The 72,089-nt window shown below is 40.1% G+C and overlaps 1 protein-coding gene and 2 long non-coding RNA genes across 3 annotated transcripts; 1 reads left to right on the plus strand and 2 right to left on the minus strand.

The window, feature by feature from the left end:
- Nucleotides 1-17,504: 17,504 nt before the first annotated feature.
- LOC120409814 lies at nucleotides 17,505-25,829 on the plus strand. The gene is made up of 4 exons (XR_005601612.1): nucleotides 17,505-17,871; nucleotides 18,005-18,219; nucleotides 22,987-23,240; nucleotides 23,347-25,829. It is a non-coding gene; the product is annotated as an uncharacterized LOC120409814 (long non-coding RNA).
- Nucleotides 24,861-27,232, minus strand: MSC (musculin). Its single transcript, XM_039550132.1, is given in 4 exon segments — nucleotides 24,861-25,900; nucleotides 26,652-26,842; nucleotides 26,845-26,973; nucleotides 26,976-27,232. Coding segments are annotated over 4 exon segments (603 nt in total). The 5' UTR covers nucleotides 27,172-27,232; the 3' UTR covers nucleotides 24,861-25,813.
- Nucleotides 27,233-44,744: 17,512 nt separating this feature from the next.
- Nucleotides 44,745-69,336, minus strand: LOC109145327. The gene is made up of 3 exons (XR_002046656.3): nucleotides 69,074-69,336; nucleotides 49,126-49,295; nucleotides 44,745-47,697 (listed from the first exon to the last, which is right to left on the minus strand). It is a non-coding gene; the product is annotated as an uncharacterized LOC109145327 (long non-coding RNA).
- Nucleotides 69,337-72,089: the final 2,753 nt, after the last annotated feature.

The raw sequence follows: 72,089 nt of genomic DNA on the forward strand, positions 1-72,089 counted from the left end.
GATGTGCATAAGGAATGGAAACTATTTGTAGGCCGTTCCAAAGAAAACCAATACAGGAGAGAAGACCCTCAGCCTGTTCCTTGGGTGGATCCTCTGCCAAATCCCACATTGATGTAAGCAGACTGGGAAAATGTGGATGCATTCTGCTGCTTAAAGAAGAGAAGAATTTTAGAGGACTTGGCTATAATACAGTCTCTGTACTGCAAATAACTGAGGAGAATGGGGTACATGTAGGATTTACATGAGCTGCTGGGATCAACAGCTACTGGGAAGTCTTTGCCAATGTCTTAAAAAGGAAACCTGATCATGGTGCAGAGGCACCACTTACTCTGTACTGCTTTGTGCTGAGCAGCTGGAGCCCAAGCCAAGTCTTTGAAAACAGAACTACAACCTTTGTAAAAATTCAATGTCAGCATTATGGATAAAAGACCAAAGTGTTTGCTTTGCAGGGTTTGTGCAGATCAGGACCCTATCATTTGAAAAGCAGCTTATCCCTGGAAGAGAAGACACCAAATGATTGGGTTTTTAGCCTAACTTTCCCCTCCAGTATTCTCTCTTTTGAGAGGTTGCATACAATCACTCTATCCTCCAAGGGGATCACAAGGTTTAGCACCTGCTTAGTATACCCAGACATGACCACCAACACAGCCCACTGCTGCTGCTTCTGCTCCAAGTTGCCTACCAAATACTCAGGACATTCTTTCAAACCATGAGCTGGCTTTTCCTCTATATAGGAGCATGAGAGGAAAGTAATTGCAATCTTAGAAGCTATGTTTTTCCCTAACCATATTAAGGCAGACACAGGGAGTTTCATATTAGGAACCTACAATAAAGACCTGGTAAAGAGAAGCTTTTGTCTCAAGTGCAACAGGATAACAGGATTGCTCATTCTGCTCTCATAATTCCTATCAACATTTTGAGATCATCTCCACTTTTCAACAGACATTAAAATGTACCTTTATAAATGTCTAATTTTGAAAAAAAAGTGAGGTATGTGCTCATTTGAAGCAGCTTTAGACTTCACCCAGTCATCAAAGTGCTGAAGCATGTTTGTAGTTCAATAGCTTCTTGATAAGCATTGGCTTCAGTGCATTTGTGGAACAGATGCCTTATGACTTAAGTTTGGTACAAAGTTTAAAAATTTGTCTGATATGCAAGTAGTACAGATATAGCAAAGAAAACTGCCATGAGTAGACAGGGCAAACATAAACTGGAAATTGAGATTTTACAGATCTTGATTAAAAAGAAAAAATGAAGAAGTTTCTTAAAAGTTAGGCATTATAAAATCAAGAAGGAGCTATAAAATATCAAGTTCTTAGTAGCTGACCCTTTTATTTTCCATAACTATGTTAGCAACAAAAAACCCCAAAAGACAGAAAGAGGAAATACCCTGGCATACTTTTCCTGAGCAGCAACAAATGTGTTCCATCCCACAGAACCCATATTCACTGGTGAAGAACTGACAAACTGAAGAAAGCAGCAGTAACCAGAAATAGAGTGCAGAGTTGTGCTAAACAGTTTCATAAATAACTGAATTGGTGATTTACTTATCCAAAATTTAATATTTCATACCCTTACGAAAGCATTTTATTTTACAGAAAGAAAACAAAACCAACTACGTTAAGAAAACTGTTGTGCATATAGAAAGCAAGCTCACATACAAAAAATTATTGTCCTATGTAGACTTAAATACAAAACTTAAGTAAAACGTACTTTTATACCTCATATGTACCTCTTCTAATGCTGAATGATAATTATTATATCAGAGTTTGTCAGAATGCTAATTAGTATTAGTGAGAAAAAAGAGAGAAGGAAAACCAGAACTTTTGTATATAGAAAGCAAACAGAAAGGAGGCAAATTTTTTCTAATATGCCAGGGGAATGATCACCAGGTGAAAAGCTACCAATGAATGTTCAATATTTAAGAATTTCCTACCTTTAATACATATGATTTCTCAATCCAAGTGTAATTAAACTCCTTCACGCTGCTTTCCCTTTCTTTCAGAAATGAAATAAGAAAAAGAAAAAAAGACCAGTTAGGTTTACAGAGCTTGTAAATCGCTTGAGAATCCAAGTAGAGTTACTCAAAGCCTCAAGACAAATGTTCCTAACTGAAAGCTGTTCATGAAATTATTGGAATATTAAGCAATCCTCCATCTTCATTGTTTGTCCATATTGACTGTATCCCCACATTTTCTTACCAGTTCCACTAAACTTCACCAAATCAACTACTTTTGCTGGCAAAAAAAAATTGAAGATATAATTATTACATCTTGTGTTTAATTTTTATTTTCTGATTTTATTTGTAGATACACATGAATTAAAATCCAGTTAATTATTATTTGCTTCTGAGAAAGTACAACATCCATTATTCATTGCTAGCTTTCAACAACCAAATTTGTAATTTTGGTGCAGTGGAGTCTAAATTTGAAAGTGAAGACGCAACAGAAAAAAAAAGTCATCCAGACATGTAAAAAATCGAAATTATAGCTTCTAGTAGCAAAGTAGATGACTTATTACAGGCTCTCACTGTTTCTTGTGCAGCAGCAGCTAAAATGATCCATGACAGAACATAGAAAGACTAGGAGTGATTTTTTTACTGATCCTTTTCATTTTAACCACTGGGTTAGGATTTTCCAAAATGAATGCAGGCATTGTCAACCTGCCCATATATTTCTGGGTTGGGTTTTCTAAATTTGAATTTTGGGAGATGTTAGTAAAGGCTGGGGAGAGAAGCAGTGTTCAGAATGAAAACACATAACATTCAAGAGAACAATCTGCTCATATATAAACACAGTGGGTCCTTTCCGTAAGAGTAAAGGTATAATAAAAGAAACAAAACAAAGAAATTGCTATTCAGCTCTGAGAATGCCACCCACTAAGTCAAGCAAACAGCTCTCCCCAGCATAGATCTGCCTCCCTTACAATCTGGCCCTGTGTTAAAAGGATAACCTCAGTAAAAAATTCTAAACTCTATCCTCCACGGTGCATGAACATACACAAACCAGCTATTTACAGATGTTCGAGGAAGTCAGTAACAATGTCCTGAAAAGGTACGTTATAAGTCTCGCCAGGTGGAATTTCTAAAGAGCTGCTTGGACAAATTCTTGAGAGCAGTCAGAGCTAGTCTGCACCACCCAAGTGGCATCTGTGGTCACAAATCTGCTACGTATTGCTGGTCAGGAGCCCTCTGCTGCTAGAAAAACACTTTTTCCTGCCATATCCAGTTCCCTGCCAGGTTACTGTTCCATTTCTAACGTGCAGTCTGACTGGGGCAGTGCTGCCACAGAGACATCTTGCTCAGTCGCAAGCAGCTGTTTGTAACATGACTAGTTTTAGGTCTGGGTCTGACCTTCATAAAGCCCTGACTGTCTGATGTGCTTCCTTCACTCGGGCAACTGTAAAGCAGTTGATACAGAAGACACTATTACCCACTGTGTCTTCATTATGTCTCTGTTGTAGGTAGATGTAAAGGATAACTCTTGGTCACATCAGTGTTGCCTAGACACAGACCTTCCAGAGGACTAAATGGAGGAGGGAAAAAAAATCTCACTCTTGTATCAAAGAAACTTTCAAGGCATATGACTGGATGGCAAGGGGACCCATTTATAATTTTAAAAAATTGTTGGCACAAATTTTTGAAACCTTTGTGCTCCAAGGTCTCCATTAATTTGTTTCAAGCTTACTAGAATTTTTGATGGGATTTTTGCAAGTACATTAAAAGTCAGCCCAAACAATTTGGGGAGAGGGTATAAATTATAATTAGAAAAGTTAGATTAACAGGAGGCTGAAATTTAGCTTTAAAAACTGGTGAGTACTGACTTATATGGCATTTTACAAATGTACAAGTACATTAGCCTGTGCAGCTCTGGGATAAGTTTGCTGAGCGAAATACCTATTCTGTACCAGTGTATTGGCAAATAATAGGAATCAACTCTTAATCTTACAGGGACTTACACATTTCTGTCCAATCTACAAACCTACTGGAGTGCTTGAATCTTCAATACATATTGTACATTAAAAAGCCGAGAACACTGAGAGCAGATATTGTTTCTTTCCCCTTTTCCCCTCCAAATTCTGGAGGGTCTTCCACATTGGGCTTTATTGTGACATGCAATGGTAAAAATTAGGTAGAAGCAAGGCAGCCAAGCCCTGGCAATATTGGCTATTGATCCAGCTGTACAGAGTCAGATTACTTGGAAAACAACCCTTCAACTTTTCACTCCAGTGACGCTGCAGGGCAGTTGCTTTTAGGATCATTACCCTTGTCTGTAAAATAAAGGAATGTGAGAATGTGTTTGAGTAAATTCTGAACCCATTTGAACTTTGTGGGTTTGAAACTTAGTCCTACAGTAAAATCATTGCCTTCCATGCACACATCACCTCCACAGCTAACCAGGGCATTCACACCAAGACTGTGGTTTAGCTGATCCAGGAATCATCCATAAATCACCATAATGTTATAATGAGTGTACTGAGAAATACCACTTTATCACAAGAGAGTTGCTTTAAGAGAGGGAAATCCAGAAGGCATGTGTTTCCTTATTATATCAACTGGCAAAGAAATTAATGTCACTGATGCACTAGCAAGGAGTGGCAGAACCCTCCCTCTTTAGCCTGACTGCTCTGCAGTGAGGAATATCAGCATTTATCCAGGGTTTGGATAGCAGGAGCTTTAAGCTTAGTGGCAAAAATTGAACAGAAAACAGCCATAGACCAAATAGTGTTCAACTTGTCCATACTCATGAGTTTTCCTTTCATTTTTGTGCCCCACAATATTCAAAACAAGAAAGAGAAGTCTCATGTAAGAGTAAAAGGTTAAAGGTAAGAGCAGCCTTAATGCATGAAAACTACAAGGCCCAAGTAGCAAGAGTGTGCAACATTAGTGCAGCATGCATTAATGACAAGAATCATAGGCAAGAAAAGTTGTGTGACATTTTGGCTGATCAAAGTTAGATGAGGAAGATTTTCTCCATTTTTGCTTTCTTTTGTTTTCATATGTAATTGCTGTTAACAGCCTTTGCAATGAAACTGTCCTTTCCCCTTGGTCTTTAAAGGGAATAATGAGAAGTGGCCTTTTCTTTGAGGATTATTGCCATCTCCAAGAACTCAGTCTTCCACATCTCAGCAAACCAGATCACCCAGGTCTGGTTTTCATTGGATATTTGATTTGGGGAGGATTTCTTTAATTTGGAGGGGCCATCAATGCAGAAAGGACACTTCTGAAACAGAGACCTTGAAATAGAAAAATAAATATCATGAGATATGTTGAAATAGAAAATAAATGGATAGAATTGAGGTTTACACAAGCTTACAAGAAGTTTAGGACAAGTTTAGGAAGATTGCTTGATGGAAATAAAACTTGGACAAGATCTCAGTCTCAGTAGACACGAGGGCATGACTGAGACTGAACTGGCTTAACTTCTGAAAGCTGTAGCAAAAAAGTCTATATAAGGAAAATCAGAAAGAGAGGAAAAAGGGAGAAGGAAAAAATGCCAAAAGAAAGCAACCTTCAGGAATGGAGAAAGTTCATCTCAGACAGCAAAACAGTCCTTAAAGTGAAACAAGGAAAATACTTAAATTATCTTCCCAGTCTCAGGTATACTGAGCACATGGAATGTCCTCAGAGGAAGGAAAGAGTGGCTCTCAAGATACTAACTCTGGCTCAAGAAATTGTTGTTTTAGACCAGTGACTGCTGGAAGGTGGAAGGTATGTCAGACAATGATCCCTCTGTGTTCACCCTTTCTGTTATAGTCCTTCCCTAAACATTTGCTATAACCACTCTCAGAGACAGATTACCAGACAATGCAGACCTTCAGTCTGACCCTGCACTGCACCTCTCAGCTTTTAAGACCTAAAAGAAATGCATGAAATAAACCCAAGCAGCAAGGATTTAAACACAAGTGGCCATAGTGTCTAGATATTTGGATCTATTAAGAAGTGTGTGATCAAAAGCCAAATCCCTGCTGAGGAACCAAAATTGATGAGATCAGTCCAGACACAGGGCTCTGATTCAGCTCAGCTTTCACACTACAAGTTGTAAAGTAATTTATCACTGAAGAAACCCACATATTTGTATCACATTAGCAGAAATTTCCCATGAATAAAACAAAGGATTTTATTTTGTAGCTTTTCTTCAACCTTAAGAAGCCTTAGAGTAGCCTCTGGTCCCCTATAAAATGAAGAACAAAGATTAATTTGCGATTTACGCAGTAATCTTTACAGTCAAGCATAACAAATAAGGTAACAGATTTTCCAGATGTCCAGAGCTCTGGAGGCACTATTACCAGGACTCGGCTGCCCTCTCTTGTACAGAGGGAAATCTGCACTTGGATGTAGTGTTTCAGAGTTAAAAATACCTGAGAGGCTACTGTGCTCTGTACAGGAGGAGAGGGGGTATAAAATGTCCATTTCCAAATCAGTACTAATCAAATGAGACTATAGTTTTGTTATGTAAAGCTGATCCTGTTATTATTTAATACATAAATGATGTTTTCAGACAATATTTCATTGCAGGTTTACCAGGCAAAACACGGTTCTCTCCTTGCAGACTGCACTGCTCATCTGCAAAGCCTACCAACCTTAATGAGAGAGGCTTAGAGTACACCCCACTGCACTAAAGTGTTTTCACTCTAGAGTGAGACTGGAAGATGTAAACTTTAACTGCCTCAGCTGTCCTTCCCTCAGCCTTGCTCTAGCCCTGCCATACAACCCCATCAGCCATGACTCCTGTTAGAACCTGCTGGATCCTAAGCCCTTCTCTGCTGTGCAAAGTAACAGAACACTCCATAAATGGAGGGGCTTTCTCCTTTCTTCTGCAACAATTTTTTTTTACTTTCTGTATAATAGCAATTCAGGGGGAAAAAACCACCACAACAATAAACATGTCTGTTTGGGTCGTTAACCTTTGGAATTTTCCAGAAAAAAATGAAGTAAAAATCAATTTTTTTTTTCCTTAAGTCAGAAAAGATGTTAATTCCTATAGTGATTTCCTAGACTTTTACTCTTTGTTCTTTAAATTTTGGCATATAGGTAAAATTCTTCCCACCCAGTACGAGACACTGGACAAAGAGGGTATACTAAGAATTTGCTTTAACTAGTGATAATTTCTCTAGCTGTCAACTCACTTTATGTTGGAAAGGGTAAATTCTTTGGGATCACATCTAACAGCTTTTCCTCTGTGTAAGTGTATTATGTATATTACCACTGTGTCTTATATTTTCTTATTGGTTAATTAATTTTCGTTAGTCTCCTGGCTATTGACCCAAGGTACTCCTATGATCCTTAATTTCATCCTAAAAGTTGGTAGATTGACTGAAGGGGATTTCAAGTATTGTCAAAAGTTAAAATGGCTGTTCCTTAGGTAGGAAGCAGCCAGAACAAGCTAGTAAATCTCCTGTTCCAAAGACAGGCTTTGTGCTTTGTGCTGTGTTCTGAGATGAGAAATTTGAGATGTATAAAGCAATCCACTGGCACAAACCCTCTGAATAATTCAGACAAGAATGGGACATCCTGTTTGGTTGGATTTTGTTGCTGTGGTGCCCAGCACAGCCAACTGAGGCATGGGGGCAGGAGGTGTAATAGATGAGATGCAGGAATGTAGAATAGCAGAGCTACAGCACAGGCAGTGAACTGAACCTTGACTTTACACCCCCAAAGGCCTGGCCAGTGTGGCTGTGGAAACTTGATGGGAATAGGTCTTTATCGGACTACCTCCCACCTTGAACCATGGGAGCCAGAAAGGAATCACAGTTCCCTCCTTGGCCTTCTAAGGCAGAGAATGTAGTCTAAATCTAGACCTGCTTTGGGAAAACATGAATAAACCCAGCAAAAACTGCAGTGACTTGAGCCTTCTCACTGGGAAAACAGTTCCCCACACACACAGCCCTTCATTCTCCCCAACAACAGCATCAATTAATGTTCTGTATGGCTAAGCATGTGCTTTAACCACACTGCTTGTAATTAGCAGTCTCTATTAATACTAGGCATCTGAGACCTGCAAGGTTTGAGTAAAAAGTGCCAGGGCTCAAGTGTTTATGAGCAGTTCATATACAGCAGGAAATTTCTTGTTTTTCTTGAACGGTTGCCCTGTCTGTACTTGCCAAAAACTGCATGGTGAATAGTCATTACCCAATTTAATAGAGATGTGGGCTAAAATTTCTGCTACCTGGTTTTACACATAGGCTGTGGTTAGAGGGGAAAACAGAGAGAAGTCTCATTGCTTACATGTCGGTATGTAATTTAAGTGAAAGCAAGACGTTTGAATAAGTCACTCTGTGTCTACCACCTTAAAGTAGGCTTTTCAATTCTTTGCAATGCTGTGGACTAGTGATAGATGGGAACAAATCCCACATATCCTACCATCATCAATTTTTATGGCAATTCAGAAGCTACTCTTAAAATTAATTTTGCCTTTCACATATATATTTTATTTTGATTATCAGTATGGATTGTTGTTCTGATAGTTTAATTTTGCAACACAACTCATTAAAACAGAGGAGCTTTGTCTCCACCCTTTCTGTGTGTTGTATATTTTAGAAATGGCTTTCATACCTTCTTATTCTTGCATTTATGGTAATTCTGAAGTGTTGGGTTTTATTTAAGATGAAAATGAGTTGATTCTAATTCACTAGGAACAAAATCACTCCATCCATACCCTGTTTACCCCTTCACAGGACCACAGACACCTCATGAAACAGGCACTAACTAGCACTGTACTAACAATTTGGTATCTCATTTTGATGCTTGTTCTCTCATAGTTTCAAGTCTGTATTTTGAGTTTGCTAACAGATCTGTTTAGGAACTAGGCAAGTTAAAGGAGCTCAATGCACAAGACTCAGAGCAATTTACTATAACAAAATGTCCTTAAGAAAAGGAGGGAGGAGACTGAAAATTTCCTGAAGAGTGAGACAGTCTATCTCTAACTTAATTTGATAAAACTCAGCCCTTTATCAAGAGATCTGTCTAAATGGTATAGATAAAGCCTATATGGAAAAAGAATTTGCTGTAGTGTTTTTGTTTTGTTTTGTTTTGCTTCTTTTTCTCTGCGATATTTGCTTTTTAGATTATGTTTCTCTTTCTCTTAGATATTGGGAGTCAGTCCATTTTTGTTATTTTAAAGTCTATTGTCCTTCATGTACAAAAATCCATGTGTAGCAATGATGAAGCTTTATATATGCAGTTTTATTTCCCTCCAAGCTTCAGCAATATTCATGTTAAGTGTTCTTCAGTGTGCCCATAGATATTGAGAATGTTTTTGTTTCTAACAGCCAAGAGGGAATGAAAGGCACAGATTTGCCAGACCAGTAAGGATATGCAGTCCCCCCATTAATTACTATCACTTATATACATTCCACTCTTGTAGTAACAGTATAGAAATATTTCTTTTCTCTTTCAAAGAACCCCAATCAGAGACTGGCAGACACAGAAATCCATTTCAAGTTGGTATTGTTGACTTTTAGAGCAATTACAGCAAAGCCAGAAAATATAAAAATTATTTGAGTCTCAGCATATCAACCTGAATAACATTAGCTTTCTTCCACAGAAGAGCTTTGCACTACAAAGTTATTCACATTTACAGAACATCAAAAAAAGTAAAAAGAAGAAAAAGGCAAAGGAAAATGGAGGGGAAGGAAGGAAGGAAGGAAGGAAGGAAGGAAGGAATTCGGAAGGAAGGAATTCGGAAGGAAGGAATTCGGAAGGAAGGAAGGAAGGAAATTTGCTTGATATATTGCCAAAATAAAACATTTTCAGACACCACAACAGGTTGATGCAAATTTATACTCTGTGCTCACTACTTAGAAGGGAAAACTTATCCTGTTTTTCTACATCTATGCAGTCAAAAATTGGTCATAACACTTCTTTTCTTTATTGCTAAAAGAAAAAAAACCCCAGTAATATAGGAGAGCATATCTATGTGGTTGTCTAGGAACAAATTACTGAGGCACATATTACTTGTATTCTTACAGCTTAGAGGTGGATATGTATGTCTCTTCCCCACCCAAACAAGCATTAATTATCTCCCTAAGGCCAGATCCAAACCAAAGATTTGATGGCCATGAGGGCAACTGGTCACTGCTGCAGCTTCTCCTGAATTGTATGATAAAGACTGGGATTTATATCTACTGGAGAGAGCAGGAGAAAGAGGTGGAAGAGAGATCAGCATCAAATTTGCGTTTGTTATTCCTGGCAGACTGCAGGGGGCTCTGGGGATCGGTGCCTGAGGGTAAGTGGGCTGAGGATTAGTAAAATAGCTGGGAAAGTAGAAGAGGACTTATGTACTTCTCCCATGCACTCTGGGAGCAGTAAAAATAAAAATATAATTTCAACCTCTGCTTCCCTCCTTTCAACCAATTTTTCTCTACTACAATGTTTCTGGAGATCATACAGAGGTAGGTGAAGAAGAAGCCTTGTGAGCAAGAAAAATAAATCAAGGTCTATGGAGACAAGACAAACCCAAAAGCCAGGGATGGATGACTTGGCATAATACACATATTTTTAAATAGCTGATGCAGCAATTGCAACAGGTAGTGGTACATTCTTGCTACACTGAGATGAATACCATTCTTCTTTGGAAGATAGGCTTGAGTCAGACTAATGTCTTGGAAATGGAACTGGACTTTACAATTCATGCAGTCAATGAGAGATGCTAACATGCTTGTTGTCAATGGAAACTATTTAAAGGTGAACAAAACTGCAGGAAAACTCAGAGCCAGTCTGACTACAGACTAGAGAGATAGTATTTACCTGTGAACTTGGAGAGTGAAAATGATCTGCCCTTTGAAATTTTCCTCTTCCCTGAGCTTAAACTAATTTTAAAAGGAAAGATGTTTACAGACATAAAGAAAAATTTTCAGCAGTTTCTGAAGCTAACAGAAATAAAAAATAGAAGCTGCAAGCAGACATATAATGAAATGTGAGAATGAATAGAAAAAACAATTGTTTAAGCTTAGTATAAACTGATAAAAAAGGCACAGATATTTGGCTGCAACAACTTTTTTCTCCAGCTACAACAGCAAATATTTTCCGTCTCTTAACTTCACCATGGGCTACAAGAATCTGGCACATTCTGCTCTCTGAAGACACTATAAGAATTAAAGGTCACTGAAATTTCTAGCAAAGACAGTATGGATAAAACTGCATCCTCCTCCCTGATGGGGGATTTTGATGCACATTAGCAGGTGTTCTGAGAATCCTAAATTGTCATAACAATAATTCATCAAATGAACTGAAGGCTCAGGTATCAGAATAGTACTACAGGCACAACAGAAAAAAAACCCTCAGCCTTTAAATTTCTGTAACTCATAGTCCTTTGTTCTTAAAGTTGCTTCATAAGAGGGTAGAAGCTGTAGAAAAATAAATCTAGTTGTCTGACTATGGATTAAGACCTGGAATGTGCAAACAAAGGAATTTTTTTATGCCTTTGAACATTTGAAAAGCCAAATTCCCCCAGATACCAATCTCTGGATAGCTGAACACTTTATCTACCTTGATCTATTTTTTTTTTGTTTTTTTTCTTCTGCATAATATATATGTAAAATATTCTTTCATATATGTCAAATAGAGCCGTAAAATATTTGGACATATGCCTTATTTGGAAAAAATAGAAAAAATATTTTTATATATTATTATGTTTTACCAAGTCTATGGGCCAAATAAAAAGGACAAAAACTGTACTGGTTCAAACTGGCAATTAGGTGCAGTGTATTGAAACAGAACATTGTACCTTGGGATTCAGTGTGTTTTGCTGATAAATGCAGATACTGTTAATTTCTAACCCCAGCATTTTGAGTACTTATTTTGAAAATGTGTTGCTTTGATTAGGAAAATTTGTTAAAGTTTGTTTTGGTAGTTTTTATCTGGGTTTGTTGGGTTTTGTTTTTTTTCCTCCTGAATGATGGGCAGTATCAGCCTGTATTTTAAAACTGTAAAGTAAATGCACTTGAATAAGAGTCAAAAATTAAGCAAGCTGTGGTGTGCAGTGGTGTAAAACTGTTGCTGGGATGAATTCAGGCAGAAAAACATTAACCCTCAAGTGTGAACTGAGTTGCATGATTTAGTCTAACTGAGCAAAGTTGCTTTATTTACCTCAGGTTTTATAACATGACAAAATATGAACATTGAAGTGTTCAGAACTAGCCCCTTACAAAGACTGCATTATAATCCCTTTCTTTGCTTGAATTTTTCCAAACATCATGAAATAAGAACAAATGATTCCTTGGGCAAATTATTTCAACCTCCAGTCAAATTTCACATGCTGGTTGTGCTATTTTTTCCCACACAGCCTAAATGCATCCTCTTGAATGGTAATTTTTTTTCCTGTCATCACAAATTCAATCTCCTCAGAAAAATGCCTTCACATTAAGTACCCTTTGACATAAATAGCGAACTGCTGGGCATAAAGAATTGCTCTAAGTTCAAATGAATGTGAAAAAAAGTTATTGTTATGCTTTAAAAGGTCAGACAAGTGCATAATGTCTCTAGTATGGTTTTGTTTGAGCACATTGGTGTACATGTGCTCATGCAGGCCCATATGCCTGGCACATCAGATTCTTGGAGCTGCTGGTAGGCAATTTCATTGAGTGTCACCCTTTGACTCTAAGGAGAAGCTTGTTAATGCATCCTTTCCTCCCGTTGCCCCAGCGAGCCAGAGGGAATCTGGATCTCACACCTTCTCTATGGTTCTGGGATGTCCACCCCTTGGACAGCAGACGTGTTATTCTCTGCTATCTGAGTGAGGTCCCTTCGTGCTACCACATTTTGGAGGTGCTGAGCTTGGCACTATCACTGCTTCAGCGAAGCCATTTATTTAAGTATAGGCATCCAAAATATATGCCTTTATTGGGAAGGGAACTATGGCAAGTCATGAAAAGTAGGTCTGGAGGGTTTCAGCTTCTCTACAAATGATCTTAGCTGCTATATAAGTTATATACCTAAAATTAGAAGGTGTGCACATTCCCTATAGTTTTAAAAGTGAATATATTGCTTGGTGTCACTTTACTGGAAATGGGTAAACCACACAGTAAATTTAGAATTTGCTGTTTCAAGGGACTATTTTTTTTTTCACAGAAGCATAAAAATTTCAGTGACAAGTTTGGGGGGTTTTTAATTCCTACTGAATTGACTGGGAAATACATAATCTGAAGCACAAAGAGCTTCTGAAATACTCTGTAATAATAATTTCTTGTGATTGTTTCATCACTTTGGTTATCCACTGGTACAGGCTTATATTCTGAAATCTACTGGGTCCAAGACACTTTCAGCAGTCACAGTTTTAGGATGATCTACTCTTGAAGAACTCAGCTAAGATCCCAGAGTTTATGTTTTGAACATCATATTTGCAAGTTTTCTTGGCCTTTTGTTGCTTTCTTGGATTAAAACTGTAAAGAATTCAACTGTAAGATTCAAATGAGCATTTAATCCTACAGAAGGATTTATTACAGTGGCAAAATGATTGCTTCAAGCAAACTTAAATACCAGCATATGTAAACAATCACTCCTGTGTTTAGCTGATGTCCTAATTTATAAAGATTTACTCTGGGATAAAATGTGCTTTTACCCTGAGGTCCATTGTGTATGGTAACATAGAACAGAGATGGAGAAACTGCAAGTGGGAGGAACTGTGTGTCAGAGACATGGGACTCTGCAGTGATACATTGATTTGGAAGCAGTGTACTCTGTCCCTTCCTTGTTCCATCCCCAAGAGACCACCTAAGAAAACTGGAAAGAAAACAATTCTACATTTTCTCAGACACCTTTCATCAGAACAAGGTGAACAAAATCTAATAAGGCAGATGAGAGAAGAGGGTTTTGTACATCCCTATTCACCTTCCAGATGGGGCAACCCAGCTTTTCATCTCTGAGTCTTTCACAGTCTACACAAAGTAGGCTGCCTAAAGGGTCCTACTACCCTCTCTGTAAGGTCTGTTGCAGTCTGAAACGGTCAGGATCTTTAGTCCAAATCTATTGTCTATAGATAAAATCTGAAACTCTGCCTGGACAAATATCCCATGTTTGGAAGACCGTTTTCAACAAGGAAAAATCTATTTTCTGTGGCAAGATGAAAGAAGCTTTTAAATGAAGCTGTTCTACTTCATGCTTGGAGAACTAGTGACAGAAAATCGTAAGGAAAGCCAAAACAAATCAGAGAGCCAGTCATCACATCTCATCTGTATTTTATCTGTGCTCTGAGTGTGCAAGGAACATTAGGGCACAATTCAAATTGTAGAGTTTCATAGGATTTCTTTTGTCCAGAACATAGCTCTCCACTGTCAGGGATACATTCTTAACAGGTTAGAGATTTACTTCAAGCAATGCAATATCAGGCCAAGATGAGTGATGAATCAGCCCTCCTTAAAGATGCTTAGTTGTTAAAATTTTAAGGAAATACAGGTTAAGGAGGTAGAAGTGCTTTGCTTCAGGAGCTGAAAAAATTTTTGTTCTGATGTAGTAAAATGACTTTTTTTTTTTTTAGACTGGTAATGTTTTTCATGCTGGATCACTGCTCCTAACATGAACTAGAAGAGCAGAGAGAGATAAAATCTGTGCTAAATTCTTAAAATGAATCTCACCCCACTGATGTCAAAATTTTCATCCAAGTCAGTATTTCATTACTACATTTTCCAGTCAATATGGATTTTAGCTTATCAGCTGAGAGTCAGAGTGAAAAGGTGAAGGTACAAGGAGACACCTCAAATTTCTGGAATGGTTGCTTTATAAGAAAGAACATAGGGACACAGTATATCTAGGTATCATTATAGTGCCATTTCTGCTATTCCTACAAGGGTGGTACTGATAGTAGTAGATTTTCCTAACTGCAGTCACTGCTGCCCAGTTGAATCAGTCTATGGATAGAGGAGGAAGAAAACCCTTCTGTGTTTTTTCTTTATCTGACACAGATATTCTGGCTTAAGAAGTGGTATGTCTCCTCCTCTTTGTTCAGACTGCATCCCTTGTTCTGTGTTTGGAGAGATAAGACTGAAGCTGCTACCTAATATAAGCAGATGTGAGGTAGGATAAGTTGTAATAGGAAGATGTTTTATTTCTTTAATTCCTGTGCAAGGATGAGGAGCTGTCAGACCAGGTAAGAAGCAATGGGACAAGTTTTATGTCTTTCATTCCTGTGTTTAAGGTAATAAAGGGAAGAAATATGAAGTGTCTTGTACATCTGCTATGCTAGCAATTGCTGGAAAGTTGCCAGCTTCAGGTCTTTGGGAATGTATGAGCCTTTGCTCCTATTGCCTCGGCACACAGCTGAAAACAACTATGCTGCACAGTGCAAGACTGCATTTGACTCCTGTCCCTCCCAGCCCAGGCACGTTCCCTGCATTACTACTGCCTTGTCACCGCTGTTGTCCTGGCCCTGACCTTTTTCAGAGCTGACTTTGAGAAATTATTCCTTACTGGACGTTTTGAATGTCTTAAATCAGGTCAGCCTCACTTTTCCTCCCTCGGTACTTCGGGTATAAAATCAATATTTAGCAATGAATGTGTAACACTGTGTTTATTTCATTAAAAAGTTAAGAAGGTTATGCAAAGGGGTTGATTCAAGTAGGTTTCTTGTACTGGAGCCACAGAAAATCTCTTTCTCTCTTATCTAAAGCAAAAAAATGAGAGAGAGAAGAGATAAAAGGACCACTCAGTCTATGAAAACATCAGTACAGTTTGTCATACTGTGTTTCTATAATTAGATATTTACCTTCTAATTATCTAAAGAGAGTCATAGTAACAAAATATTGCCAATTCTTTTACTTAGTTTTATTTACTCCTAGAAGGTCTGAATGGTTTTTGGAGCTCAAGACATACTTGAACACCCTCAGGCAAGTATGGCACAGAGAAATGAGAAGTTCAATATTGTTACACAGCCCAGGCAATGAGAACATTCCCTGTCTCTCATTCTGACCACAAGATGTAGCTGTCCCTTTCCATACTGACCCTTTCATTCCGGATTACAGGCTGGCATTACTTACCAAATAAAACAGCCAATGTAAATAGACAGTGCCTCAGGAGAGCCTGTGCTGGAAAAATACACCATGAACAGGTGATAGAGTGTGTGTCCCCAGGGTCCTTCACCACAAGATGTACCAGCCTTGATGGGAGAGACACAAGATCTGCTGGGGCAAGGACCATTCTGTGTCTGTAAACTGGCCAGGGGTGAGCCAGGGCTGAGCTGGCAGGCCTGTAGGTGCAGGCTGGACCCTGCATCCTGGGAGGGTCCCCTCCCTCCCACCTTCTTTTAATGCTTTTATTTTGTTCTGGGTAAGGTGCAGTTGGTGCCACACTATATGGAGCTGTGCACATGCCACCTTTGTACCTGCTTCGTGTTCCTGTGTTTCTTCTTGACCACACTGGCAGGAAATCAGGGTGCCAGGGACATTCAGGCAGTCCAGAGACCCACTGGATCTGTAGGCAGCCTGTGCACACACAGACCCCCAGCAGGAGACTCCTTAGGCCTCACTGTCCGTGGGCTTACTTTAAACCAGTTGATTGAAGGAGCCATCACTGGTACCAAGGGTCCTAACACTATTCCTACTGCCATTCCTAAAGCTGATCCTCACATCACTCATTCCTAATGCTGTGGGCAATCACCAACCTATGAAGCTCAACAAGAGGCAGTTCCAGATTCTGCAGGTGGGGTAAGGCAACTCTGGATGTATGGATAGACTGGGGAATGAGCTGCTGGAAAGCGGCAACGCAGAAAAATACCTGGGGGTCCTGGTCGATGGCAAGCTGAACATGAACCAGCAGTGCCCTGGCAGCCAGGAGGGCCAAGAGTGTCCTGGGGGGCATCAGGCACAGCATCACCAGCCGGGCAAAGGAGGGAATTGTCCTGCTCTGCTCTGCACTGGGGCAGCCTCACCTCAAGTGCTGGGGGCAGCTTTGGCCTCCTCAATATAAAAAAGACATGAAACTATTAGAGAGTGTCCAAAGGAGGGCAACGAGGATGATGAAGGGCCTTGAGGGGAAGCAGTAGGAAGAGTGGCTGAGGTCACTGTGTCTGTTCAGCCTGGGGAAGAGGAGACTGAGGGGAGACCTCACTGCAGTTACAACTTCCTTGTGAGGGGAAGAGGAGGGGAAGACATGGATTTCTTGTCTGTGGTGACCAGTGACAGGACCTGGGGGTACGGCCTGAAGCTGTGTCAGAGGAGGTTTAAGTTCACCCAGAGAGTAGTTGGGCACTGGAACAGGCTCCCCAGGGAACTTGTCACATCACCAAGCCTGACAGAGTTCGGAAAGCCTTTGGACAATGCTCTCAAGCACGTGCAGGGCCGGGAGCCGGACTTGATGATCCTTGTGGGTCCCTTCCCACGCAGCTTACCCTGTGATTCTGCGATTCCGTGGCTCTGTGATCCCAACGCCGCTCCGGACGTGCACCTCGGCGCGGCGGCCACCGGGTGGCGCCCGTGCCCCGCCTGCGGGGCCGATCCCGCCGGATCCCGGCGCCTCCCGGCCGAGCGGGCCCCGGCTCCCCGCCCGCCTGCCCGGTGCCGCGGGAGCGCCCGCAGGAGGAGCGAGGGGGCAGCAGGGGCCCGGGGAAGCGCCTCTGGCACGCCTTGGGAGGTAGCGGAGCCCGGGGCGAAGGCGGCACTCTCGAACACTAAAATGGGACGGGTGCTGCCCAGTGCCAAGAAAGGAGGTGCCCGCTCTGCACAAGGTGCAGAGGACTCCTAGTATGGGATGCTGATGCTCCTTTACTAAATAAAGCAGTGCTTGGGAGTGAGTGAACAAGCTCGCAAGATGACGGTTGGACTTGGTGATATTAAAGGTCCTTTCCGACCCTAATGATTCTATCATTCTATGATTCTAAGAGGCCTAACTAGATAACCTTCCTCTAGTCCTTTCTGTAGATTTATTTAAATATTTTTGAAGTGGTGAGTATGCTCATCCCCCCTGAAATGTGTCCATACCCATCATAGCCCTTTCGGCTGTATCTGCAGGCTCTTTACAAATCAGTTTTTCTCTTTGTTTCACCTGAATTTTTTTCCTCTTGCTCATGTCTCCCAGCCAGCTGCCAGTTCTCCAGGAGTCACCTCGGAAGAGAGCCAGGCACATGTCTCAATGACAGAGAGGAAACACTTGTGCCAGTCAGAGATGCTGAAGGCCACCCGGGGCTGTCTCCTCACCATCATTCAGAGGCACACTTTAATATCACCAGAGTTTGGGAACTGTGTCTTTCTGGAGCTGTAGGTATCCAAAGTGGCTGCTGTCAGGAAAATTCTGTAAGTCATAATTTGTCTATTCTGTCTTAAATGTTGAAGAAAAAAGAGCTTTTTTGGCTTTACAATAATGACAGTGTAAAGGCATACCTGAGAAGTGAAAAAAAAAGGTTTTATTTCATAATTGTTACTTGAGATATACACTGAAAACCTGGAAGAGGAAATAGGGATTGTTATGTTGCTTTGGTGCCTCATGTACAATGACACTTTAGTGTTAAACTACACTCAGAAGAAAAATTATCTGCTGTCTTTCAATCCACTGCTAGACTTGCCACTGTCTTGCACACTGGGGCATATATTACAAGGAAGATGGTCATAAAACCTTAAATCACTCACCTATTTTGCTCAGGGAAGTGGTGGAATCACCATTCCTGGAAGCGTTCAAAAAACCATATATATGTGGCACTTGGGGATACAGTTTAGTGGTGAACATGGCAGTGGTGGGTTAGTGGTTGGACTCAATGGTCTTAGAGGTCTTTTACAGTCCTAAGGATTCTATTCAGCTTCAGCAGTCGGATCTACCCTGTAATGTCAGGATTTCCATTCATTTCGCTCTGATGTTTGGTAGCATCCTGATCAGATGCTGAAGATTAAAACTTCTTGGTGACAGATACATAAGAATGAAGGGATGCATGGTCTTCTCTGCCTAGAAGAACTTAAAACAGAGAAAAGTCCAAACCAAATATAAAACACAGGAGGTTCTGTGAACTAGAGACTTCATTTGAAATACAGAGGTTATGTGTAAGGTACTAAGTAGCATGAAGGGCTGTTCTACAAAGACTGTCCTCTGGTTGTGAGGTCACCTGCCCTGGGCTAGTTTGTGTGCATACTGCTTATGACTGTGCACTCTCAATCTTCAGAATAAGGTGACTTCATGTAAACCGTATGTTGTGAATGATCCCTATCCACTGCTGACTCACAAACTATGTCTTGGCAGTGCTTGGGAGAATGGCATGTGTCCCATACCTAAACCACAAACCATGCAGGGACCTCTCCAACCATGCAACAGCACAAACACTGAAGCATCTTGATACCATTACTTTTTAACTTGTGACATCTCCATGGGGCAGGTTTAGTGTAGGCTACGGTACAAATCATAATATGCTTACATGTATATTGTGTATTTCAGCTCAGGAGCCTAGCTGCAGTCCCTTTGCACAGGGAGCATGGGAGTGGGGATTCTCAAACGTCAGTCATCCTTGGCATCTGTTCCAAAACTTGAAGTGGTGATCAAAGGGATAATAGTTTTGGAAGTGGTGTTAGCTTATGGTAATTCTCTCGTACAAACTTTGGATATCCCCAGTTGATACAGTACGAACAGGTCATGGAGGTAACTGGTGCGTTTTACTTAGGGTAGGGAAGGCAAAACCAGGGTGGTTCCAACCACATTGGGGCTATTTCTATCCTAGAAGGAGGATTTTTGTTTAGTTTATTAAGCCTAGTGAACAAAGATGTTTATGACATAATTTGCATCACAGGTTTAGGAAGAATTACACAAAATGGAAAAGAGAACTGAAATTTTTGTTCCCTGAGATAAAGGTTGGGCTGTATCATAGGATGAGCAGACACCACAAACCAGGTTGCTATTAGAAACAGATTGGTATCAGGTCCTGTGGTTACAAGTGAGAAATAATCTTCAAAGCATATGTATGACACATAGTTACACCTCAGCCAAGATAAGATGGCTAAGGACTGTCTTTCAAAAGAGTTTTCAGTTCATGCTTCATAACATCACTGTCATGCTGTTAAACATTTAAGCTTGTAATCCAAATATCTGTACAGACAGCGGAATTTCATACATTTATCTCCATGTACCTCCAGTGGACCCTTCATTTTTAATGGATGAAGACAAATTTATTCTTGAGGAGAGGTTCCTTTTTATGGTCTGCTTGTACATTTTGCTTGGTTAGGTTCTGTCTCCAGTTACTTCTGTGAACAGGACTTCACCATTTTGGCAGTTTATTTTTAACCTAGGGGTCTTACAGAAAATCATTCAATTTTCTCTTTGGTTTTTTCCCCCCTCTTTTTCCCATGTGAAAATACTGTTTACTCAATCCTTCCCCAAACACCACAAGTTTTGCTCTTTTTCCTATGAAAAGGGCAAGAATTGGGCACAGCCCAAATGAATGTGATGTGTGTTTTTCCTGTGTTGAAATTTAATTGTGATTCTGGGGTTTGAGCGCCCCAGAGGTCTTCCTGCATACACAGGGTGACCTTTTATAACCTCCACAGATATACGGAGCTATCCTAATAGGCCTTACAAGTCTCAAGCATATCCATACATAGCATGAAAATGTCACACGCAGGAATATAAGACTTTTTCAGGACTTCAAATCACCTGCCTAGTAAATAGCAATGAATTGCTCTCTTTTATTTGTCCCCTTTGAAGAGGACAAAATTCAAAGAATACAGTAATTGCTTGTGCTGTTCCAATCCCAATTTTCTATGAATAGTCATGTCTGCATTTACCTCTTATCTTTTACTGACTATGGGACTTAAGGTGCTAATGATATAGCTTCTGCCATCACAGCAACTTGGAATTAAAATTAAAAAGTGATCCATTCATTTTTGGATTACCATCCATTTATCTTATTCTTGTTGTTTCTGTGAAAATTCCTATAAGATAAAGTTGCTGTTTTCCATGCCCTTCATACATACTGTGCTCACTTCACAGACCTTCGTAAACGCTTACACAGTGATACAATTCTTTGCTATTCTCATGACTTTCTGTCCCAGATGCCGAGCAGTCTGTTTGCTTGGATTGGGGTTATGTTTTTGTAAATATTCTGACTCACAGCTCTGCCTGCTTTGTTGTCATAGAGAACTGTTCTTGTCACATTCTGAATTATTTTTAATCCTGGAAATGTGAATTCTTTTTAACAATTCCACCACAATGAAAAGATAGAGTGGTTTCCTTTGCTTGCTAAATTCCAGTCACATCGAGGAAGTTCTCAGTTTTGCTTGATTTGTAGGGTACATAACGATATTAATCCTTTCAGCTGTCTTAACTTTTGTAGGAATTCTAACTCTAGTAAGATTCTCACATGCTGCATTCTAACTAAGGCAGTTTTAGTAATTTTTTACTAATTTGCATTTACACATTTTTCAGAGCCAAGGAAAATACTGAGACCCATTCCTTCTTAGTGCCTGAATTGTAACCAGCCTGCACTGTGATAGCATAAGTCTCTGCATAATGTAGCAACTCATCCCAATGCCCTCTCGTCAGAGTATAATAAAACTTTAGATGTAGGCATTTAGGGTCTGCAAGACAGCTCAGCATCTGTCCTCTGTGCATGGAAGAAAATATCTGTGTACACGTCTTTCAGCTGGAGTGGAGTGTGATAAATTCTGCCCAGTGGTAGAACTTAATTCTTAGGTATAATTGCTGTTAATCTTGGTGAGAACCTGCACTGCCATATCAAGTGCAAATTCACTATTACATAGAATTAGTTACTTGTGGAGAAGTGACTATTGCTGAGGAGAATGGACAGCTTTACATGTTATTTCATCCAAATAATATATGCATTATTTGCTTATAAGGTTACTATAAGCTTGTATTGTTGGGTGGCTCTAAATCCCCCTTCTCCCTTCTTTTTAGCTTCCTTGGTTCATATAAAGTTCAGAAATTTAAACCTGCCTATGTTCTTCCCAACATTAGATATTTAACTAAAACATTTGATATTTAACAGAATGATGCAGTCGGTCCTCTTAGGGTCCTTTTAGAGTCAATAAAGAAAGACAGAACAACTTTCAGATACTTATTGAGATCTTAAAATTAATTTATTCAACTCCCTCTTTCACCTGGGAGACCCCTATGGCAACCGTACTGCTTACATTTACTGCTTACACCTTTACTTAGCCAAAAAAAATAAAATTTTTAGTCAGAATCCTTAGATTGTCTGAGACTTCTTTTAATAGTACATGTATAAAGGTACTAAGATGGAAAAGTATGGCTTAGGTATTTTTTATATGCAAACTATGTTTCTTTTGCTCAGAATTGTTAACATTTTCAGTATGAGAGACATATTTTCCTTGTGTAAGCAAACACATGCATTGGAAAGGAATGGTTTCATGATGGAGGCTAATCATCTGCTCCATCAGATTCCCACACAGAATAGAGACAAAACAAAGTTCCACACAACATTTGTATTAATCTAAAATCATAAAAATATTGTTGGGAACCAAGTGTTCCTCTTTATATATGGACTGTTTGCCCTGAAAATCAATGCAGGTATTCTGCCAGTCAGATATCACATGAAGCAGGTTTTGGCTGAATATCAGTTGCAGGTGATTTGGCATTTTATTTGTAAAACAGCTTCAGCGAGATCTGCTTAAGGGTTAATCAAGAAGGGTTCATCTTTTACCTTGTGCAAGGAATATTAATATAACCAAAAGTCATCAAGCATAAACTTGCCACGTCTAATAAAAATGTATGTGTTTCTTACTTTCTGTGCTTGTGAATTGTAAATATGTGAGGTAGTTCTTCTTTTTAAGTCTCCCTTCCACACACCTCTATAACAACAAAATGAAATTAATTTACTAAATCTAAAACAAATGAAATTAATTTACTTTATCAGGTTGGCAAAAACTTAATTTAAAATAAAAAAGAGGAAGACCTTTATTATCTTTCAGTGGAATCCGTTAATGCTTAAAAATAGCATTTTAGAATGTTTTGTTCACCTCATTCAGATAAAGAACTGATATGACTTTCATCTGACTTTAAAAAATGTTTCAAAACTGAATGCATGTATTTTTGGTGTGTCTTTATAGGTGAGGAATGCCAGAATATATGACCTACCTGTCATTTCCCTGCAAAGACAGCAGCCTTCATCTCAGGACAAACCCACAGGGAACCTGTTCAATTACCTGATCTTTTTCTTAATCACATAATGCCTCTTACTGAGACAGAAGAAGATTAATTTACTTTTTAAAAACAATATTTATGAACCCAAGGATTAAAATTAATGATTTGAAATAACAGCTCCTTATTGGAGGAATCCAAACATCCCTAATTGCTGTATTAAGTAAGTATACACTAATACATATATCTCTATCTAGAGATATATGAAAAGAGAAAAAACTGAGTCTTGTACAACATTCAGTATCTAGAAGCTGTCATTTTCTCTCCAGATTTTGACCTGAAATGTCACCTGTGGCCGCTGTTTGCTTCTGTTCTAAAACCACTGATGGTCTGTTACTGTAACAAATGCAGTAAGTGCATTCATTGCTTTACAAAGAAAGTATTCCTATATATTATGCAGCCACAAAGAAAAATGTACTTGAGAGCATGTAGTATGGTGCATGGATGGAAGCAATCCCGTGTTTTTCTTCATGTCACACTCCTCACCCCCAATTTTGATCTACTGTATTTGCTTAACATAACCACTTCATATTTGGGCATATACACTGAACATTTTTTTTCCATCACTCTGCATGGACCTTTCTATAAGGTTTAAAGTTCTCCAGCTTTCCTTGTTTTTCTGATCTCCTGGAGTTGTTAACCAATTACAGCTGGGATCAAGGCCAAAACCAGCTAAGTATCACAACCGAGATTATCTCAAGTGGTACCTTAGTTAAACTGCTGAATAATCTTTTCTTTAGGGTTCAGATAAACATTCGTTGAGTTTTCTCATACCTTATGCCTTCCTAAAGGGCCTTCATTTTTTTCTTTTTTATGTTCTTTTCTCTTTATAAAGCTTCCTAGAGGAAGTGAGGTGGAGTCCCACCTCTGCTACATTAACTGCAAATTAGGATAGCCCTCTTCCTTCACAGACTTTCTCTGGAAAAAAAAAGGAAGATAAATTATATTATGGTTTCTGTACAGCTTGCCCCCAAATCACTAAAAGTAACAATTTCAGCAGATCCTGGACTGTGCTTTCATTTTATTTTGCAGTGACTCTGGATTATTTTACCTTTCACAAGAAGAAAAGCAGTTTTCTGCAGTTCACCTACTTACAGGACACTACCAATAGTCAGACTTGGTCTTCTATGCAGTATTTCAAACCAGAAATCCATGACATAGGATGACCTGACAACAGGTCAGGTAAATAGGTTAAACTGTTTCTTGTTAAACAAATATTTCTTTCTCCTCAATGCATATATGAGGAAGAGGTGGCTTTTTCTTCTCTAAAGCAATTCAGTTTTCTCCCTTACTGTGAGTTAACTGCTGATACAATATTTTGAGAAAAAGAAAATCTTATCTCAGGAGTTTCAGTCTTAAAACAGGAAAATTTTGTTCTCAACTAGGAAAACTCATCCAATTTTCCCACTGCAAAAATACAGATAAAAGCAAAACACATTACAGAAGGAAATGTAAAATGACAAAGAACAGCAAAAGGAGCTATAACACTATATGACATTGATTTCTTAACCTACATTTATTTATTCTTCTGCTTCACAGAAGAGAATATTACAGAGCATTCCATAAGTTGTTAAAACTTGGCCATCCCTGCTGATTGATATAGTACTGTACCTCGAATGAATTGTTTGGGGTGAAAGTGTTCTTATCTGACTCTGTTGATGGAGATGTATCTGCTCTCAAGAGATGGGAAGATAATTGTGTTTACAAAAGTGGGTTTAAAGAACATGCATTACAGAGACACTCACGTATGGATGCAGCCACACACTATCACAGTACCAGTGAGTCATTGTAACCAAGCTTTTAATGTCATTTATAAAAAAATAGAGTTATTTACATTTGCAACTTATTTGATGGCATCCTCTTTTGTTACAATGTTTGAAACCGTGAAGAAATGACACACTAACTCATTTGAGAGCAAACTTTTCAATGATAAGCATAACAGTACAGGAAAAATATTTAAAACACTGTGAATTCTTGTTATTTTGCAGCATCATACAAACACATTCTTTACAACACATGCACCCTGGGCTTACAGTAAGCAGAATTCCCTTCCAGATTAAGGCACAGAAACTCCCCCATATTTCTAGGGACAGTCCCACATTCTTACACGTGGCATTTCAAGACATAACCAAAGGAATTACTATAATTCCAGTGAGTGGTAGCAGAATGTGTCCACTCACACATTTTAAGAAAACTCTGGTCAAAGGGACCAAAAGAAAAAAAGTATGACTAATTGCATAGTTGCAGTAAACCATATCCATGAATACAAAAGCCATCAAAATATATTATAAATCTATCTGACTTTCAAAGCTACTTTAAAATACTGTTTTGCTTTACAATACAAATAACACTGTTTGGGGTTAGTTTGTAGAATTGTATTTTGGTCCATGCTGTTAATTCTATATCATTATATTCCTCTTCCATTAGTTTAAAAGCCTCAGAACAGCAGGTCCTCAGGCAGTGGTAAGAATGATGAAGCCAAGTCTTAGACTTCAGCTGCTGCAGTCAGTTCATAAAAACTATCATTTCAACCGCCTCCATTCTTTACTGCTTTAAATAATCTGCCCTCAAAACACTAAGGGGAAAGAATGATGAGGGATGCAGATTTAACACTGTTAGAGATGGGGGTTTGCCCCATCTTCTAGTCCTGAGACGATAAGTCACAGCTCTTAAAAATATCCAACCCATTAAAAAAAAAAGATCAACAACAATAAAAAAATCTCCAATTTAGTCTGACTATGCAGTAGTTCCACATAATCGGCTGGCAGTAGAAACTTCTTTGGTGTCAGAGTCAGGTCTTCCTGAAACCACAAACGGCCAAGTCTGTAAGCAAAAAAAAAAAGGTATTTCATATTAAAAGAAAGTTTATCCTTGTATGAAACTGAAGCTTTATTACTGATAGATGTCTAACTCTGGTTCAGTTGCAAACACGTCATCATGTTTTAGTCCCTGTGGGAAGCACAGAGAGAGCTGAGTTCCTCTAACAAATATTTTCATTACGTTTTTCATTATAATTAAATGCTCCACAGAAGGTCTGCAATGGTTAGCAACAGTGTTCTCATCCAGACTGCAACGTTTCTCTTGCTTTGAAACTCTTTGCACCATTTAATAAATAAAAAGCATATAAACTATTCCAAAACAATCACTCTGCTGTATATAAGAAAACGTTTTACCCCTGTGACAAGCATCGGGCGTTTAATTCTGTACCGATGAACTCATGACGCTATGCTTGTGCTGCAGGCCAGCCCGCAGACCGAGTTACTCCTTTTTCGGACACTAAGCTTGCCTAATGCCCGAGGAATGTAATCTTTAGGGTCCCCTATTCCGACTCCCCAGGACTGACACACCCGCCATCACCGAAGCCCAAGCGCGGCCCTGGAGTCGCCCACGGTGCGAGGGCCACCGGGGATTCGCGGAGCAGCCAGGGCCGCCCCGCAGCTTCTTCCAGGGCGGGCACGGCCTGAGCGCTGCCACCCTGCCCGGGGCACCGGCCCTGCGGGGCTGCCCCGAGCGCCGCCCGGGGGTTCCCCCGCGGGTGCCTCTCGCCGCATCCCGCCCGCCCCCCGCGCCGTACCAGGTTGACGGGATGGACGTAGCCATTCTCGTAGCGGTCCTCCTGCAGGAGCTGCCGGAGGTGGGCGATGTAGCTGGACGCCAGGCGCAGCGTGTCCAGCTTGGAGAGCTTGGTGTCGGGCGGCACCCAGGGCAGGCTCGTCTTCAGCCGGGAGAACGCCTTGCTCAGCACCCGCATCCGCGCCCGCTCCGCGCGTTGGCCGCGTTGCGCTGGGACTGCTTCCCCTCGGGCGGCGGCCCCCGCGGCCCCGACGCCGCCTTCTTGCCCCCGGGGCCGCCGCCCCGCGCCCGTTTCCTCTTGCAGCCACTGCCCGCCGGCCCGCCGAGCAGCTGCCCTCGCCGTCCTCTTCCTCCTCTTCTTCCTCCTCTTCCTCCTCCTCCGCCGCCGAGGAGTTGTCCCCCGAGGGGTAGAGCTCGCCGCGGGGCTGGCGCTTGGCCGGCGGCGGCGGGTAGTCCAGCTGCAGCGCCCGCAGGTCCATCTCGGGCAGCTCCTCCGCCTCGCTGCCGGAGCCCGTGGACATGGCCCCGGGCGGGCGGCGGGGAGGCGGGCAGCGCGGCAGGCAGGCGGGGGCGGACGGCCGAGCCGAGTCGGCCCAGAGCGGGGCGGCCCCGCCGCGGAGAGTCCGTGCCGGGGCGGGGGCGCGGGGGGGCGCGGAGGGGGGATGCGCCCCTTGACAGCGCTATATATCGGGTGTCCGCGGAGCGAACCATCTGCCGGGCGGAGGGGAGGAGAGGGGCGCGGGGCGGGGGTCGGGCCCGGCGGAGCCCCCAGCCGGGGGCGGTGCCTCTCCGCGCTGGCCCGCGGTCCGCGGCGGGGCTGGTGCGGCGGTACGCAGAGTCAGACCCCTGTGTGGGAGCACACACGCACGCGTGTAGGGGTGCACAGACACGCGGGATGTCTCCGTGTGTGTGTGTGCTCTTGGGAGTCACTCCTTTCCCACTGGACAGACCTCTCTTCTCGCCCCGGAGGACGCAAAATACCACCAGGGCTGATCCCGCCAGTGTTTTTGAGGGGGGGAGCGCACCTCTCCCTGTGTCTAAATGCTGCTCCCAGCCCACCTACACTCGCTCTTTCTCTTGCCTTTCCTTCGAGGGCATGGGATTTTCCCAATGTAGGAGCCCGCTTACGGCCGAGTGGTGCGGCAGGACGGGACCCCAACCCGCTGGGCTCTTCCCCTGCCTGCACAGCTTCGGGAAGCGGCTGTGCGGTCCCGGTGCACCCGCCGGGGCGAGCAGAGGCAGCAGGAGATGCGGCACTCGAGGCTGGGTGTGCGGTGTATGGGGAGCAATGCAAAAAGTCGCTGGGAACGTGCGTACTGTGGTTTGATAGTGTCCTTAATTTGGGGTGAACCTCCAGACAGTAGCGAGTGAGTATTTGTCTGAGGGTTTCTCCCTCCTCAGAGAAATGAATTAAAACCCATTTAACTGGGCTATGTACACCTGTCACAGAGCAAATTAAACGAGACAGCTTTTCAAGCTGTTCACTGGCTTTTTAAACAAGTTCCGTAGTACAACTTTTATTATAGAGTCCACGGGTGAGTGGAGGACCCCGCATCCAATGGAAATGCTGACATATAAATTCAAGAGGTATAAATGAAAAAAAAAAATAATAAAAAATCGACCATCAGCTTGTATCCCTTGTACCTCCTTTTTTCACACATGAAGAACTAGCGTTTGGTTCCTTGCTGGCTTTCACAACTTGGATATGATTAATCAGAATAGAAATGCAGTTCTCAGAAAAGAACCTAATGACTACAACAGGTGGAAAGATCTTGTCCCGCAATTTCTGCCCAGGGTTTTTCGCTTCCATTTCCCTCCATCCCGAGCGGAACCTTCCCGGCTGCTGCTACGCAACTTTCCTGGCACCGCCGGCCGCCTTTGGGCCCACAGCTTTGCTTCCCTCCCTGCCAGCCCTGCGGGCTCACCGAGGCCACTTAACGCTGTGCAAACCCCGACTTCACCCGCTGGGGCTAGAACCACATCAGAGCCTGGTTTAACGGCAGCCTTTCCAAGTGAAACTTGACATTTCTTGAACCACCTATACAGGCAGCTGATCTTGCAACTGGATCTCTTGAACTTGGTTTGACACTACGATCGATGCTCGGGCTGGGTCCCACATGCTGCACGAGGAAGGGGCAGCACCACGGTGGACTTGGGTTGCTATTCCTCCCCAATTAGACTGCATTATCCATATATATATATATATATGTACATAAAGATACTGCAGGGGAAGAGATATAGGTTTACTTTTTCCCCCTGTCTGGGTTGTTTATACAGGTGTGGGCTGAACCCTTTCCCTGCTAAAGATTAATGGGAGAAAGTGCTGAATTTCTTTAAGCAAAGAAGAAAATGGTACCCAGTCTTAAAAGCCACAATGCCAAATCTCACCTTTCCTGCCTATCCCTGCCTCGGTCGATTAAAGGCGACACATAATGGACACCTTGACTTATTTAATGACGGGAAGAGGACGGGACGGGAAGAGGAGCCAGATTCTCACATCGTCTTTGCCTACTTCGTGGTTAGTAAAGGAAATGGGAAATGCAGTGGAGTAAATCTGAAGTGAAAGTCAGGATTTACTTCGGGTTTACACCCAATGTAACCGAGCAGACCTAACTCCTCTCACATCTATCAAACCGCTAATTTCTCCGACCCTGACGAAGATATCATTTTCAAGACAAAGTCTTTGATGGGGCCAGGGCATTACATCATGCTTCCATTTGTCAAGACTTTGATCCTTTATGCTCTCTGCGAGCTAAGTAAGGAAAGTCGCTGGTATATCAAGGCAGCATTTTACACTTTATCGTTATCAGGTGCAGTCTCTTTCCCCTTTCTCCGCTAAAAGACAAAACTAGGAGCTGTGCCCGAACTCCGAGGCCGGCATCCTTCCCTGTTTCGTGGTCTGTCCCTGCATACTGGGCGAGGTGTAGGGGCAGCCTGGGTTTGCAAAGTCTGGCGTGTGTGTGTAAAGGGATTGGAGCAGCAGCTGGAACAGCTTCTACATGGGAAGAAGCTGCAGAGGCTCCCTCCCCCAGGGAGTCTGCCGCCGTTGTTGGCTCTGAGGACAAAAAAACCCAGCTTTTTTGCACTGCGGGGAGATCCCTGAATTGGGGAGTCTCACTGGGGCTGAGTGGGCTTTTTTTCTCACATTTTTCCGCAAGGCATTTTGGTAAATAAATGCAACCAACCCACCAAGCAAAGAGGAGTCCACGAAACCCAGATCCCTCCTTGACTTTTTGCAGCGAGGGTGTTTCGTGCCGCAGCTGAGGACCGGCGAGGACGGAGAACATCCCCGGACAGGCCGGGAGGCGCCTGTGCCCAGGAGCCGCCGCCCCCGCGGCAAAAGCGCGTCCCTAACCACTCGGCATAGGGTGCCTGGGATGAGGCAAAAGCGCGTCCCTAACAACTCGGCATAGGGTGCCTGGGATGAGGCATTTTCTTCCTTAAGTTTCAGAATAAATTAAAGCAAAAAACAGGAGAGAAAAAGAAATGACCGGAGGCCAAGTTCGTAAAACGCAGGTTATCTCCGAGAATGGGAGGGCGAACTGCTGAAAGCCCCGTGTCTTTCACCCTCATTCTCTGGGGTGTTCGCAGCGACAAAGCAGGGTGGAGGAGGGAGATGATGTGTTCTCGACAAAGTGCTTTAAATACGGCTTTTCTTTGGCATTTGTCCTTTCCCCTAATTCAGCAGTGTTACCGAGTTCGCCCCGACCTGAAGTGAGCTACACTTTCTGAGAAAGACCTAAACGTAACAAGGGCTTTTTTATTCATTTTTTCCCGCGGTGATGAGAAAGGCGGGATGTCTGGAGGAGAGGAGGACAGCGTTTGGCAAACGCGGTCGTCTTCATCTCTTCACAAGCACTTACAACACACATCCAGGCTGTGCGAAGGGCGTGATAGGCTTCTGCCACGAAGTGATGAATGCTTGAGATGGCTGGTCTGGTAGGAAAAGCAGGTGGATGAATAAGCTTTGCTTAATGCCACTTAGAGCAAAGACGACTTCTCTCTGCTCAGATTTCCCGGTAAGGACACCGAATGAAGGGAGAAGTGTGTGATTGTCCCTCATTCCCCAAACAATCTTGCCTCCGCTTAAAACCTGGAATGCTGTTTGCTACAGCCAATGTCCCGGGTACCCTGTCCTTAGCCACAGGTCCAGCACGGCTCGAGGCACGATTAAAGGATTCCCTCTTATTTGTCGTTTCCTGAGGTGACAGCATCCTGGTGCCCATGTCCTGGACCCCTGGCAGCCACCTCTATGGGGATACTCCGTGTGAGCTAGCCCAGGGGATCCCCAAATCATCACGGGAGGAGGCAGGAACCGAGCAGTTACTGGAAATGAGTGTGTGTGGGTCTTGGGAGCGGGAGGGACTTCCCTAAAAAGTGGCTTTCCACCATATAACAAAATTAAAAACTACTCTGTGGGTCAAGCCGTGTCAAATAAAGCAAACAGGAGATGATAAATGAACCCCTGGAAGGAAAACAAAAAAAAGTATTTACTAGAATTTATTTTGCCTAGCGTGAGCAAACCTTGCCATCAAGGAACATGCTCGACGATTCACTCGGTGAAGGGACCACAAACCGAGGTTAAACCCCTCCTCTCCCCCCCTCTCCTCGCTCGCCGCGGGCCGGGGCTGTCCCTTTCCTCTTCCCGAGAGCCGGCGGGGCGGCCTGTGCTTGGGGGATCGCCGGCCTGGCGGAGGAAACCCTCGGCTCCAGGGGGAAAACCCGGCTGGAGCGGGTTGCTGGGCGACAGGAGTGAAGCAAGTCACTCGTGTCCTGCGTCGACGGCTGGGGGGTTGGTTTTACCTCCCGGGCTGTGGTGAGGGTTCGTGCTCCTCGCTCAGCAACTCTGGGCATAAGCAGGGACATGCTTTTAAAATTAAAAAAAAAAAAAAAGAAGACAATGGAACAACACTCCCACCGTCAAAACCCCCAACCTAGCCAACCAACCAAAACCCACCAAACAAACAAACAAACAAAACCAAAAAAAAATGTTTGTCCTTCGAGCCGCTAGTTCACCCAGAGGGGAACCCCGCCCCGCAGCACGAGACGAGCACATCTTCCCCGAGGAAAGAAACCACTCCCTGTTAGTTCCTTCTTCTCCCCGGCATTTCTAGTGCAATAACGATAACGAGACGCTATCGAGTGTGATCGCTGCTTTGCCCGGATTTTGGCCAGCAGTGAATTTTGCTCAGGTATCCCCAACTTTCAGCAGGGTTTCCCCTGTGGAATAGCCAGGCAAACTCTCTAAATACCTCCTGGCGCCAGAAGAAAGTTCTCATGTAATAGATACCCGTTGGTGTGAGAACACGGATTCTGCTCACTTTGTCAATCAGCCGGGGGGAGGAAGGGGATTGAGGAGGGGGAGATGAGGGTTTCCTTTAATTGGAAAAAAAAAAAAAAAAAGAGAAAAAAGTATTTTTTCATTAATTCTGATTTTTTTTTAATGGTGCCAGGCGATACGCAATCGGTCTAAAAGGATCAGAATTAACGGTGCTGTTTCAAGCACAGTTTATTTCTTCTCTTGGAGCAAATTAGCTGGAATAACAAGCAAACATCAGGCAAGAGGAAACACTGTGTTAGTCTCCTCCTTGTGTTTCACTCTGAGAGGGAAGCCCACCAGAGCAAGACGGAAGAGATGGGGAGAGATAACACCACTACAGCACTTCATTATACTCGAACGCTCCAGCACGGTCGCTGCTTTGGCTGGGCTGCAGCAGAGCAGACGGAGGAGTGTGGCTGCCCTAGGAACCGCTGGTGAAGGCAGTGGGGGCTCTCGGCCGGGGGCACACAGCCGGTGAGGCAGCTTTTTGGGCAGCAGGAGGAAAATCGCTGCCCAGAATTATCCTGAGTCAAAGAAAACTCCGGCACTCCGGCATCACGTCATTAACAAAATTGAGGAAAGGCTGCGAACGGCACACAATGCATGCAGACTGCAGTCACAGCAGTTCACTTGTTGGTGAAACTATTCCTTATTTTCTCTAGGGAACAAATTTTCTATGGAAGGCACTTAGTCAGCCTCCTGAACACCAGGCAGGACTGCTGCCACACCTTACCTCACCAGCACTCAGGCTCCAAGTGCAGGCCATGTTGGGATGGAAGCTTTTTCTCTTTTAAGAGACAGCATCCCTTTGTCTGTGCTTTGTTCCCCCTCCCAGAATACTGTGTATCTGGGTATAATATTCAATTTTCCAGCTATTTAAATTGGTGGACCTACAGGTTCTGACAGTGATTTTTAGATATAACAGACATGGTTCTTCTAGAATGTGATCTCGATCCTGATCTTAACAGATGTGCATTCTGCTTCTGGGGGCACTTGACACACAGACCCAATATGAAATAAAGGCTGCACTATTTGGCTGCTATTGGCAAAAAATGAAAGATTAAGGTGAAAAATGAGTGACTCCAGGTCTGTGAGGAACTGGTGGGGCATGGATACAGCAGATATGTACTTGGGGGAATGATCACCAGGTTCAGTGAGTTCATCCAATTCCCAGAATTGTAGTAGAATGTGCATAAAGCTCCCCCCCAAGCAGATGCCTATAATCAGTTCTTCAAACATTGAACACTTCTGTGAGTGAAAAAGATGCTTTTAAAAAAACTTGTGACATCACTTTATGGTAAAAAATCAGGCTCTTGCATTCCAGATGAGCGGAAAGGAACAAACAGACCAACTAACAGACCTTTGAAGGTATAACCATTATATTCAAGGCTGTTATTCATGATATCATGGAAAGACAAATTAAGTGCTCAACTTGCTTATCTAAAAGAGCATTCCAGGAGGCAGTAGGAAGGATACAGGTAGGATTTCTCATACAACTTCAAAAATAAAAGCTTCACAGTGGTATACTGTGAAGGACTCATCCTGAATAGAGACTGGACTTACAAAGCAAATGCTGCAGAGATTTATGTAGTCTCAAAAGATTGTTATTTGTGTTTTAAAATCTATTTTTATTATTAAGTTTATATAATAACAGAGAGGGAAGGACCTGGATGGATAATTTATTAGTTTGGAACAAATATATCTGTTGTACTATACTGTGGAACAAAGCCTGCATCCTCTGCATAAGTATAAATGTTGGTCCAAACACAACTTATGATGCTTTTAGTGAAACAACAGATTGTCTTTATCAAAAACATCTGAAATATTTAACAAGTTAAGATTCATCTGGTGCCAAACTAAGATGTAGGTGAAGATAGATAATGGCTGCAATTCCCTGCAATTAGAAGTAGTCACTTGTGGTAATGATGGATGATTTCCAGTGAAGAAGTACAGAACTATTCAAAGGGATGTTTCATTTCAAGAATATGTAAATAACTTACTTTTTAGTTTAATCCTACATTAAAAGAAAAAAAATATAGTTTCCATCCGTCTGGAGCAAATCCAACAAAAGTGAGCAGAATAAGGTCATATCCAAGATACATAAGGCTAATCCTTTACATGATTTTATGTAAATCACTGTGGTTTAAGGGTGATAGAAAGATTGAAGGGGGCATGTTCTGCCATTCTTTACCTTAAAATTATCACTTATTCAAGATACATACCTAGTGTCTTTGTACTTAGCTATGTGTAGCATTTGAGATGTAGATAAATTAACATAAACCTTGTTTAGGGCGCAGTTAATCTCAACTGATTTCAGCCACCTTCAAGTTTGGTATCACAACTCAGATAGTTAGGAATGAGTGGCAAGAGTTACAGTTTGTAGGTCAAAAATGTCACCTGTTACATTTGTTACATGAAATGTCAAAATGTGGGAGGCATTCTTAAGGCAGCCTAATGAAATACTGCACTGGCATCCATTTCTTTCTCTGTGTTCTTTAGATGAACAAGACGTCAGTGCTTGGGCAGTTTCAGGCAGAAACAGAGGTCATGCCTGAAGTGGAAGGAAATGTGATTAGAAAGACTTTTCTTAGGAGAACTTTGCCTTTTAGCAGAGACAAAGGTTAGCAAGTGTTTAGGCTTTGTGACCTGTCTGTTGTGTCTCTGTGGTGCTATCATGATCAGCAAAACTGGAGTAGAGCAAGGTATGTAATAAAAAACCATTACTTTTTTTCTTCTTTTGGTTCCTCTCCCCATCCTTGCTATGCTGAATAATTTTATCTGACCAAGGTGATGTTGTCTGCTCTTTCCAAGCAGCCATGATGCTCATTTTCATTCATGATACCTTTTTAAAGGTAAATTCAGGAAGAATAAATGTTTAGGAATAGGATAACATATTCCACCCCATCTTGCCTTTTATGCACATCAAAAAATAAGATAATTTTTAATTAAAAAGACAATTAATTAGGACAAAAATTATATTGATTCCTAGGGTCAATTCAATCCAGTTCTGTCTCAGTTGCTAAAAACAAATATCTGTAAGAGTGTATTTAAAGAGCAAGAACAGGGTCTTATTCCTCAGAAAACTCTCTCCACAGCCAATAATTTGAGTTTCAATAATTTTCTAAGTGAAAAGTTTATTTTTTAAATGAAATGTACCCTGATAGATTTTTCTTCCATGAGATGACTTTGGAATCCATGTACACTTTTACTATCCCAGTATACTGCAGCAAACCCTAATTAAATACATGGGGTGACAATTCACATTTATTAACTTAAGAGCAGAGTAAGGGTGGATTAAGAAGCTCATAGACTCAGACTACTGCAGAACACACTAAACCATTTGTGCAGACTGTGTTTTCTGTGCTGAGTGTACATAGTAAATTCTGTGTGCCATATTTTCTATGAACATTGGGTTGGGATTGGGGCAGTGGACTTGTTGCATCCAGCCCCAGACAGAAGACAAACTGAGAGCTGGTTGTTGAGTCCTCATCCAAACTCTGATCTGAGACAGAAGTCATAGGATCATTTAGTTTGGAAAATACCTTTAAGTCCATTGAGCTCAGCTATTAACTTAGCACTGCCAAGTCTACCACTAAGTGTCACGTCTACACTTCTTTTAAATACCTTCAGGATTGGTGACTCAACCACTTCCCTGGGCAGCCTGTTCCAATGCTTGCTAAACCTTTAAATGAAGAAATGTTTCCTAATATCCAATCTAAACCTCCTCTGGTGCAACTTGAGGGCATTTCCTCTTGTTTCATCACTTGTTACTTGGAAAAAGAGACTAAGCCCCATCTTACTACAACCTCCTTTCTGGTAGAAAATGTCTCACCTGAGCATTCTATTCTCCATGCTGAACAACCCTAGTTACCTCAGTTGCTCCTCACAGGACCTGTGCTCCAGACCCTTCACCAGCTTCTGGACACACCCCAGTGCCTCCGTGTCCGTCGCATAGTGAGGGACCCCAAACTGCACACAGGATCTGAGGTGTGGCTTCACCAGAGCTGAGTACAGCGGGACGATCACTGCCCTGGCCCTGCTGGCCACACCATTGCTGATACAGGCCAGGATGCCTTTAGCCTTCTTGGCCACCTGGGCACATGCTGGCTCGTGTTCAGCTCGCTGTCAACCAGCACTCCCAGGTCCTTTTCTGCTGGGCAGGTTTCCAGGAACTCTGCCTCAAGCCTCTAGCTCTGCAGGGGGTTCTTGTGACCCAGGGGCTGGAACTGGCACTTGGCCTTGCCAACCTCATGCAACAGGCCTTGGCCCATTGATCCATCCAGACCCCTCTGTAGAGCCTTCCTGCCCTCCAGCAGACCAACACTGCCGTCCAACTTGGGTGCAAGCATGTGAAAACTCATCTGCAAACTGTCTGAGGGTGCCCTTGGAACATTGATAAAGATATTAAACAGGCCTGGCCCTGATACTGAGCCCTGGGGAACCATGGTGACCAGCTGGATGCAATTCCATTCCCCACCTCTCTCTGGCCTGTCCATCCAGCCAGTTTTTCACCCAGTGAACAAGTGCACTCATCCAAGACATCCAAGGGCTGCCCCCTTCTCCAGGAGAATGCAGTGGGAAATGGTGTCAAAGACTTCACTGAAGTCCAGATAAAAGATGTCCACAGTCTTCTTCTCATTCACTAAGTGGGTCACTTTGTCATAGAGAGAGATCAGGTTGGTAAAGCAGGACCTGCCTTTCATACACCCATGCTGGCTGAGTCTGATCACCTGGTTGTCTGTGTTCGAATCCCTTAGCATTAACATCAAGCTTGCAGCATACATTTTTTGCCACCTGAAAAGCAGGAGAGAACAGCACTTGGCATTATAATTACCTCCACCTCTGGATTTCCCCACTTTTTCAAGGAAGGCACAATGCATTGCAAGCAAATTCCAGAAAGGCACTACAGTCAAAGGGAATGACCTGGAACAGAATTTCAAGATGACCAACAGTTTGGATAATTTTCCTGTAATATCTTTATTATGGGAACTTACTCCATGAACTGTGTTAAAAAAAAATATTTTCCCTAAACACCATTCATGTCTTGACTCTGAAAACATGTAAAGATCCCATGCTGGTTTGCATAATCCCTTTCACCATTTTAACTAGTATCAGCCAAGAATTTTCTGTATACACTGAAGATTCTATCCTCCATCACTGAATGTTTACTCACCTTCTTTTTTACTGTTGCTAACAGGACTGCAGTCTTCAGGGAATCTATTTCTTTAAATTTAATGAAAATTTCTTATTTTAATAGTTTTGTTGCTGTTGACTAACCACTTGTTTCTAGATAACAGATTTCAAGGATTTCATGTATCAGTTTTCTCCCCTTGAAGACACCTATAACTGAAATTTCTTCACAGAGACTTTAGTGTTATTAATTATCAGTAAACACTGGAATGTTTTGGGTGCTTTTTTTGTTATAAGAAAGGGTTATTTAAATCAAGAGGAAATATAAACACTCTTGCTCTCTTGTCTGGGTAGCTTGTGGGTTTACAGAGAAGGTCAGGAAAAAAAGTCCACTTTTGAAACAAGTACTTTTCTATACAAGGGGACATCTGAGTTTCTTGTTACTGATCTTTTATGATATAGAACTATAGAGTCATAGAATATCCTCATTGGAAGGGACCCAGAGGATCATCGACCAACTACTGGCCCTGCACCAGACAACCCAAAGTCTTGACTCCAAAGCATGTAAGCATTCTAGCTTTGCAGAAAAACAGTTGCAAAGCTATTAGTTCCTTACACACAAACACTCATTCACCCCGCTGATATAATTTTCTTGTACAAAGCTGTCACCACTAGTATTCTATAAATAGTGTATGACTTGCACAGGGCAACAAGGGATGTCAGAACCAAAAAATCTTCCAGCTACCCACTTGCAAAGGTGCTCTTCTAGTATACAAGTAAGCTGGCAATGAGCACAATTCTCCAGACTTATCTAGAAACAATGCAAGTACTTAACTATCCTTCATTCTGTGTGTAAGTTTTTTCTGAGCACCTTCAGTCACTCTGAGTTTGGCAAGCCACAGCACTTAATCAGAGGCCCAGGCTGCTTGGCTTTCTCTTCATTCAGTGTTGCCACCAGCATGTCAGTCCCTGCAGGCAGGAGGAGCTTTCCTGTCACTGTCTGAGCTTTGCAATCCAGGGGATCACACGTGAAGATTGAAATGGTTTAGTGTGCATGGAGAATCACTGACATGACTGGTTTTGTTTTGCAGCTATTTCTGTTCTGCCTATAAAGTGAAAACACTTTATTTTTGGAAGCAAAGAACTGGTATTTTCTAATTGCTTTATATTTCAAGACCCAGAAAAGTCCCTGACGTGTTCAAGATGAAGCCCACTGATTTGTCATTGCTCCCTTTAATGGGATATTCTGGACCCGGAAGCATAGATAATTCTCTCATCTAGTGTAAAACTGCTGGTACCCAAATCTGGAGGATGACCACATGGAACAAAGGGAAAAAACCAAACAAACAATGAAAAAATGAACAAGCCAGAAAGTAGATGCTCTTCTTGCAACTTGCTCTACTGCAGTCAGATCTTCACTGAAGATGTTTGCAAGAACATTTTAGTTGATCCAAGAGAAAATGTTAAAGCTTCAAAAATATCAATTAATTCTTGAGAAAAAGCCTTCTGGGTGGCAGTAGTAAGTTTGCAGACCTCTACAGACCTCTCAAAATCTTTCTTAAAAGAGTGAAGGAGATTTCCATGGAAAGTCAGGGGAGGAGTGAAAAAGGAAGAAAAAGTGTTGAGGAACCTTCCCTGCCATCACTGGTCACATCCTATGTCTGAACTTATGTTTTATAGTCATCTTCCATGAAGTCCTAAAAAGCCTCATTCAGAGTAAAAAATCAGATTTTAGAAGTCACCACTTCAAAGTGCTACTCAGTAAGTGGTGCAAAGTGCTTTTAATTTCACCCCTTTTAATTGATAGAGGATTTTTTAATGGGGATAATTTATAAGAAGCAAAAAAAAAAAAATTATTACTATCATTAAATGGTAAAAGCTTCAATATTAAATTTTGCAGTCTTCTTGAAAGAAGGACCACATTTGTGAGATGACTTGCATAAGAACATTTCTGTTACTTCCCAGGATAAAAATCAATGGCATACTCTCCTCAGAATTTCAGCTACAGAGAGGACCTGAACAGTGTTGTCCTCTATCTCCACCCACTTTGCCTCTTTTCTCTTGATGGTCAACATCTTTACTGAAGGCCCAAAACTAACATGATTTGTGGGCTACTAACAGTGATCTATCCATTAAGATCTACAATTTCTATTTTGGATGAAATTAATAAATTTAATTAGATATAATTTTATGAAATAGATTATATTAAAACTGAACTATGAAATACAGAGCCATGATTAAACAGCTGTAGAATACATTTGTATTTGTGTGGTCTAAACAAATGAGGAAATCAAGAGTCAATATTTCTCCTCACCTCTGTCAGTTTCATAAGATGAATTTTCCTTCTGTTATTTCAAAATTAAAAAATGGTTTGTTGGATTTGAAAAATTAACATTTGGCTTGGCTTGGGTGAATAGCTGTGTTTAAAACAAGTGTCTTGCCAAAAATCAATTTCCTGTGTCAGGTCCAGCCAGTACAGACATCAAAAACAGCTCTTGAGGAAATCCAAGCAGTAGCTATTGCATTTATACAGGACTCCAATGGATCCTCAGAATGAGTAATGTCTCTGAACTGGATGCATCTTTTCTCCTGGAGATGGGTTTACTTTTTTTGTAATATACTTTTGCACTGAGCTTGGCTGAGAAGAAAGATTTCTAAACCACTGTTCCTAATATAAATCTTTGACACATGCACATCTGTTTGTCAGTGTGGTTTCATAAGCTGGTTTGGATCCCAACAGTAGTCTTATTCTTCAAAATATTTTGTCATCAACAAAGATTTGTGATGACACATGAAACCCTTTTCAACACACGAAATCATCTCTAAGTCAAAATAAAATAGTATAGAGTGCTGAATTAAAATGTCAAGCCAAAGCTTAGAAAGCCTGTCCTGTTTTAATTTTCACAGTTAAATAAACCCTCGTCTCTTTTCTGGCTTCACAAAACTATCCTGGATTGCATTGTCTGACTGTTGAAAGAATAAAAAATTCTGACATTCAGCTTGTTTTCTCAAGTGGTGTCTCACATCCAAATTCAAACAGGACATGTTTTGTGGTTGTAGAAATATCATCCATAAAGTCTTTGTGGCTGGTTGTCAGAAAGGATACATGTGTTGTCGGACATGCATTACATTTCCAAAGCAGTTCTGGTAACAAGTTGTGATTTTTGATTATCCATCCATTCACATAAATTCTAACATGTCTGTTTAAACTGTCCTAAGCCAACTCAGCTTAGTTCAGTTCAATGAAATTGCTGCATAATGGGGAGCATCCTGACACTTCTGTAAGGACCACATTATCTGCTCAGCCAACCAATCCAGAGCCACAGTCTCAAATGTAGCTGAAAGCACCTTAAGTATCCTTTACACTCTGGCCTGACTGCTTGCACGGCCTTCCTCATTGCCTGCCTTTAGACAGTGTGCAGGTTGTCTGCATGGCAGCCGTGTAAACACACGGCACATCTGGGAGCACACCCGTCTTCCCTTTGCTCTTGGGTCTCCTCCCTCAGAGTGGGGCAGACGTGGTTTTTTTGGCCTGGTATCTCTGCTTTTTAATGCTTATATTTTCTTCTCTGCTACCTCTCTGCTACCAGAAGACACATTTCTTTTCCCAATTTGGACAAATACTTGAACACCTTTTCTGGAACCTCAATGACCCGCATTGAAGGTCAGTCCCTCAGTGTTGTCTGTACCTTTCAAGAGTCCCTGGTGCTGTCTGTCTTACATCCATATATGTTCATACTTTTACAATGGTTGTATTTCTGCATTTTATATTGTACTTTCCCTGGTTCTCATCTGGAGATAATTTATATCTCTCCAAGTTAGCCAGATGGATTCCATGACAACAGGTGGATTTTTGGAAAGACCATTCATTTTCATTCCTGCACTAAAAAAATGGCTAGTGAATTTCAAATTGTTGGTTATAGAGATATTGCTGGCTTTCTAGAGAGTAACTTAACAAAAAGGTGACAAGAAATGGATGTAATTTTTGTCAGCCTTGTGTTTTCAGTCTGTTGCATGCCTTCTGCTTTCATCGTTCTTTCTCTCATCCTGTCTGGGGCACACACAGACTGATCTCATTCATTGATTTTCATCAACCATAATGGTGACTTTACTATTACTAACAGTTACTCAATGTGATGTCAAACTCCTCTGCATGTACTGCTATTTCCACAAAAGACAAGCACAATGAACTACTGAATACTAGTGTGTAAGTGCACTATCTACAGACAATATTATTGTGTTGGTCTTCCACAGGTAACTGAATTTTTCAGCATTTCATCCTCAGGACATACTTAAGATTTTGTGTATTTTCACAAGTAACTTAAGAAAAGCTCATGAGCGAGCATCACTAAGCACCTGTGGAACTCTGATGGGAGTTGTGTTTGGTAGACGAATGGCACCATATTCAAAATTGCAGTAAACTATTTATCAAGGAGATGAAGGAAATTCACTTAGGATGTGTGGCTGAGCTGATTGACAGCTAATGCAGTAGCCGGGTGTGTTAAAAGTTCATTAAATGCTATGGTAAAAAGCATCCTTCCTGATAGGACACTTTATTGTCCCTCTCATTGTCTCTGTTTCTCAAGGATTTCTATACAAATTCACTCAGTTTCTAACAGAGATTGTGTTGCCCACATTGTATGCTGATCTTTTGTTTCATTGTATTTTTGACAAGAAGCCTCTTTATTGTTTATGGTGTCTTATGTTGCTGTCAGGACTGCACATACATCTACTGCAACATGGCCAATCTCAAACTCATATACATTGTGTTAGCAATAATCACCATGCAACCACTGTGTGACTTTTCCTCAGGGACAAAAGACAGCAACAGAGGATGATAGGGAGTTTTAAATGCATGGATCACATGAATCATAACATTAATATAATAAAAATGGAGTCCTTAAGATCTTTGACTTGGAAATATCCTTTATTTTTCAGATTTCAGGAGTCATCTTAAATTAGGATTATGGAGTTAAGATTATGTATACTTGAATGTCTATTAATAAGTCACAGAAGACAGAGCTTTATTGTTTGTGCAAACTATTTTATATGATTAGTGCAGGTATAAACAAAAGGTTTTTGCCTTCTTTCAGAGATGCTTTTGCCAAGTTAGTTTCACACCAGTATAAAAATTCTCTATTTTATTCTTAACTTTCTATTTTATTCTTAATTTTTATCTTATTCTTTTTTTATTCTCTATTTTATTATTAATTTAATTGCATACGGATTTTGGAATCTGTGATCAACCTCATATGGCATTGAACCACTGTTCTCTTGGCTTGATATTTCAATAAAGTTCAAAATGGTTTGCAATGATTCCTCCAACCTCTGTGACAATTTCTAGATTTTTCGGTGTGAGCAGCAACTATTTCTTAAACAGATACAACTGTTTTCTCAGAAAAGGGATCACCCTCATCTCTGCTTATGTTTCAGATGTCAGTTTTGTTTGTTCAACAGTGGTAGTGTTTGCTCATCAGTGTCTTAGGAAGTACTGCTGAGAGGCACTGCAGACTGTTTTGTTGCACAGTTCATTACAGTCTGCTATTGCTTTAATCTTGCCTTTTATAGTATGATGTCAGTGCTTTAAACACACTTTCTCATCTTCCTTTTCTTAAAATCACGCTGGTAACGTCAGAACAGAACAGCTTTCATTACAGTGGCTGCTGCTGACCGCCCTGCACTGAGAGTGTTGGACTGAGGTTGGTACAGGCCAGCAGTGCTGCTGTAGGCAAACATCAGACTTTTCTCCCTTTTTATTTCTTACAGTGGTGAAATACAGCAGCTGTAGCAGGTGTTTCAGCTCCTGCAGTGAAATATTTTACCTAGAACTCGTAGGTCCTCTACTTCCTTGCTTACGCTCATGAAAAATAATCAAAAATTTTTTGTAAATTTATCAAATTCAGCACTCAGGGAAAAAAAAGAACATTCAGTTGTTGGCAAATTATTCTGTAATGATGCATCAAAGCACTCATGGGACTTATTAATACACCAGTTTGGACTATACTTCCAATTTATAATGCCTAGCCTTATGCAAGAAGGACAGAAACTCAAAAGAGTGGAAAGACCATCTTAAAAGGCTTGATCTCTTCTCTGTGTAATGTTCTAATGAAGCTAGAAAACAAGGCTGCCATTGTGTAGAAATGGGAAAGGACATAAAAGCAGATATTACCTTAGCACAACAGGGAAAAGCTTGGAAGATGGCCAAGAGCTTTTCTGTTTGTGTTACCATTAATGAAAAATTATTAATTGTATCTCATGAGATCTAAGCTTGGGAAAAGATTAAAAAGGAGAGTCCATAAATGCTATAGAGCATGTGACATAGTAGTTGTACATACAGTAGGAATAGTCTGGAGTATCAATAATTTATGGGACAATGAAAAACAAAAGTTTAAGGTAGATCCAGGATCTCTCAGTCAGAGGAATCTGTGAAGTTACACCCCTGCATCAATTGATTAAAAATTGATACTAGCAGCTTGGAGAATGCTAAATTGGGAAAGGAATACAGCAGGTTATCCTGTTGTAGTGAAATAATTTTTTTTTTTTTTAATAGAGAATTTTACAGGCAGCTTTATCTCAGACTTGCTCCAGGTGTAGCTCCTATGTTCATAAGTAGAAAAAAAAAATGATAAAAGATTGACCAACCATATGGAGATCTTTAAAGGTTAGTACAGTTTCTTAATTCTTACATGGGAAATTCTTGTACATTAATGATTAAATTACTATAGGCATAATATCAATAGGTATGATGTAAGTTTTATCACTGATGCTGTGTGGTACAAAGCCTGGCTATGTGTGACCTGGCTCTTTAGTACCATCAGCTCCCAGGTTTCACTAGTGAAAGATGATTTCACTCCAGTAACACTTGATTGTTTAGTTGATGCTTAGCTCTTCGATACACCTGAGCTGTGCACTGTAAGCAGCTGGAAGTGCTGAACATTACTAAAGAGTATTAATAAGCTCAATTAAACTTCAAACTACACATGATTCTCACAGAGCCTCCATATGTGTTGGATTTCCACACAAACCCACTTCATTAAAATCTTCTGTACACTGATATCTCCTCCTACAAGCAAATTACTATACTTGCAGTTTTCAATGTTGTCACATGCATAAGTCACATGCAAAGAGGGTATCCAATGATTACATGGGTAAAAACTTTCCTGTATTTTGAGCAGCCTCTTTAGAAGAAGCTAGAATAATAGAAATGAGTAAAAAGTCCTACATTTCATTTTTTTCTGCAATGCACCTGCTTTCTATAATTATAATTATGGACCTACTTTTTCACCCTGCTACATTTATCCTATGAAAATTCCAGTAATTTGAATTCCAGTAATTTTTTTCTGCCAGAAGAAAATTTGGCAGAATATGGTTTTCTACAGAAGGAGCTATTCCTTCTAGAGCCACTTGTGTCTGCCAGAATTGTGTACAACCTAGATGTTTTGTCCTGATTATGAAAATCAGTAATAAAACTTCACTCGGTATCATGCCTAACACTGTACATGAAAGTAGCAGCAAGAGTTTGTGGGAGAAACCAGAGGAGTCAAGTGATAATTTTCCATTCAAAATCTAGTATCATGACAATTTAATTTGTCAAAAAAAAAAAAAAAAAAAAAGAGTAGAGGAAAGCTAATGTGCTTGGGCATCTGTAATTCTTCCTAATCTGCTCTTGACTTTTCCACCATCTAGTGTTTACTCTGAAGATATGTTATTGATGCAGCAGGAAGCAGAGGCACTGCCTAAGTTCAGTGTATTGAATGTTCTTCAAAGCTGATCTGAAAAATAAATGCCAGATAATAAGCTTAACATTTTTTATTGAGAATGATATGGAGCCTGACTACCCTGACAGTGATTAAAAATCCTGAGAGATTGATCTGAGACATGTTGAGAAAGTTCAGATTTTGAGAACATACACCTGTCTGCCAGATGTGTGTTATGGCAACAAGGGTGAGGAGGGAAGACTGCTGTGATAACTAAGCTTTGGATTTTATTTTCAGACTTGAAAATGTAAATTACAGTGAATGCATGGTTTTGATTCTTCATAAACCCAACTTCTTTTCATCAAACTTTTCTTAGCTTTACTTCTTGATTAATGCACTTGCAAATACATACATCTGAAAACAAACATGTTTTCATCTGTTATGTACAGCATCCCTAACACATATATTTGAGCATTAAAAGAGCTGCAATCTGTTTGAACATATGTCATGCAGAAACCTTTATTATTGAAGCCCCTGTGCAGTAAAAGTTAGAGCAGAGATTCCATAAAGTCATTCATGAAGTGAGATCTCAGTAGTGGGAATGGCCACATAACAAAATTCACCCACAGTACAGTACAAGACAACCACATGAAAAATGTTCTATGAAGACTTCATGGACTCCAGCTGGCCAGGACCCCTCACTCTGAGCTGTTGCATTAGAAAGTGATTTTCTAAATAGAAACTTCAAAATAATTTGTGCTGCAGGCTTTGAAGCCCTACCTGTATAGCACATTTTGTGTGAGGATTCATCTGCTCATGACTGAGAGCATAGGAATGCCTATGAGTCACAAAGGTGGTTTCTCACAAAGATCTGGTGTGGTTTGCTAACAAACTGAGCTTCTCCTCACAGGCCAATCTAGTGATCTCCCTGAAGAACATCAAATTATCAAGGGCTTCAAAACCATGTTTGTGTCCAGGAGGACACAAATATTATAGCAACAACTCCAATCAGCTGTTTTTTCATATTTTTCCTTTGATACTGCTTGAAGACTTGCATACAGCCAGACCATACAAGTACTCTCCTGGACTCAACCCAGTAACTGGAGCAAGATGCTCTAGCTCAGTATTTCTTCTGTGACAGTGTATGAAAATGTATTTCTAGAGAAGAGTGTAATATCAGAATGACAATGTACAAAACTTCCCATTTTACTAATGCACAGCAAGGTAAAGACTTCCCAAAATCTTTGAATGAGGAGAAAAACGGCTAATTTCTTCTGACAAAAACAATCAACCAACCAACAACAACAAAAGCAACAACAAAACACCCACAAAAAGGCACTAACATATTTCATTCCCTGTCAGGATTTAGGGAGGGTGAGCCTCTGCTGCCTGGAAGCTCTGTGGCAAGATGCTGTTCCCTCTAATGGAGTGAGCAATACACTAAATATGAAATGAAGCCTAAGTTGCCTAATTAGCTTAAAGACATGGCTAGCAAGGGAACATGAATCTAATAATTAGTAATGCTTAGTAAATGGTTCTTGACTACTTTGACAATTTTTTCTTTCTGTTTGTCAAAGAAAAGGTATCCAGCAAGGGCAAGACAAAACTGGAAAAGCAAGACGTGTTTCAAACTGGATTAGCAGAGGTGTTTTAGGTGTGTGGACAGTTCATGATCATGTCAGGAATATTCATTTTAGCATGAAAAAGGACAAAAAAGTGTGCCTAAACCTGAAACAAGAAACCCAGTCTTCAGTGGAGGAGGATTTCCAGAAACTATTTGAAGACTTTGGTATACTTAATGTCATTATAAAGAGCCCAATCTCACAAATGCTGAGGAGGAGATTTTATTTTTTTAACCACTGACACTGCAGGGGTACCAGGACCATCTGAAAGTGTGTTCAAATGCAGCTGGTGAAGAAACAGAGCTCTGGGACATGGGAAGAGGAGAGAGAAATAGTGAATAGGTGGGTGGTTGGGAGCAGTTGCTCTAAAGTAGGAGGGCTCAAGGACAATTTTTAGGAAGACTGATAATATCAGGTGTGGGCAGAAGCTCAGGAAGCAGAAAAGGAAGAGCAAAAACCATTGGAAGAAGGAACAAAATGAAGACTTCTGAAGAACAGAAGTAATTTGAGGGAGGAACAGTGAATTAGAAGATAGTTTATGGTGCTTTCAGCTTTTTCTGGGGCATAATAAACCTTGCCTTGCATTTAGATTAATAATTTCCTCCTAAAACATGCAGCTAAAGTAGTTAAACTGACTGACACATTAATGGCTGTACTTGTCTTCATTGACTCTAGAAAGATCTGGTGGTGACTTCGTGAATATAGTGGGTGACTGCAGAGGTAACTACACTAGAGACATTTCATTTTCAGAAGAGATAGAGATAACTCCATATTTTGTGCACTAAGCTCTGTCTGAATGTGATCTAAGCTAGAAAGAGCTACAAAACTTGCCAGACAAAGGATCACCCTTCCCTTCAATAGGGGGACAGCCATTTCAGAAAAAGACTGACTGGCTCTGACAAGAGGGAAAGACCAAGACAGGGAAGCCAAGCCAGGCAGTCTCCTGAGCCACTGGTTACCTCCTACAGGATGAAAGGAAGGGAGGAAAGAGGGAGGGAGACATTCTGTAGCCACACCTCACAGCTTTCCAGGAGAATGCTGGCAATTCAGCTTCTGAGTCACAGTCCTGCAGAAGGGGCGGCATTTGGAGCAGAATGGCTTGAGTCACTCCTTGAAATTGTCCCAAGTACCAACTCCCCAGGTTTGATGGAGGCAAATGCATTCAACCTGGGGCACAGGACGTAATTCCATGTTTCTTTATCTGTGAGAGGTTGTTATGCACTTCCAGCTTTAATATTCTGTCCAGTCCTGATACAGTCTGAATCCTTTAGCCTCCCGCTGGAAAAAAACAAAAAAGAGTTTAAATTCATACCAGCAGCATGCACACATTATCCTGTTGTGCAGTCTCAGAGCTGAGGCTACAGAACTATGCTGAAGGCTTGTGTGTTCGAGCTCCCCAAGACTCCCTTAGGCCCAGGGGGGATAACAACTTTCATCTCTTTGCACTGTAGATGCAGCACAGACGTTGTAAATTCAATGATGTGGTTTGGAAATTCGAGTTTTGACTCATTTGGGACAACAGAGCCATCATAATGAACAGCAATTTTACATTTCTATGAAACAGAAACATATTTGCACCAGCTTAACAAACTGGAGAATCTATCCAGAAACAGAATCAACATTCCCAAAATAAAATCAAATAATACAAAAGAAGCCACTAAGATGGTTCTGCAGTCATTATTGTGGCAAAGACAGCAAAAGAAAGCATACTGTGTTAGACTGTACAATGTACTTGGATGTAATTGTACCATTTCATCCCTTCTGCTAATGCAATTAGGGTATTAAAATATTGCAGCTTTCTCCATTTCCTCTGACATAAGTGAAGGGGTATGATCAGGTGCAGGACAGAATAAATACATTTACTCAAAAACTCCATAAAAATTCCAGTCAGTTTGTTTCTCATGTAGTGCTTATACTGCTACTGGTATATATAAAAGTTGTGCTGGGTTCATAAGGAAACTAGTCATATTGAAATGATTAAAGATGACCAGAAGGAGAATTATCTAAGAAATCCATAGTATTTTACGGATGAGCTGGCATATATAGTATTTACCATACCATAACTCATACAAGTCTTACTTACTATCCTAATGAGTGACAATAGCATATCTGGAAAACATCTGCCCTGGAAAAGGACACATCAGCTACTCTGTCTGCTTGAAAAATGTAGATATAGTATTACTCTATGTCAGCCATGCATATCATATGTGGTATGAAATGTCTTCTGTGGTAAAAGAATAATGAGTGCATGCTTCATCTCGAAGTGCCCCAGAATAGATTCTGGTGTCCTTTCTCAGGATGAGTACCCCTTACTCCCTGAGTAGTCTAATGGAAAAAGGGGTACATGTTTTCTGCTCTGCAGGAGTTCAGGCTACTTTATGAATTAAATCCCAGCAGGGCTAAAATAATTTTCCAGCAAGTTACTAAAAAGCATTTGCAATTTACTATAATTATTCTTCATGTTCTTATGAAGACCTTGGCAGTAGGAAAAAGAGACAAAAGCTTACAGAAGGTATTTCTTTTGCAAATTTAAAAGAAAGCACTTAGGTTACCATGGCCGTTTATATAGCTGCTCTCTTTTCCTTTTCAACTGTCATGCATGTTTTGGCTGGCATGATTACAGTATATTCCTAATCCCCAGAAGAGCATTTTTCCCATCAGAACCAGCAGCAGCTGCGGCTTGAACATGTTTATCAACACACCCACCTGTGTTTTTGTCATGGACCGCCAATGATGCCATAACTCCTCCCGTGCTTTCCACTATGTAGGTGTTTGTAGTGTCTTTCCAAAGAAGTGAATTTTGAGAGCCGGGAAGTTTTAGAGTATTTTAGTAAAGTGAACTTTGCTTTAGTGAAAAAACTCCAGAAGGGTCAGACCTATGGCAATTACAAGAGGCAGTAAATACATCCTGCAAGTTTTGGAGGAATGTAGTGTCCAGCCCTCCACTCTTTAAAGAACATCTATTTTCTGCAATCAGCGGAAGTTTTTTTGCTGTTACTTTGGTCACTGCTCTCTTTTTTACATAAACTGCTAAAATACTGAACCCAACAGCATGTTAGGGTTTGTTTTCTGGCTCAGGATACAGATAGAGTAATGGGAAAAAGTTAGCATCGTGGGCATCTTGAATGCTTGCGATAATTCACTTTCTTCAGTAGTTATGCTTTGTTATTAGAGAGTGTGAACATTTTCATTCTTATTAACAGAGTGATCCTTAGCCAAGGAATTATCTAATAGAACAGCTGGGACACTTTGAAGCAAACTGTGAACTTAAATTAAGTTCACAATTCAGAAAATTTTGCCTTGTCTTAGATTTTTCTTTTCCTTTCTTTCTTTCTTTTTTTTTTAATAAATGTAGCAGTGATCTAAAATATTTTTCACTGACCCCTATTCTTATCAGGTATTCTTATATTAACTTAACTAAGGAATGTAAGGTGGAGATAAAGATCTGTGTGGCAGATGTGATGCTAGTGTTCATTTAACCCAAAGTTCCAATTTATTGTGTTCCCTAAATGTAGGGTTTCATGACTATCCCACATGCCTTTAAATGACATTTTTCATCTCCTTACAAAGGTCTGTTCTCAGATAGAAATTGCTGTGGTCTAAACTAGAAATGTGAGAAGATTTATATTTATTATCTTGTTAGTTCCAGAGGAGGAATCTACCAGCACTTACAGAAGACTAAGCAGAGTTTAATGGCAGTTTATGGGCTCTGTCTCTTAGCAGAATCATGTACTGTTTACAACTGTTTCCAAGACATGCAGGTGCATTGTGAGAAAATGAGCCACTACTGAAGTCATATTGTAGACACTTAGTTACAAGTGTTTCAGTCACATAGCAAGAAATTAACAATGCCGCATTTGTTTTCTTTTTAATATTTCTCATATTTCTTATTCTCATTCTAAAGGAATGCATTCTAATCCAAGGACACATTCTCATACATTCATTAATCCTGCTGCTCTAAAATGTTTCACATGAAAACTCAAAATCAGATGGCTTTATGCGTTCCAACTGGGCTTTTGTAAAACAGGGTCATCCTTGAACTTGTCATCTGCTGAGGTATTAAATTCCAGATTTCACTCAATTACATGATCTTAAGAATGTGGCAAATTGCCATTTCTTTCTCAACTTTGAACAAATGTTATTGCATCTAACTGTTTAATTTCAGGAATCCTTCAATTATAAATGGCCTTTAGCAGGAAGTTGTACATCTTCTAAAAATTTACCTATGAAAGGAATGTAAGTGTTCCTTATTGTATACATTCTGCAAAGACTAAAGATCGTTTTTTTTCTTAACCCGGAGTTTAGCAAACATGATTTAACAAATTAATATTTATTTCAGATCTGTATGCAGTTGGCTTTTCTCACATTGGAAGTCAGTATTATGAAACCTGGTACAGTGCCTTTGCAGAAAGGTTAACTGGTCATTAATGTGATCCATTTATTGAAGCTACAAATCATTACAGCAAAAAGTATTCTAATATGGAGCAAAGTCTGAAATAAACAAACACTTCAAATGAAAAAAAAAGTTAGTAAAATAGAATTAAGCATGTTATATTAAAAAGAGTTGTTTCAGATAAAGCCATAACTCTGTCCTGAAATAGCTGTATGCAATAAATTCCTTCTTGGATAACATATTTTTGTTTTTCTAAAAACAACTTTATGAGATGTTCTCCATGTCTTTGCTTCTGTAGCTGTACTCAAAAACTAAGTTCACTGGATTTTTCTGACTGAGTTTGCAGGAGGTATCTTATTGCAACATAACAGTTTCACAGAATGTGCATTAATTATGCTACAATTATAAAAATTATAAAAATTATAAAAATTATAAAAATTATAAAAATTAACTGAATTGCACACTTCTGCTCTCTGATTGTATGCAGAATACTGCTAGCCATAGAGGGTGTATTGCTTATTAGAGCAGTTATATTTCACCCAAGACATTTCAGACCAGCAAATCTGCATTTTAAATTTTTTATGCAAAAGAGATAAATTATTTTTCAACATTTCTCTCATAGCTGTCCTTTGTCTCAGTTGGACTTTCTGCTGAAACAAAATGCTCTGGACAAGTGTGTAATATTGGACAAGACCACCTAGGACTATGACTGGGATCCTTCTCGGCACAGGCAGGGAGATGGTGGTGTTCCAAGGGTGGGGAGTGAGCTACAAAGGCAGAGCCAGCTCCCTCCTGACTGGCTGTGGAGGGAGAGTGGCAGGGCTTGGGAAGTGGTTGCAGAAGGAACTGGGAAGAGATAAGGAAGCAGGGCTGGGACTTGAATAGCTTGGGGAATGGGAGAGGGCAGCTGGTGAGAAGGACAAACCTCTCCCAGAAAAGGGAGACCAAGAGAAGTGAACAGCTGCTGCAGCCGCAGGGATCCCAGGAAACAGTAGCTGGGAAAAGGCTGACTTGAAACGGGACCTACAGGAGCTAAGCCAGGAACAGCTGAGCAACTGCAGGGAGGACTCCTGGGGATCTTCCCACTGCAGGTAGAAGGCAGCTCAGGCACCCAGACACCTTGAAACCTTTGCCAAGCACTAGCAGAAAACATCTTTTCACTAAACAAGACGTGAAATTAACACACCAGGCTTTTCAGTTATGGGCTTGTGAGGGGAAAAATGGGCTTCTGAATTGTCTCAAGTTGGAATCCACTCCTGGGTATAAAATGAGGAGGCCAGGAACAGCTTGGATATTCTGTGGGGAAGTGCAAAAGTCTCTGCTTGGCCCTCCTGCTGTCACAGGTGGAGAGAGATAACAGGAGAGATCTGGGCTGTCACTTGGTATGGACCTGTTGGAGACCAGACCCCTGCATCAGATCATCTGCATTTCAATAACTCAGATGTTTTTGAGACCAAAACATTCTAAGACATTTCTTGTCATAGAGAATTACACAAAAATGTTATTCCTTTGAAGCCAACTAGCACAGAGTAGCCTGTGTCCATGCTGTTAAACCCTCTCATCCTTCAAAACTGGCCAGTCTTATGCAGCTGCCTACCAGCAAGTGCCCATGACCTACAAATTTTCCCAAGTGATGACAGTGAGTTGTCTGAGGGAATAATCTTTGGTCCAGACCAGAACCATTCCTGTAACCCTCTACTACATCATCTGTTGAGTTTGACTTCTTGGGAAGATTTTCTAAAGCTATTAATTCACTAGAATGTTTAATTTACTAAAACAGACATAGCCTAAGGGCTCTTTCCAACCAAGCTGAACAAATCTGAATGGTTCAGCCACATTGTGTCTTAAGAAATAGTTTGGGATTGAGGATACTTGTTCAATAACTGAATTTACACCCATTTCAGCCATAACAGATTTGTACCAGTGAGTATATTTTCAAAAGTATATACAGGTTATTTTCTTCTTTTCCAATGTCAGTAATGACAAAAGGGAATGTTGAGGTTTTGTCTTGATATGTTCAACTGAATAAAAATAATTTCAGATATTTCAAGCTATATAGACTCATGGATCTCTTTTATGTAATGACCCGTTTTGTCCATTGCTTTAATTGGTTTTGTCACGGTCCTGCCAGAGGGCTGGAGAAGAGTCAGTTTGCAGTGGATTAATTTTGGTTGTATCATCTGCCTCTCTATCTCCATCACCATACAATCACAGAACGATTTGGGTTGGAAGGGACCTTAAAGATCATTTAGTTCCAAGCCCCTTGCCATGGGCAGGGACACCTGCTAGACCAGGTTGCTCAAAGTCCTGTCCAGCCTGGCCTTGAACACTTCCAGGAGTGGGGCATGTACAATTTCTCTGGACAGTGTGTTCCAGTGCCTCACCATCCCCACAGTAAAGAATTTACTTGCTTGACTGACTGGGCCTACTGTATCAGAGCAAACTACTCCTTCTTGGAAGAATTAAGCAAGAATCAGTTAAGCTGAATCAGAACTAAAATCTAAATAATGCAGAGGTAGCATTATCAGGAGAGGAAGGTAGGTCAGCACTACTCCAGAGTGACTGTAGTCACCACAGGAGCACAGCCTGGGGCAGGGTACTGCAGAAAGCCCAGGTATGAACTGCAGCCATGGCACAACTCCATCCAATGTTGGCAAGCTCCTGCTCCAAAGTGACTGCTGCTCTCCCTAACACGATTCTCCACTCAGTTTTCACTGCAGGCTTGGGCTGGTGCCAGGCACTCTCAATTCAGCATTGTATTCAGAATAGTTTGGAATATCGCAGTCCATTTGGTAAACAGGGATGTTGTGTCTCTGTTAGACTCTGCCTGCTATTGACAGCTTTGGCTTCTCTCTAGCATCTTGGTGGAACTCAGATTTTAATTTAGAAATCTTGAAGTCTCTTCCCTTGACAGTGAAACACTTGTCTCCTGATGATGTAGGCTCATGAAGCTGAAGGTCTTTAGGAGGGAACTGCTGGTGGGGAGTTTGCTGTGAGGCATCTTCCATTTTAGTAATTCTTCTCTGCTAGCCTTTGAATGCATTGTGAATCCTTCTGTTACCATCACAGATGAAAGATGATGAGGTGAGCATGGACTAAGGCAATTTAAAAAAAAACCTTAATGCTGAGCTTGTACCAAATTTCAGAACTAGAGTTTTGAGCTGGCATCCAATATGAAAGACTAAATTCAAAAATTCTTCTAATAAATAAATAAATGAAAAAGAAAAGCCCTCAAACTTGTAGGAATCAATAAGTTTGTCTAGAAGAAGCAAATTTTAGGGGATTAAACATGAGCAATAACATTGCTGAAAGTTTCCCAGTAGATAGTACATATATATTTTTCCAACAGTACTTTACCTGGGTGTATCCAGGGTTGTGTTTTTCTGATTGCCCAAACTGGCAGAGCACAGGGAAAGCTGTGGGTTGTGGGGGGTGAATGCTGGGCATGCTTTGAATGGAAATGAAAGTAGTGAAGAAAATAGGAAATTTTGTGCATCTAGGTTTCACCATGGAACTAAGCAAGAAGATAAGCAGAACTCTCTAATACAGTACTTTGTATCTGTATTAATGTCTGCATTTCTGCAGAGTTATTTAGGAACTTCTTGATGAAACAGATACATGGCAGAATTCAGATATAAGCACAAATCTCTGTTAAATAAGCCTTCTAGAATAACACATTAATCCAGGAACAAAGATTATGTAAGTGAATGTTTTTGAAAGTACCCCATCCTAGTATCAACCATGTATTTTCCATAGGCTGAAAATTCGTGAAGTTGCAGAACCTCTTTAAAGGAAAGGTTTTAAATACTTGTTTCAAACACTGGAACAGGTATAGACCACTTTCCTTTAACAAATCCATAATTCATAGTAAACTATTCCCTAATCACTCACATATTCAGCACAGCTTGTTTACTTAGTTCCTCATTCATAAGAAAGCAGTATCACAGCATGGTAACAGGAAATAAAAGGGATTTACAAAGAACTGGTCACAGAAGAGGTTAAGTACAAAATCTAATTAAAACCACTTTGAAATGTTATTTAGTCTCTGTAACAGTGTAGTGGATTTCTTTTGGGGAATACTGAATGCTTCAATAATTCCTGACAGAAATGTATATTCCCAGTTTGTCTTTACTATGATGTATAAGCTTAATTCATTCATATGAAAAATTTTTTAAAAACCATTTTATTAATGGTTATCTAAATTCTACAAGAATTTTCATAGATAGGTTTTTCTTCCTAGATTAGCTGTTTGTAAGGTACTAGGAAGATCATGGTTTTAAACTATAAAGGCTATTCACTTCCTAAGTGAAAGTGTGCAAACTGCCTGAAAAGGATTGTTTTGATAACCTTGATGTAGGGTTTTCTTCTTTTTTTTTTTTTCTATTTAAAGACCCAGCTGATGTGTTCATGTTATAATGAAAAATAATTCTGCATCAAAGCTGATAAATATAGAAATTGTAGAAACTATTTGGTAGATATTTTGGTATAAGGTTTTTAATCTTTAGTTAAAAAAAGCCTAGGTCACATTCAAAGCACTCATCTAGTACATTGCTATGAGCCAAGCTCATGGAGATCAGATGTGTGATTATAAGTATGATTCTGATTCACTTTGTGTACAAGTGACTTTTGAGGAGGCACAACTCTGTGATATGCCTCTGTCACTTGAAAAAGATACTGCCAAGGACACAAAGTTCTTAAATACTCCACAGCAAACCCAAAACTTTCCAAAACAACGGTAGGATGGGAAGTTTCCAGAGCTAACTTTTAGACCAATGGGAGGCTACGCCTGAGCATGAGAAATGAACCAAGAAAAACACAGATTAATTCATTTCCACTCTGATCCAAACTGGTTTTTTTTGAAGCTGTAGTCAGTAGCAGTCTCTCTGTAGGCTTCCATGGGCCCATGATAATTATCTAACATGAGTTAGTTTCTCTAGTAAGCTTCCCTGTGGTTTTTGGCTGCTTTCTGCAAGCCATGCAGCCCTAATAAAACTCTTTCCAGTGATGCCAAAATTAATGATACCCTCTTTTTCTATTTTTTTTGATGTATATATGTGAAACGAGAATGAAGAAGAAATCTCAGAAGGGAATGTTCAAACAGCACACAGAGCCATATAAGGCTGGAGTTTGCAGGCTTTTATCAATCAGAATGGCTCTGGGTTTTCAGTTCCCCAAGAGCCTGAGCATTGGGCCCAAGAACTTCCTGCAGAGCTTGAGAAGTGTAGTAAATGAAGAAAGTTTAATACTTCTCTTAGATACACATAATTATGCTGTTGCTTTCTTCTGTTCTTTTGACAAAAGATGTAAATGTTGTTTTCCTTTATTTCTCTCCTTAGTTCTTCAATTTTTTCAAGGAAAAAGAAGAAAGAGAACTGACTTTCTACCAGGTAGGAGGAAAGCCACATGTTATTTTGTTCCTGGCTTTTAAAAGGAGATGAAGGGATGGGAAGAGAGAGTGAGAAATCACGGGCTATTCAATTTTCCTCTTAGTTCTGCTTTTGCATGATACTTGTGTGTTGCATGCTTGTCTTCTTTTTCCTTTGTCTTATTGCACCATTTTCTTTTCCTCTGTGCTTTTTGCTTACTTTAGTGATGTAAGCAGCAAATCTTAAGAGTGGTTTTATTTGTGCTTTACTGATTAAGGTTAGTGTAACTAAGCTCATTGTGTAACTTGGCCTCATATAATACAGAAGTAGAATTTGATGAGTGGGAAAAAACAACTTTTTTTTTTCAGGAAATGCACTTAGGTATTAAGAAAATACACATTTCATATGCTGTATTAAAACTAGCTGTCAAATTCTTTTTCAACACTGGATGGTTCTTATTTCCACCCTAAAGCAGAAAATAAGAAAAAGTGATGTTGAAATAAAGGCAAGCCTTTTTAACAAATTCCGTTTCAGTGGTTCTTGTATCCTGTTCTGGATTTTTATATACTCATTCTACTCTTTGAATATGTCTTGCTGATACACTGCAATCCAAGCTTGGCAGCTGCAGACACATTCAATTTATACAGATTTAAGCAAAAATAATAGATTCTGAACCTAATTTTCCTGTCTCAGGTCCCTCATTTTTCCATAACATTAAATAGGTGAACGAGAAGCCTTTTGTATTGTCTAGGATCTAGGAACTAGCATGCAGTTCGTTTTCTTGGAAATCTGCTAAATTTGAGTGCAACTAAACAGAAGTCCCTGCCACAGAAGTGCTCATCCATTGCTGTGTGAATTACCCTCAAACCATTCCCTGCCCAGATCTGAACTTCTTTGAGGTTGTCTTTGATAATACTGAGCTTAAAGGTAGCAACTGCATTTATACAAACTCCTGCCGTATCTAATGACTGATGAGAGAAAATTCAGCAGGAGAGTTGTTTTCTTCAATTTTTTTTTGTTGTTATCTTTCAAGATTTAATTACCTAATTCTTATCCCTTGGTATGACAAAGAATTTGCCAAAAGCTGTACACTGGTGCCAGCATTAACATAATTTGTATATTAGCAACCATATAATAATATCAAGCAGAATTCATCAGCCATCAATAAATGTCCATCAAAGTCACAATATCTGCTTCTTGCATTGAACAAAGATAAAAAAAGAAGATTGAAGAAAAGAAAAAACCAAATGTTCTTCAGTAACTCTTGGAATGAAAATGTAATAACTCTACAATACTGTAATAAGCACAGTAGAAATGCAGTGACTGACACCTGGAGTGACAATCAAAAGTCATGCAAAAGTGAGTTATCTGTTGTCTGTACAAGTTTTGCATAATACTATTTTGCTTATGATGGAAAAAAACCCCAAGTTCTCAGTTTCCCAGGGAGTTAAAAATTAGACTATGCCATTCTTAAATAAATGAATATGGTGTTTGATTCCCTGGTAATTCATTCCAGGCCATGCCGTTACTGAAACTGTCCATTTTATTTTTACTGCTGAGCAGGCAAAACTTGGGTCTGAGGGAAATCACATGCAGGGCCCATGTGTTACACTTTGGTGAGCAGCTCAGCCATGGGGCTGTGGGATTCTTTGGTGCTCCTGCAGCAGCTCTGCAGTGGAGCACCTGCACATAGTAGGGTGTGCCCACCCTGGATCTACAGGCTCTGAAACCCCCGTGTCACTAGCCCTGGGACAGCCTTCGTGGGTCACCAGGGCTGCACATCTGCCCGAGGTGAGAACTGACAGGCTCCTCACAGCCACAGAGCTGCAGATCCCGGCTTTAGGATATTGCTGTGTTTGGGGAAATTTGCCAAGAGCTCCCATCAGCAGCTGCCTTTGACTTGGCCTAATACAGACTGAGTCCTTTTGGTTCACATCTGTGCTCTGGGTGAGTCTGACCCCTTGCTGGACAAGAGAAACCAACTTCTGTCCTGGGGAACCTGGACTGATGGAAATAAATAGACAAAGCAACAGAATGAAACAGCATTTTAGCCATAACCAGAAGAAATGTGGCAAAACAACAAGCTTACCAAGTGCCCTGAAAGGCAGAAGAAAGTTCACAACACTGGAATACAAGGGAAAGTCTCCAAATGACTGGAAGATTTAACAGCAAAGTGAGAAACTACAGAGAATGCAGAGTGCAGCAGTCGATTTAAAACAGGCAAAAGAAGGTTGATGGTAAATCAAGCTGAACTTCTGCATCTTGGCTCAAAATAATAGAGGATCCATGAATCTGCCAATGTTCAAAAGGAAGATGTCAGCAAATTAATAAGAGGTTAAAGGAAGAGTGTGCGAAGAGGGCGTGGAGGAGAGTCACTACACACAACAGGAGTTAATAATCAGGAGAGCCCTGGGGATGATTGATGAGAGAAACTGAGTCTTGGTACCAGCAAGGGAGTCAGTACATAATTAGCTGGCTTTCCTGATGGGGTTTGATTTGCATTGCTGTATATTTAATAGCTGTCAGTGGATCTGCAGTCACAGAGTCAGAGTCAGTCTGGGATGAGGATGAAAGAGAAAGTAGAAGATCATAGGGGAGCAAGCTGGCCAAGACCCAAGAAAGAAGTTGCAGAACAAGGAATCACAGACAAAGAGGAGAAGAATCAGTAAGAGAGGAACTCAGAGGAAGGATTCCTTCAGCAAGAGCTAGAGGTATCAAGTAACAGAAAGAAACTGTAAGGGAACAGGGTGGATGATATTGATGACTTACATATTCTTTAGGCCACTAGCTATTAGAAAGAATTATCTCAAGGAAAAAAACCTCCTGGAAATAATTTTCCTGTTTCAAAGAAAATTCACAGAGGTAAAAAAGTACCTACAAAGATCTGGGTTTGTATGCAAAAATGTTATATTTGATGCATGAATTAAATGCTCCCAAGCCTGGGAATATGATGGGATAAGGACAGACTAGGGGCCCAATTCAGCAAAGGAATAAGAAAATTCTTGAGGACTTTGTAGGAAAAGTAACTGAAAGCATGTAAGAGGACCATTGTCCCAAGGAGGTGAACATGATCAATCATCTCTGAAATAAGGAGGAGCAGATATCTGAGTATCTCATTTAACTGGTTCCCTCTTAAATTTTTCTTTATCATGCAACAGCCTTAAAAATAACAGTGTTTTCTCAATTAAATACTGAAACAGACATTAAAGGGTAAGAGGGAAACTATCCAACAGTGCATAAATTCTTGTTGTGCTGTGTCCATTTCAAATCTCCATAAGCAGCAAAATAGTTATTGCAGAGTCACTGCATCAGTCAGTTGTTAAAGGGTCATAATTAAGACTATATATACACTAAAATTCTGTTCTTTATACCAGTTCTAGGGTATCAAGCTTGCATGTAACGTAACTTACTGATTTTTTTAAACTTCTGTCCCCAGCACAAACCCCTCAGCATTTAAACAAGGATTTCCCTTTCATTCATGTACTCTGCTGCTGAAAAAAAACAGTTGGGTTTTTTTAGTAGAGAGAACCAGAAAATATGAACATGAAAATACCTAGTTTGCTTTTGCACAAACCAATATCTCATAGAGAGCAAAGCATGTCTCTTCCCTGGACAACATGTTGCTTATCAAATTTCAGGCCAAATAATCTTTTAAGGGTGAATTGTACATTTTGAAAGTGGGAACTCTAATTTAATTACAATCAAACAATGAAAGAGGCAAAAGGTGTAAGAAGGAAATTGTATCTCCCTGTCCAGAGCACGATGCTGTACAATCTGTGCTGTGACTGCAGAATACAGGAGTGACACAGAGACATAACCACACCTTCTGATAGAAATATATTGCACTTGGAAGATTTCAAGAGCATAAACATTTTCCACAAGTTCCCTCAAGCTTTCATATTTGCCTTTAACAATCTTCATTTTCCAAAATGGTCTTTAGAGTAAATAAGTCTAAAACTCTGTCAAGGAAAACAAAAAGATGTGTTAAGCCAGGAAGAGATTGTCTTCTTAAGTCACTACACATGATGAAAAAGTTTCTGTCAAATACTTACAATTAAAAAGATTGATTAAAAAATTGACATAGTGCAAAATCATTGAAGATGCCTAAACATTGAACATAATCTATCAGGCAGGTGTTACGCTGTGACTTAAAATGGGAGCTGCCAAAATTGTATTTGGAATTGTATTCCATCGTAGAAACACAAAATTTGAAAGGGACCACTGAAGGTCATCAAGCAGAGTAGCCTAGACATGTCACTCAGGATTGCGTCCAGGTGGTTTTGAATATCTCCAGAGAAAAAGACTGCACAACCTGTCTGTGAAACCTGTGCTCTGTCACCCTCATAGGTATTTGCCATAAAATACAAAATATTTTCTGAAAGAGGCTGAGGATGTTTAAAAGTATATGGGAAGAATTCCTTTTTCTAAAATATAAACTTGTTCACACAACAATCAATGCTACAGCCTATGAATTTAAAGAAGAAACAAACAAGAAATCAAACTAAACTTATGTCTTTTAATCTAAGAATACCCAAAACCCAGTCTTTCAGATAGCAGTCCAGACATGAACAGGAGTAGAGGTGAACAAGAAGTTAGAATTTCATTTTAGATGTAACTTTACATATATTTTAAACAATACTGGTTATATTCTCTTTTCCAAATACACTCCTCTAAGTTCTTGAGTCTTGATTTCCCTCCTTTAAACTAGATAGTCTTTATTCATGATAATTCAGACACAAGATAATAAATTAATTATAATACATATATCATTGTCCAGATTAACCTGTGAGTCCCTAATTTGAACCAACTTTGAGTTGATCACAAACCTTCTCCTTGGAATTCTGCTGAAGCGTACTTTACAAAAAATGGAAAATCCTGTCAAGCAGCAGTGAACATCCATGGAGTAGGCAGAAGAGGACTTCCAGAAAAAAAAGAAAAAAGCCTGAGAACTGAAGGAAGAAGTCAAATCTCTTGCACTAGCTATAACTCTCCATGAATATATTTCTAATTGCAGTTGAAAACTCTGCAATGCAGACATGTAGTGTACTCTCCTTTTGCTCTATATTGCAGAGAAACAGGCAATTCTTGGGCAGAAGCACAATCTGTTTTAACCATTTACTTTAGGCTGAAGTTCACCATACATTAAAAGTGCCAGGCATAGAATTATAAAATCATCCTGAGTTGGAAGGGACTCACAAGGATTGTCCAGTCTAGCTCCTGACTCCACAAGGGCAACCTAAAAGTTAAAGCTTAGGTAAAAGAGTGCTGTTCAAACACTAACAAACTTGGGGCCATGACCACTTTCCTGGGGAGCCTCTTCAAGTAAACACCCTCTCAGTGAAAAACATCCAATCTGAACTTTCCCTGGAGCAGCTTTAAGAAATTCCCTTTAGTCCCATCACCTGACACCTCTCTGCTCCCCATCATGAGGAACTTGTAGGAACAATGAGGCCACTCCTCAGTCTCCTCTAAGCTGAACAAACCCAATATCCTCAGATGCTCCTCATAACTCGAGCCCTCTAGTTCTTTCACCCTTTTGCTCTGCTTTGGAAACATTATAGTATTTTTATATCCTTCTTGTGTTGTCAAGTCCAAAGCTGCAGGCAGTACTCATACTGAGGCTGCACCAATGCTGACTACAGGGCAACAATCACTTCTTTTAACTGGTGTCTCAATGTTGAATACAATGGGAGTCTTGAACACAACTTAGATGAAGGCATCTGATCTGTAGACATCTCCACTGGGAAAGAATAATCCTGTCCTTACAGTCCATCTCAATACATAGCTGTAGTAAGGTTGGACTCCTAAAGAGGGCATTCACAGCCCGGCATTCAAAGCAAAACCCCTTGGGCTAGACCACACATCCTTTTGAAAGTGAAAATGGTCACTGCTCATGCCTCTTATCTGATGGCTGCTTTGGAAAGTTCATTCAGACAAATCTGTGGGACTCCCTTGCATACAGACAATATCACTCAGACGGGCAAAATAAAATCTCTTGCAGAGGGTGAGATAGCAAAAGGGTTGCCTTTTATGAGAGCCAAAAAATTAGTCCTGAAGTAGCTGAATCACTAGGGATCAGAATAATTTTCTTCTTTTACCTACTGGCCACAGAGGAAGGCAGATAAAGCATGAAAACCTGAACTGGCTCATTGGTGAGACCCACAACAGTCAGGTTCACCGTAGGTGACAAACTCCCAGTACTGATAGCTAAGAGTAGTAGATATGCATATGTACAATAAACTTACCAGTCCCAACAACTATTTTAAAGTCTTAAGTGGCATTTAAGTGGCAGAGTAATAAAATGATGAATTAAGTAAAGACTTTGTTAGCTGGCCTAATTCCCAGAATGTACTGTGGTAATATTTTGATGTGAGATATTAGTAAGTGATAATTTTTGGAAGGATTTCTGACTATTTTTCCACAGCCTCTGAGCAAAGAGAATGCCAAGCTATCAGGAAGAGGGAATAATAAATTAAAATTCCACCCTGAAGTAAAAGTGCTTGGTTTATGCTTTCACTGAAGATTTTACTTCTGACATACCAATGTCTCTGGATTTGTTCAGAGTAATCAAGAAGTCGTGTGTGTTTCCAAGAGATCAGTAATTACTAAAAGACTAATAAAATAGTCTCAAAACAGCTGATGGGTTTTAGGAGTGCTAGATGAGATTCATCAGTCTTGAAGCTGAAGGGATCGTTGTGATATTTGTGGCCCTATAGACCACATGAGATGGTCTGAAAAGAATTTGCATGTAAAGTGTTACATTAAAGTCTTCCCTTGTGATGAACTTTGTTGAAATAAAATTAGCAATTCAAAGGATTTCTTTCTGCCTAATAAGTGTAAACAGAAAGCAATATATGAATCAGAATTGCTCCCACATTTATATATATGGGAAATCATTGTCTTACACACATATTCTGCCTCAAGGCTTGTTCTGAGTGCTGTTACAGCAGGTGTTGAAGAGAAGTTAAACTGAAAGACTGTACTGAGAAGAGTCTGGAGAGTGGTAGTATCCTTTACAGTTGTGTGATCCTCAAGCTCCTGTGAAATGAACCATAGCCATTCCCTTGACTAAATTGGAAAAATTTGCTTGCTCCAGATTCTGCTGAAGGTTTATGTCTGTACAAAATGCAAAAAATGCACACCAATAAAATCATCCATCCCAATAACTCTGCACATACTCTCTTATTGCCATGCAATAACTAAGTGCTTTTTGGCAGATGATGAATGACCTTTTGTCATGCTTTAAAATTAAGCCTATTTTACAACAGAGAAAAGTAAGAACCCAGATACAATTTACTGAGATTTAGGGGCTGTGCCTGAAGTGTATTCTGGGATGAGTGTCCTCCTCCACATATTCCTGGGCTAATGCCCAAACATAATAGATCTCTTCTCTCTTTTCTCTCCTCTTCTTCTCTTCTTCTCTTCTTCTTCTCCTCTTCTCTTCTTCTTCTCTTCTTCTTCTCTTCTTCTTCTTCTCTTCTTCTTCTCTTCTTCTTCTCTTCTTCTTCTTCTCTTCTTCTCTTCTCTTCTCTTCTCTTCTCTTCTCTTCTCTTCTCTTCTCTTCTCTTCTCTTCTCTTCTCTTCTCTTCTCTTCTCTTCTCTAAGAAGGGGGTCTATCTTCCTTGAATTTCCTCTACAGAAAGTTGCTTGTAGCCCCAAAACACCAGACCATTGTTCTGGGAAAATGCAAAAAAAAAAAACCCCTCAAAGGAGTTTAAAAGCTGCTAAGATTAGTTTTTCTCTGATATATATGCCTTTATGCTGACCTTGGTCCAGTTGGTTACAAGGTAAGGTCCTTAGGACAGAAATCAAGTCTTCTCAGCCTTACACAGGACTGACAGTATAATTTTAGAGGAATGAATAAAATGACTCAGTTAATATTTAATCTAACTTTGATTTCTGTTTCCCAGCCATCATACTTACTTGTTCTCTTTTTATGACACCACATACATTGCTTTCTATTTCTGACAGAAGAGAATTTATTCATACCTTGCTCCTCAATCCGTCGCATGAAATGCACATAGATTTAAATATTAGAGCATATAAACACAAATAATCTATGCTTTTTATAGCTTGACACTACATCTAATACTGCATGGGGGATTAATGGTTCCTAGACAGGAGACTGGGAAATACTGCCTTTGGTTTATGGTTAGGAATTTCTGAGGAACTGTACTTCCTTCCCTACCACATAAGCACTAATGAGAGCTAATAAATGCATAAACACAGATATTTGCAAATGCACTGTGATTTACTGTAGATAGCACTACAAGTTTGAAGGTGACATCTCTTCTCTATTGTTACACTCCAATTTGCCCACAGATAACTGGGAGAATGATGGGCAGGTAGACATTCAGATATGTGCCCCTGGAGTGGAGAATCAGGGAGTACTTTTAGTCTCAGGGGAATCTGGTTTCATACAAGCCATGGGCTGATCTGTGCACTGGAATGAGACTCAAGGTGAGGTGGTCTGCAAACTGTGTGGGCATTATAGGGCATTTCAGCAAAGTCCCAGTCTGAACAATCAAGGAACCAATATCCCAGAAGGTAGAATGTTACACACCTGCAGGTCAGTCATACAGTCTGAACACTTTGAAGAACTGTAAGCAAAGTGATGTGGTTTGTTCTTCTTTTCTTTCCTTCTGTAGATGCTTTCCTTCTCCTTTTTGCAGAGGAGACTTGCATGCACACCTCTGGTTCTTGGTTTTGGGGAATGACAGGTTCAGAAGGGCACTGGTCATTTATGAATGACAAAATATGTGTTAAGGTATTAAGGTAAATTGAGAAATTTTGTTCTTAGCTATTCTTCCCTGGTGCGCTGCATTGTAATCTCATGCCATGGAAAGGCTGGTATTAGCAGAACAAGACTATGTGAGTGCTAAATTTAATAAAAAGCCCAGGTACAGAAATTTTGTGCTAACAGTTGATGAACAAACAGGGCTAGTGAAGCCTCTCTGCTGTAACCTGCTTCATTTGAGCAGATCCTGGACACAGTCAGACAAAAACTCAGTGAACACAGCAGGCCTTCTCAAAAGAGCGCTCCAGAGGTCACACACCTATGTTCCTTACAACTTCTTGTGTATAAGGTAGCTTAGATTTGTTTTGTGGTCATTCTAAGTAGTAGGATATTTTTTCCACTGATCTTTTAAATTCCATGCCCTGTCTGTTAGGTGCAAAGAATGAAATGATATCATTTCAGAGTGGGGGAAGGAAAACAAGTGCTGAACAAAGTTTCAGATGTCTTCAGTCATTTTGCAAAAATGCACTGATTTGCTATCAAGGCAGGCTGATCTTTAGCACTGCCTCAATGTCCTCCAGAAGATTCTGCAGTCTGTGGCTGACCATCAAGGTAAACTGTTGCTTCATGTGCTTCATATTCCTAGTGTATTGATCAAAAAACCTTACTGTGAAAAACTGGAAAAAAATACCTAACATTTCTGATCTATCCAGCTGTTCATGCAAGTATCCTACATATATCCTAGAGAGCTAGGACAGCTGTTGAATAGGTAGTTGGCATGGGATTGACAAACTAAAGCCAAGAAATTATAAGCTTTGTCTTGGCATTTCACTTTAGAGCTGGACATCCTTTATGTGGCTGAGAAGTTATCATTTTATTAGACATTTGACTTTTAGCAATGTGCATTTATTTAAGTAATGTTCTAGCAATACCCAGGTCTTGGGTGTTAAGGGTTTGCATTTGTTGGAATAAAGAGGGTTAAGCACTTTGCAGGCTCATAAAAAAACCGCAAAACACAAAGAACAAAACCATTTGAATATGTTTGTTGAGTCACCCTGTGCATAGTCTACTATGGGCTATCATAAAAGGTTTTCACTGTGCTGCGCATATGACCAACTAACTATAAAATGTAATATTAAACATCCAGTCCATATAAATACTCTTAAGATTAAACTCTTGCATTCCTAACAGATCTCTTTATCCTGATTCCTTCCAACTTTAACTGGGAATTCTTTGCACTGCCAAATGCAGTGATAAAAATATATTTACTTTGCAATATTTAACAGTTGAAATTAGAACTAGATAAAATTTCAGGGCGAGCCGAACCAAGCTCACTTTATTTTTCCTAAAAGTAATAATAATATTAACCAATAAATCCAAAATTAAATTACCACTTTGAATGATGACCAACACTGTAAAGGAGTGTGAATAGGTTAATAGTTTTCCTTCTGAGATATAAGGTATAAGCAGGGTCAGGGTATTTTCATAAGATTAGTTCATACTTGGTTGAAATGAAGTCTAAACATCTTCTAAATATTTCATGGTGTTTTTTCATAGTAAGATTACTTCTCTGTCACAGTGCTGTTTGATAATTTTTTATATCAATCTGGTTAAAATAAATAGACAGACATCAGGATTTCCACATTGAATTAATTTTTATGTCCATATTTAAAAATGCTCAGCGCTTCAGGATATGCTTTACTAGATGTATTGGGATGGGAATTATCTCAGTAGAACAAGGTTTTAGAGAAGAGAATCAGTACAAAAACCCTTTCAAATACAGATTTTTACATTTTGACCTGACTAGCATATTACTTTCTCCTAATACATCTCTATATTTTTTCCTGTCACAGAATAACCCTGTGGAAGCAAAAGACATGTTGTTAAATTCCTGATTTATACAATGAGCAAATGTTTTTCAGACTTGCCTCCAAGGATATTTACTGTGAAATCACTGGGGTACAACACAGAATGACGAACATCACGTCCTTTAAAAAGAGTGTTTATGGGAGCCAAATATTCACTTTGGAGTTTAGAACTATTAATTCTCTTACTAGTGCTAAAGGAATGGGAGTAAAAGTAGTGTAAGGAGAAGTTTATTGTGACTCCATTCATAAAGGCCAAACTTGAAGGTGCAGAGTTCAGAAAATACAAGACTTCCCTCCTTTGCCAGTTCCTCTCACTTTCTCCCAGTAAAGGCAGATGACTTCAGTCAGAAGTCCCTCAAACAAGATCTGTTGCATCTAGATTAACAAGAGTCAGCATAACCAAACCCATGGCAAAAAAGTGAACTCATCTTTAGGTATAAAAATTACAGTTAAGAGCTTTGAAAATATTCTCCTTCCCCACGCACTAATGGTTTCTCTGTTTGGGCTGGGGCTCTAGCTAAATCCATCCCCTGGAAAACCTGCCCTTCATTTAGTTAACTCCCAGAGTTAACTCTCACGGACTGGTCCACCTTTCCTGTCCCCTTCAGCAGACCTAGACACTAATTTTAGAGAACTTTTACAAGCAAAAGGTTAAAAATTGACTTCCAAATGGACAAATTGGGAGGATCACATTTGTAGCTGTTATCTTTAAGTGACTGAAAAATGTCTTCCCTAGGACTTAGTCACCAGAAATTTGAGTACCCTGGCAGAGGCTGCAGCTGTTGCACTCTCAATAATTTCCCATCTTATCTCCCTGGTTATAACTGTGTGCCTGCAGCAAAATAGAGTCTGAGTAATAATAGGAAGTGCAGTGGGAGCATCCAGTTCCTTGTGTCGAGCGTGAGGAGAACCAGAACTCCTGTAAACCGCCCAACAGTCTGGGGCAAGGTTAAGGAGGGAAGGAGGCGCTTAGGGAAAATTATGCCCTTCTCCCTGACCCCTCTATTTACAGCAACTTGGAAAAAAACATTTTTCAGCTTGCTCCTGATTAGGCGAACTCTTGTTAAGTAGAAAAATAATGACAGTTGTGTCCATGGCAGATATTGAAGGTTTCCCATGTACATGTCTGAGACAAGGACTGTTAAATACCCATCTATGAAGTCCCCATGACTTTGTTTTTCCTTTATTAATAAGGTTGTATCACAGTGTTTTTAACTGCTCAGTTAAAATAAGTATGAGTAAGGTGAGGCTTTTGCATTTGAGAAATTATCTTTTAAAATGACGTTTTTCTCCTTCCTTTCTGATTTTATGATCTTAATTTATATTAGTTCAAGTTTGTTTTCTAACTATCAGTTGCATTTTGGATTTTAAATAATAGAGTTTTGCTGAAAATGTTTATATTTGAAATGTTCATGTAGGCATTAAACAAAAGATAGAGGCCTAATTATCTTCATTATGGGGAAAACACACTTTTAGACATAAGTGAACTTAATCTGTGTACACAGCCAAAGCTCTTTCCCCCCCCATATAGAAATTCCACAGTTATAAAAAGCTCAGATGTTTTGTCTAGGCCTACTTTTCCTTCAGGATTTTAAGAGAAAATAGTATCCTTTAGTTGTGTGAGATATGTCTCCACAGCAGAACACTGAGGAGCTTGATGGGGAAGTGGGTGGTGTTAGGGATACACATCCACAGTGTTCATTAGCCCAGTGACAAATACAGCACTTCCCCTGGGGAAAGATGGATTGATAAAAACAGTTACATCACTCTGACACCCCTACACAGCACTCACTTGGGTTCCTACATTTGGAAAATTTGTCCTGGATGTACACACAGAGGCACACACATACACACACACACACATATATATACACTTAGACACATATTTATGCATATTTATTTAAAGTTAAAATAAGTTTCATCATTGCTGAAATTGAAATCAACTTTCTTTTGCTCTGACCAAAAAAAAAACCAAACCAAACAACTTTTACTCCAGAGACAGCAGTACTTGCATAACCATTCACATGAATTTTATATCTTAGAACACTTTCATGAATTTCAAGTAAAATAGTCTATCTACAGAAGCACAAAATACATAAACAGACAAATGAAAACAAAGTAAAAGCAGTTTTTTATAAAAAAAAATTATCCTGAATTATACTTCAAATTTCTAAACCTGGAAATTTTGAAATTATCTTACAAATGCTCAACATACTTTCATGCATGCAGCTAAAGATTAAAAAAACTTCAAATCCACCTCTGATGTAAATCAGCGCCTGGACTTACTTACCCAGCTGCTAGCCACTTTGTCATCCTTCAGTGAAACATTTTCAATATTCTTCTTGCAATAGGTAATCTAATTAAGATGTATAACATAGCAGCCAGGACCATATCATTACTCTATGTAAATATATATCCTCATTTCCAGGGGTGCTGAGATCTCATCATGCTTCTAATAGGATCATTTTTTATATTAAATTATATTAGTCTTACATTATCTCCTATCTCATTGCTCAAGTGCCACATTCCCTGACACAGCAGCGTGCATGCAGTTTGCTGCTGGCTCCCTGGAGTATCATTGTGAGCTAAATGTGAGCACTAGTCTTCTAACAGGATACAGTTATCAGTGTGAATTTTTAATTGGTAGTATAAGACGAACTGATTTAATTTAACTAACATTTTGGTCATCTGTCTGAAGATTCTTCAATGTAAAAATAAAATCCCTGTTTCCAGAAATCCTTAGCTTTGTACTTTGCCTCTAGTTAACATCTGAATCAGTCAGATTTCATCAACCAGCTCTGTGCAGCAGCCAGTGAATTAGCAAGGGCAAATCTGGTTCAGATGACTCATTTTTGGGATTTTCATCCAAAGTTGTCATGAGAAAGACAAAATCATCAGCTGTAATGTAGTCAAAGCTGAAAATTTAAACAATAAAAGTTGGGAACGAGCCTGGATGTAAGTAAAGACAAATATTCTTGGGAAAAGCAAATTTTTCCTGAAATGGCCAGATGAATGTAGAGAGCCTACAAAATAGCTTAGTGCTCGCAGTGGGGAGCAAGCTGCTGTTTTGCATGGGTAGGGAGGGGAAGAACACTGTGAATACAAGCAATTCTGTTCCGGATGGAAGATAACTAGAAACTCACTGGGATGAACTACCTCATAAAAACAAAAACCTTTAAAAAGTCATTTTTTATGTGAGATTTCCAGTCCAGGGACCAAGATGAGAATTTATTGTGAACCCATCCATCTGGTGCAGAAATGGAGAAAGTGTGTGACAGTTCTGCTGCCGAGCAGATTATATTTTGGCTGACTGACATCATGGTAATGAGAAATTTCTGAAGATCCAATGTGTACTTATATCAACTGGAAAAAAAACCTCCCAAACCCTTGGCAACAGAATGGATCTGTTAGGCCTTTGGATTCATCCTTCAAATTCAATGTCAAGAAAAAAAAATGAGCTTGATCTTTCACAGCTGTCGGGCAGCTGAGTTTTTGGTTGAATAGTCTAGATAAGTTAGTAAAGCTTGGTATGGTCACTATTCTCCTGTGGCGAAGACCAGAAAGTTGTTTTGTATTATAGAGATGGTTCATAGTTCTGATTTTGCCTGTTTAAGCTCCCTGACATATTTAAATTGAAGTGCCTTATCAGCAGGTGCATTTCCTAATATTTCTATCTAAAAATGGTACAGTCTGTTTTCAAACCACTCATAATGAATGCAGTCTATTATAAGAATCATGATGGATTATCCTCGCTGAATACAAAGTGAATTTCCCCGAGTTTATTCCCATTGATTAGATCTGGTGTTAGCAAAAGACCTAAATTTCACACTGGAGACATTTCATTGTGGGCATTCTTTAATATTTAATTCCTATCTGCCCAGTCCCACGCAGGTTTAATTTCTGATTTTAAGGATTTTAGTTTCCATTTCCTCATTTGCAACAGCAACGATGGGCTCCACTGATTTATCACCGGGACACCTCGTGCCAGCAGGCACTGAAGTGTCACTGTCCAGGTGTGAATTCTGCCATGGTTATTCCACTGCCACTCACAACTGCTTTGAAAAAACATTGGCCAAGAACTGAATCATAGAAACAGAATTGTAGAACTGTGACACCTACCAGCTTTGAGGCAGCCCTCATAAGTCTCCCTACCTCAATGGCACTAAGGAACTGTGCAATGACGACATGAGCCCCATATTGAATAAGTTCTAGTTCATTGCACCATCAAAATAAGCTCTCTCTCTGTACTAAAGTACAGACAGTGAAATTATTCTATGAATTAGAAGAAACATAATTTGGCTCAGAACCAAAGTTAATGAGAAATCTTTTTTTCATGTTTAATGCTTTCACTGTATTTCAAGGAGACTTTTCTTAACATAGTTTAACATGGTGCAAATGGTTAGCCTTAAGTCAGCAAGAGCAGACAATGGGAAATACTGCGTATTTCAATATCAGGAAAATATTTCATTGATTCAGAGCTAGGCCCTTGCAAAAGCAGAAAGCAAGTGTCCATTTTAGCCCTGGCTTGATCGTTCACCTGGGGAAACTGGAAAACAAACCCATGGCCAGGTCCTGATCTCTGCTCCAGAGATGTACCTGGATAGCTCCCGTACTGTGAAGTGACATGTTGTGACTCTGCTGAGGCATTAATAGAGATTTACACAATTCTCCACCACAGTGATTAAAATTGAAATCTCTCCCATATCTAAGCAAATATGGATCCTCTCAGCAGCCAAAAGCTACATGACAGTGTTTCCGGTGAAAAATAAGGATACACAAATATGACATTTTCTTATCTCATGAATGAAAATCCATTCTTATAGTCTCCTCTGCTGGAATATTTATTTTCCACCTTTCTTTATTGCCAGCAATTCTAAAATAATTGTACATAAAATTAACCAAAAGAATAAAAAGGTGTCAAAGAGTAGCAACCATTGGTTTTAGTCAGAGACTCACCATACATAAACATGTGGAGTAGACTGATAGTTTGATTGAGTAAAGCTGTCTACATTGACACATAAGTAATTTAATACACATATTTGTGGCTATCAAAAGCACTTTTTAATGACACACTAAAAAATAATTTGGTTGAAAGAAAAAGAGGAATCCAAACTCTCAGAAGAAGCAATTATATGAAAATTTGTATTGCAAGTGCTTAATAAGCCATTTTTAAGTCTCAGGGAATCCCACTGCACTACTCTGACTCATAAACACTCAGCAAACACGGGATATGATATAGAGCTTTATCTCACCAAGTGACTTCCAGTATGTGTCTGGAATTTTTTTCCTTCTCAATCATTATATGG

The sequence above is a fragment of the Corvus cornix genome, chromosome 2 (genome assembly GCF_000738735.6).
Source record: "Corvus cornix cornix isolate S_Up_H32 chromosome 2, ASM73873v5, whole genome shotgun sequence".
Lineage (NCBI taxonomy): Eukaryota > Metazoa > Chordata > Aves > Passeriformes > Corvidae > Corvus > Corvus cornix.